The sequence below is a fragment of the Perca flavescens genome, chromosome 24, assembly GCF_004354835.1.
Source record: "Perca flavescens isolate YP-PL-M2 chromosome 24, PFLA_1.0, whole genome shotgun sequence".
In the NCBI taxonomy this organism is placed as follows: Eukaryota; Metazoa; Chordata; class Actinopteri; order Perciformes; family Percidae; genus Perca; species Perca flavescens.
In genome coordinates this window covers 12,233,516-12,305,604 of record NC_041354.1, presented here as the reverse complement: position 1 = coordinate 12,305,604, position 72,089 = coordinate 12,233,516, and the positions used below count along the sequence as shown (strand labels likewise).

Here is a 72,089-nt window from a genome sequence, read left to right as displayed (position 1 = left end):
CACACACACACCCCACACAGACAGAGCGCTCAGGCCACCTGAACATGAACAGCAGTACTAAACCCTACCAATGTAATTCTTCCATGAAAGTTTTTTATTCAATAAAAAGAGGTCTGGCATACTCTGATGGGAACTCATTTAAGCTTTAGATGTTTGGCCAACTGAGCTATTGTCTCATTCCACATTGACCTGTATAGCTCACCTGGTTGAGCGTGTGCCCCCCCATGTATAAAGGCTCAGTCCTTACCAAGTGGGTTCAATTCTGGCCTGTGGCCTTTTGCTGAATGTCATTCATCCCCCCCCCTCCCCCCTCCTCTCTCTCCCCTTTCACATCTTCAGCTGTCCTGTGTAATAAAAGCCTCAATGCCCAAAACAATTATCTTTAAAATATTATGTAAGTATGATTTGCAGTTTTTGTCATCCTTGTGGGGGGAAATCATCCACTGCATTGACTATTTGTCATTATATATTTATGTATGATTGCTAATACTGGAGGTTATAATATCCATCTCTAAAATTCTTCTTAAAAAGTTAGTTCCACTCAAAACAATTCTACACACTTTCTACAATATTCCTACACCTGACGTGCACGTCTTTTGGGGAGGAAACCAGAGATCTTGGAAGAAACCCAGGCTAAACATGCAAACTCCACACATAAGGCTCCAGTCAGGGGCCAACATGCTGCCCATTGCAAATCTTGTAAATCTTGCAATCAAGTTAGGAGCCATCTAAACTGGTTTAAGTGTAATGTCATGCTAGTCCAAGGCCGGTCAGTTTTCGGTGTCTCATCTTTAACCCAGTGCATTTAACTGGTTCCTAATTTACCACCGCCACAGATTATTCAATGCTGTCATGATGTGACTTTCAATTTTTGTTTGGTCACGAAATGAGACAAAAATATAGGAGATTCCTCCTGGCAGGTCTGCCCTGTATGGCACCAGCCACATCATTTTGAAAATAAGAACATCAAATCAGTCACTCAAGCAAGAAGAACAGATGCAGACAGGACGGAAAAAAAACTAAACAAAATCAAAAACAGCCAGCAGTGATGAGAAAAGAAAAGAATAGAAAAGGGGGAAGTAAAACCTTACGCAACAAATCACCGTGATTGGAAGAGAAATATTTTAAGCTCTCAGCTCAAGGACATTTCAACAGTAATCGACAAATGATCATTGCATTAGTCGAGTTAAGATTTCATTTGAAAATATTATTATATCATTAAGACCATTTCTTGCCACTGATTGGCCAGTACCTCTTGGGTCCAGGCTGTTTGGCCTCTTCCTTCTCTTCAGGTTTCTTGGTGGTGGCGACCTTTTTAGAAACCTCCAGGAGCGCCAGGGCCACCCCTGCGGAACACATTTCCATGGGCCTCCTTAATGAACTGCACCAGCTGGCGGATGTCACAGTACAGACCCTGGGAAAGATGAGGTTGGCACACAAGTGAGAGAGAGAGAGGGATGTGAGTGGAATGGTGTGTGAACGAGAAAGTGTGGGGAGATTATAAGATTATAGCTGCTTTGCAGCAATGGTCGGAGCCGAGCATTTTGAGGAAAAAAAAAAAAAAAGATAAAAGGATAAAGCGGTAAAGGGAGAAGAGGAGAAAAATTGCAAATACACAAGGGTTCTGTCAGCATACGTGCAAACAGAGAAATTCCTGCTCATCACGTTGACTATGCCCAAGGATCTTCTAAAATTGAATATCTCTGATTATAGGTCTCCTAGCCCCACAGCATGATGCCAGAGTAGACAGTGGCATGCTAACCTGGAACACAAACTAATGAGCCGGTCATTTCAGACAGGTGTGTTAATGCAGAGACACATCTAGAACATGCAGGGAATGTGGCAACAGCACAACGCCTGATTTGGTAAGATCCCTTGTAACACTTGGGGCTTGAATTCACAACCTTTGGTTCTGAAGGCAGGAGCAGAGCTCAGTGAGCTTTTGACTGGGGATAAACTAAACCAGCGTATTGACCTTAAATAGACAATGTGCAGGAGTGCATGAAAATGCAGAATTTTAAACTGTCAAAATGCACGAATCGCTAGAACAATATATAGATGCCTGTAATTTATTAAACATGACTTTACTTGAAAAAAACTGGAATGATTGTTACTTTGAATCAGGTGTGTTAATGCAGGGACACATATCAAACATGCAGGGCAGCTGTCCACGGCACAATGCCTGATTAGATATAGTATGATCCTCTTGCAACACCAGGGGCTCGAAGTCAGAACCTTTGATGCCGTAGGCAGGTGCTGATCTCAGGGAGCTGTTATCTGGGTGATGACGCAACTGACTTAACATTTATTAGACAACGGGCAGGACTGCTTGAAAATGTCAATTTCAAAAATTAATTTATCATTAGAAAATTCTGAGAATTTGTGTACTTTGTTTAGACGACATAGTAATTTATTTTCACAATATGACAGTGACAGTGATGTTTAAAGATGCTCTATTTTGCATTAAAATTCACTTTTTGAGATAAAATATGAAATTGCGCTCACTAAATCTACAGTGACATAGCCTAGAAATCTAGACCCACCCTAGCGGCAGCAAATGTAATTTGCAGCCAGGGTCAGTGTAGCAACACTCCGTTGGCTTGTGAGCTGGAAAAACCAAACTCTAGTCAGGCCAATCACATCGTGTATGGAGTCGGTGGGCGGGCTTTCGGAATTCTCTGTTCCTTGAAAACAAAGAAAGTGGCTGCTGCTGCTGGTGAACAGCGGTCTTTCGAATCGTCTTTGGACTCTGGAAGACTTGGAGTTCAGCTTTTCTTTGAGAAAAGAACAAGAACGGCACTGAAGTCATTCTTAAAAAAGGAAGCTGTGTTCGGAGTTTTGCCGACCGGATACGGCAAAAGTTTAATCCATCAACTAGCTCCGCTCTGGTTGCTTGTAGCGCTATCCTGTGGGAGAAGAGTTTAAGAAGTTTAGCAGTTTTAAAAAAAAGTAGAGTGATGGACTCAAAATTGCTACTTGGTAAAAGCAGGGGTACGCTTCTGCTCTATTGGGGCTACAGTTTGACGTAAGTTAGTGACGTGGTAGCATGTACAGTTAATTTGTTATGATTTTTTATTTAGATGGCTGCTGTAGCGCCACTATCAGGACTATTAGCATACAAATCGGGCTGATTAAGTTTGGCACAGGACAGGACTTGTGTGCAAAGTTTGGTGAGTTTTTGTGCATGGGAACATGGATTTCTTTGGAAGAAGAATAATAATACTGGCAATAACAATAGGGTCGACGCAGCTTCGCTGCTCTGCCCCTAAAAATGGACTGCTAGTAGTTATAATCAGGCTGATATTACTGTACAGTCAGCATCAAACATTGTGTGTTTGCATGTCATAAATGGATGATATATGTGAGCACACTCGAGTTTGTCAAGACAACAGCTCCAGCTTGTGAGTGGGTGGCCTCTGATCCTGTGCCATAATAAAGCCTGCCTTGAAAAGTGTGTCATCTCCCGCCAACGTACACCAGTCATGCCAGCCTCGAGGCTTTCTCAGCACCACGAGTGGTCATGGTACCGCAGTGCTCTTAGCGGAGAGATCCACATAGACTTAAATATAAAAAAATATGAAGATAGGGTATATGTGTGATTAACAAAAACATGATTATAACTTTTGCATCACTTATGGAAGACTGTAGGTTTTTATGCAGCTAAGCGTTAAATCAAAATCAAGACTTCAATACTGCTGTTTTATTGCCTTGATTAAATGTATTATTGTTGCACTATGACTGGTCTGAAACTGCACATCTGCACATCTCTTATTTTGTAGTTAATTCTCCTCTTCATTGCGTTTTAAACATAGTTGTGTAAAGCACTTTGACTTGCCTCTGTGTTTAAAGGTCCCATGACATGGTGCTCTTTGGATGCTTTTATATAGACCTTAGTGGTCCACTAATACTGTATCTGAAGTCTCTTTCCCGAAATTCAGCCTTGGTGCAGAATTACAGCCACTAGAGTCAGTCCCACAATGAGCTTTCCTTAGGATGTGCCATTTCTGTGTCTGTAGCTATTGAGGAGGAGAGAGAGGGGGACTAGGTGGAGGGTGGGGGTGTGGCCTTGACCAACTGCCACTTTGCTCATTTGAAAGCCATGATGTCTCTCTCTCTCTCATGGGTGGGCCAAATTTTCTGGGCGGGCAAAGCAGAGAAAGGGGGTAACCTTGCTCCTTATGACCTCATAAGGAGAAGATTCCAGATCGGCCCATCTGAGCTTTCATTTTCTCAAAGGCAGATTAGGATACCCAAGGCTCGGTTTACACCTATCACCATTTCTAGCCACTGGGGGACCATAGGCAGGCTGGGGGAACTCATATTAATGTTAAAAAACCTCATAAAGTGAAATTTTCATACCATGGGACCTTTAAAGGATGCTGTACAAATGAGCTTGCCTTGGCCTTGAGTGCAAAACATAAGGTCTTTGAAGAAACACCCAGCAGCCATCATGTGAGACACAAAAGGCAAGTTATTATGACTTTGTGAAAGGTAGGACTGCCAAGCAAATACACAGTATGTTGCCTGCTCAAGATCCGTTAATGTAGGACTCGGTTGATATCATTTCCAATTAATTAAAATAAAGTTATTGTCTTTATTCACACAGTGAGATGAAGTACCCCGCATGTCCAATTCATCACGTATGACAAGGCACAATTAACAAAGGCGGCATAAGTGATTGTTCGTCTTTAGGCTCAGTACAAAATGAGCCACTGATAATTCAACCGCAACATCCTGCAAAAGGAAATATGAGTGTCTGATTCTAGTAGGAGCACAAGTGATATGTGGAGCACAGACTGAGTCAAGGGAGAGCCACAAAATCAGAAATGAAATCAGAGAGAGGCAGATGGATTTTGCACACCACTCACCAGGTTCTCTGGGCTGTGCAGCTCGTGTGTGGTCGAGGCGCAGCGGGTGATGAGAGACTTGAACATGCATCCCACCACCACTGCCTCCATAGTCTGGGCCACGGACTTGTTGTCCCCCGTGGTGAAGTTGTTCCCGAAGCCTGCCTTGTCTGGAAGCAAGAGGGAGGCCATGGATCCCACAGGGGGTGGTTTAGTCAGCGGGGGAGAACATTATTGACAGATGACCAGCTTGAGTATAAAACAGTAAGCCCGTACAACAGGGAGGGAAGGGGAGGGGGGGCAGGGTTTTGGGGGTGCAAAAGAAAAGGGTCAATAAAGCATATGTGGTGGAAGCAAACTGAAAAGGATTCTGGGTGGGGGATAAGGAATACATGCAAGTGACTAAGGCCTGCTATAAAAGACATAGAGTATGAGGCTTATTCTCTTGGTCCGGTTAAACTTGTTGTCTATGCAAAATATATGAGCTCTATAAATACCAGATGTAATCATACAAGTCTAAATTTTGTTGCAGGCGAGTTTTGTCACTTTCGGAGCGAGTGAGGGGTGCAGCAATGGAAGCAGTGCCTAGGGAAGGGTCTGATCAGGTGAGTGTATTCATCTTATTGCTATTATTAATGGCTGTTATTGATTATTGATCATGTGTATCTACCGATGTTTCTTTTTTTCGCCCTCCTGGACCTCTCACCTGCACTGCCGTACTCTGCAAGAGAAAAAAGGCGAGGCACAAGTTGATTGACATCAAGCCAGCACAGACATGTACGCGGTGTCAGAGTATGTGGCACCCCACCTCCTCCGGAAGGAGGTAAACTCGAGACGCACACACAGAGATTTTCACAGGCAAAAACAACACACACACACACACACACACACACACACACACACACACACACACACACACACACACACACACAAAAACAAACTAAACACCGTGGCCCTGTTCACTTTGAGATTTAAAACAGTCATCGGTTCAGTAACTTGCCAATTGTACAGTTTGTATGCTGTGATTGTGCTGTTTGTATTTACCATGTACAAAATACTTCAAATTTCAGTGCAAAACTGAATTGGCATGTACAATGTGTCTCAATGCTCAGCAATAAAGCCACTGATTGAGCAGAGATGTAATGGGCAAAGCTTTGGATTGGCAAGTGTACAGAATGGATGAGTGAGTAAGGAAGGTAGGATTCAGCTCATTGAAGTGGATGAAGAATAAAAGGGAAGATGGAAGCAAGAGGAGGACGACCAAAAGGGGGCACAGACAAGTAGTGGAAGGAGAAAGGGAAAAAACAGATATATCAACAGTGATAGCGCTGAAATGCAAAGTCGAAGTGTGGGGTGAGACAGTGTCTGTACAATTCAGCTTTGTCAACTTTTTATTTTATACTACTCCATAATGTAGCAGCCACATTAGACCTTTGAGTGTGATATAGATTTAAATGGTTATAGTATAATTGTATAATATAAGATCCGAAAGTTTGTAAGAATGAGCGTAATCCTCTGCACAGTACTGATGAAATGATTGCTCAATCAATTGACAACTACTTTGAAAATTGATTCATTTTTAAAACTTTGGAGATTAAACTTTTGTAATCTTTCTAATACTTCGGTTTGACTTGCTTAAGGTTAAGTAAGCATGCTAACATGTTCACAATTACATGGCTAACATGCTGATGTTATGCAGTTATAATCAGAGACGCCCAAACTCAGATTAATTTTCTGTATCTGTGTCACGTGGGTTTCACAATTGCCACATCTCTTTAGGAGACTAGCTGCAGATAACCTGACAAGCCAGACCCACGGCAAGATGTTTGCTGCAAATTACATTTGCTGGTCTAGATTTCTAGGCCAAGCTGCAGGTCCTGTGTCCATTGATTCCAATGGGAGAGGTGAACATAAACATAGATTATGACCAATTATTTCGGTCCATAGTCACCATAGTAAACATTTAAACCCATCTGTCACAAGCCGTGTATCTCCTGAACATTCTGAGACTAAAATGTCATTTTTCAGACGTACAAATCCACAGAAAATTAACTTTGTTTGAGACCTATTTCTGTCTCAGGAACAAACTCTTGTGAGATCTTGAAACACAGATGAGTTAACGGCAACTAACGTTCGCGAACACCCCGACAAAACACATTTTCGTAATGTAAATATCTAACGTTAGCAGCAGAAAATATGAATAAATTACGCAAATATGACTTTTAATCCATCCACGCGACGTTCACTACTTTTCAACAAGGCCACACCCACTTAGGGTCTCTTAGGAAGTGTGTACCGTTTCATACCATTGGCACAACTAGTAACGCGCTATCTTCAGTTATAGAGAATCTTTAGTATAAACTATTTTGGATGTTCACTATTTTGTTTTATTTAGCCTGTTAGCATGCTAACATTGGTTTATTAGCACTAAAAAGGAAAAGAATACAGCTGAGGATGATGGTAATGTAGATAGATTTGCAGGTATTTGGTTATGACCAAAGTGCCTATTAGCAAATTGTAGCATGCTAAAATGTAGTGACATTAAGATGATAAACATGCCAAAATTTTACCTGTTAAACATGTAAGCATTGTCAAGTGAGCATGTCAGCATGCTGACATTTGCATTAAGCCTCATAGAGCTGCTAGGGTGGCTGTAGATTCTTGTTTCCAAATGATGAATCAATAATTTAAAATAAATATCACCAGATTACTCTGTGATCAAAACAAATAAAAAAGAAGCATTCGTTGCAGCCCTACTGCACTGCAGTCAATCCTGACATGAATCGTATCAGCGTTGAAAACCAATATCAGTCAAACCCAGTTGCACCTTCATTTGTGCATTTGTTAGATGCGCATATACATATTTTGTGTGTGTCACCATCTGCATCTGATCCCACTCACACACACCACCATACTTACTGTCAGTAATGGGCTCCATGCAGAAGCCCAGCAGTGCATGCAGGAAGTCCACAATGTTATTGAGAGAGTCTTTGTTGACGTACTCGATCGCCGCCTGTCGAAACTGCACCTTGTCTAGCTTATAAAGGCTGGTCAGGCAGTTCTGGGCCTGAAAGGAAAGAATTGGAACAGGCTGTATTAGACAAATTAGAAAAAGTCAGTGAGAAATAAAGTGGCCTTCTTTGCATGGATGGGCTATTTCCATCATTTTTTATTGATTCTCATGAAAGATATCAGCCGTCGAGATACAGAATTCTATTTCTCCAATACAACTTAATATACTTTAATAATAAAAACTACGGATCAGCATTGAAATAGAACTGCAGCTGCTTTTCAATGAAGTCAGAAACTCAGCTCAGCGCCCTTGCAACATTCATTTTGGTTGCATGAAACACCAATGGAGCAATATGGTTAATAATCAATGGGAAAATGAATATGTCCGGCATCACAGGCTGTGCTGATTTGTGGAAACTGCACACATGCACGGGAAAAGAGTCTGACCTGCATCCTGAGGCGATCTCCAGAGAGTCCACGGTGTCCCTCGCCACAGCCGTAGGCACAGCCCAGCGACTTGACTATCTTTATCAGCATGGTCAGAGCCAGGCGGTGGGTGCTGAAGCCGGAGCCCTCTTCCTGTTTTCATGGAGAAGGAGTGGAGGACACATATTTAGATATCCGAAGTTTATAACCACTATGACCCACTTCCAAAGTACGGACAAACCTTTTTATCATTATCCTTGTTATTCTTCACATCATCCTTGCTCCCTTGCCCACTCCCTCCACCACTTCCTCCTCCTCCTCCACCTCCGCCTCCGCCTCCATCTCCTCCTCCACCTGCTCCTGCCCCCGGAACTGCCCCGCCTCCCTGGGCGCCTCCTCCGAGGCCCTGAGCAGCTGTGTCTTTGACTCGTGCCTCCTGGTTCTCCTTGTTGTCGGGCTTGGACGGCTTCTTGCCCATGCCGGGCACCACGCCCAGCTGCAGCAGGAAGTCGATGATGTTGAGGGCCACGTCGCAGATCCTGGAACTGATGTCGTGGCTGAGGACGGCATAGAGAGCCCGCAAGACAGCCTGAAATACAAAAAGAAATTGCTTGTTTTTTCCAACCAATGGTGAAAAACCGAAGGGGGGGGACGACCAGAAAGCAAACTGGAAAGCCTTCATGAGCTAGTAATAAGTTGGATCATTGTTACATTGTATTAATTTGCTAAAGATTTTGACTTCTTCTACAATTTGCAAGTCCGAGAAAAGAAAACATTAAATTCAGTTTGGACTCCCACTGCTGTCCTTGCTGGTAAAGTAAAGGAGCAGAAGGCCAATGACTTCCATTATATGTATTTGCTCACAGGGATCATTTACTCACAGTAAGGTCCAGCATGCCGTTCTTCAGCACAAAGTTATTGGTCCCCTCAATGTTCTCCCCTTCCTCGAGAAAGGAGTAGTTGATGCAGGAGTCGGTGAAGCTGCGCGGCAGGTTGGCGCAGGCCAGAGGCTCCACGGGGATCTCAGGGACAGTGACAGGGTTACAGAGTTTCTTCATGTGCTCAGTGAAGAAGTCGGAGTAGCCAACGTTAAATGATGCCACCGTGGTGTTGAACGCCGCCATGGTAATAGTGGAGATCTGAGATCGAACTGTGGGTGGCAAAGGGAGGCCGTGAAGTGCAGCTGGATAAATGCTGTCATGCATTGTTATAACATGAGGCAACCATGACTGTGAGTGGGATAACTATTGTGTTTATTTTCAACTCTACATCCTCTTTTTCTTTACCTGTACTCAAATTCTCCTTTTTATACAGTATATTTATATATCTACATTGTGCTGACAAATTATCCATATAGAGTCAATCGTGTCAGAATAAACTCTCCTCTATAAGTATCTATTTGTTTCTAAGTGAACCTAATAGCATGCACGGGATGCAGTGTAGAGCAGAGCCTAAAGCCAGCACAGTTACTTTGTATGTAAATTAGCATTGTCACAGGAATATTACAATTATATAAGCCTGTCCTATTTCTGCTCAGCAGGTCTCAGTGGAGCCAGCAATATCTGGTGTTTATTGTAGCTGATGGATAGGAATATGATTATGTGTGTTTTCATCTTACAGCGGTTTATCTTGTTGTATTTTCATTAAAAAAAAGTATATGTTTGATATTACTCTTACATTTTGCAAGTGAAAATTGTTATTTTCTGTGTTCTTTGGTTTATTTTACCTACCACTACCTGTTTGAGAAACTCCTTTAAGTGCTGTATTATTTGGAAATATGGCATTAGTTTATTTTGGCCTTGCACACATTTAATTTGCTCTTTTCTTGGTCACAACTTGCTCTCAGCTGATCATGGTCTTCAAACCAATTCAACTAACCCCAGCTCTGCCTCTCCTTACCCTCTCTGACGGTGTTATCGCTGTGGCTGTTGGAGTGGTCGGGCATGTCTCTGAGCAGAGAGTGGTGGGAATGAGAGTGTTTGGCGCTCAGGCTGTCGGCGTCTGCAGCCGTGTCTGTGCTGCCCCTGCGTGTGAATTTGCCTGGAAAGTGATGAAGATACAGATAGATGTATCAGGTTGAATAAAAACACACACACATACAGATCCAAACACACATACAAATGCCAGCCAACTGTTGTAGAAGTCCCCGTTTATGCATTTGTCCTGCACATATTGGCCATTTTTGGAAAATGTCATTTTGGGAATAGGGCTCATTTGAAGCAGCAGGGGTCAACTAAATTACATCTGCTGCTCACTACCCAGCCCACTGGACCCACTACAGTTTGCCTATTGTCCCAACTGATCAACAGAAGATAGCATAGCACACATCCCCCACCCCACCCTAACTCACCTGGAAATAAAAAAGGAAGCTATGTGAGGATGGTGTTTATTATCTACAGTTCAGAGTAACACTATAGTTCCCTCCAGGCTCACCATAAAGCACAAGGACCTGGGATTAAACACCTCACTGTGTACGTAAATCCTTGACTGCCAGACAGGCAGATCCCAGGTAGTGAGGGTGGGCGGACATACGTCTTCCACCCTCAGCTTTAACACCGGAGCACCCCAGGGCTGTGTTTTGAGTCCCCTGCTGTACTCTCTGTACACACACGACACTTTTGACTTCCAACAACCATCATCAAGTTTGCTGACGACACAGCTGTGGTAAGCCTGATCACAGACGCATTGTACTGTACGGTTGTTTGTGACGAATAATTATAAAGTGTCTTCTTTCCAAAAAGACAACAATGAACAGGAAGTACCTACTTCTGAACATCCTTAAGACTTAACAGATGATAGTGGACTTTGGGAATAAGCAGGGATGGAAGTATCCCCCCTCTTAAAGTGCTCATATTATGCTTATTTTCAGGTTCATAATTGTATTTAGAGGTTTTACCAGAATAGGTTTATGTGGTTTAATTTTCAGCCACCATATTTTTGTTGTACTGCACATTGCTGCAGCTCCTCTTTTCACCCTGTGTGTTGAGCTCTCTGTTTTAGCTACAGAGTGAGGCATCTCACTTCTGTACCATCTTTGTTGGGAGTCGCACATGCGCAGTAAGTACTGCTAGCTAGTCAGTTGCAGAGCATGAGGGAGTGCCACGGTAGCAGCTAGGCGAGCATTATAACGTGTGTTACAAAGTGACTCACGTTCGTCACGAAGTAAAGGCTGGACTACAATAGAGCTGTTATGCCTAAAGGACATTTACACCAGGCGCAGCAAGAAAAAGGCTAAGTCAATCATTGAAGATCAAAACCACCCAGGTAACAGCCTTTTCGCACCGTTGAGGGCGGGAAGAAGGTACCAGATACGTCAGGTCTGTACCCGAGGAGGAGCTTTTACCTACAGGCCACTCAAATCCTACACAAGGTCATTGCCTAAGACTATACCCAAATCATACACATATATTTGACAAAAAAAGGGATCGATTGATTGATTGAACTGATATAAAAGAGTATGGTGAAAGAGGGCAGTGGGTTAATGGAAACAAGGCCTTAAAAAGTCACCAACTCTCAATAGTGTCTTTGTGCCTTGAGCAAATTTTAATCACACTTCTAAGCGAGACCTAATAAGAAATACCAATGTTAATGAACTGACCTAATTCACTACATGACAGCCAGATCCAGACAGAATCCTATGACTCACCAAATGGGAGCTTAGGGGAGAGAAGGCAAGACTGCAAACTGGTGACATGCAATCTATTCTGATGATGATCGGCCCTCTGCCTACCCATGATGGTGGCCTGCCATCCCCCGCGGTCTAGAGCCCGCCGATCATCACCCAGGCCAGAGAAGCTTCCAAAGGAAAAGGTGCTGCGGGTAGGGGATACGTCCAGGTGGTCCTCGTGGAGCAGGAAAGGAACCCCCATACGCCGCTGACGCTTCTTCCCTGTGTAATGGAAGGGGATGGAGCCCTTTCTCTCACGGTCCTCACGCCGGTTCTTAAACTGAAACAGAACAGGAGGAGAAGGGCTTCCAAGTAAGAACTACAATACTCTCAGTCATGCATACTTTTCTAATGTAAACGTCTGTTGTTCTTTTTGACTACAGCATGAAGTAAACATACACACCGTGTCAGTCAAAAGTCAATGGCGGGAAAATCAGTCACAAAATGAAATCAGAAAAGTAAAAGATTTAGCATGTTTTGTCCTTGATCTATATAAGTGACCTATAGCTAAAACTGCCTTCCTTGCCCTGATCCATCTTGCTTATCTGATTTTAATCTGCTACTTATAAAATTAGCATGTTAGCATGAACAAGGGACCATCTGGATGTCTAGCTCTGACCTTCTTGAAAATGTTCATGCCCAGGTCCGAGGAGAGGTCAGGGACTGCCTGTCGACGGAGGTTGGTCAGAGAGACCTTTGTAAACGTCTCCGTGCTAAGAGATTTCTCCTCCTCATTGCATTTCAGACTCATATCCTGCAAAACACGGCAGAGGATACAGATGATGTAACGGTAAGTGCAGCATGGACAGACTACACGAATGCATCTTTGCATCTTTGAAATTTGTCATTTGCATCACACAACAGACATTACAAATATATTACACCTATGTTAACATGTATATAAAGACCTCTGCCAGGACATCCTCCCTTGTCCTCCTGATATTACCTGAGTCTTGTGGGTGTTGACCAGTGAAGGCGTGGCAGCCACCATCGAGCTGCTGCGTGGGCGCGGCAGAGGCGTGACCAAGGGTTCCGGGGTTCGTTCAGGTCTTTCCTCCAGGATCTGCCTCAGGCGCTGCAGGTAGTACATCAGGGCCCAGTGCACACCCTCCTCCGTCCAGTGTGGCTGCAGCAGGCAGCGCAGCACCGCCACATCAAAGTAAGTGGCATAACGGGCTCGTTGGGCCAGGGAGGTTGGCAGGCCGGCAGGGGCCGATGTCCTTCAAGAAGAGGGAAGAGACTAGGTTGTTTTTACTGGTTTGACCCATTTGTATCTAAAAACACCACCCCATTTTCATCAGACAGTCAAAAAGGAACACAGAAACGGCATAGCCTACATGTACTGTTGGTCGCCGAAACTTCTCTGATGTCCACTTTGAATACACGTAGCTAGTGCAGCTAATTCACTGACAGTGCGCACAGACAAAGCATGATGGGAACTGTAGTGCCAAACTTCCAAAAGAAAAACACTGGGGGAACAAAATATTTAAGATTATAATATTCTTTTGGTATAAACATTGTCCTAGGTAAATGCTGCTCTATCTGTTTAAGTTAAGACTAAAAACTTGGAGTTTGCTTCCATGGCAATTGTGTATGTGGCGCACCTAGAATAGTGTGACCACAATGTCTGTTACATGTTTATGTTTATAGTGATTTTGATATTGGTAAAGAAGGATAAAAGTAAGGCTGTCCCGTCGAAGTTTTATAGCGTACTCTCAAATTACACTAATTGTGAAAAGTAAACTCAGAGTTTCCCATCTCAGGGTAAATCAACTCCGAGTTTAGGGTTAGACTCTGAGTTTGTTAAACCTCCTTCCTGAAACGGGCCCCTGCTTGCTCTATGTGCAAACACTTAGAAAGGACACTAGAATAGGAAAGAGAGGTTAGGAACGGTAGAAGAGAGTAGGCAAGAGAGGAGTATTGTTGTGCAGAGAACAGTAGAGTAGAGATACTGGCGTACAGGAGTGAAGTGCAGAGAAGTAGAGTAGGTACCAGCAAAAGGTAGAGAAGGGAAGAAGAGTAGTAGAGTGCAGAAAAAATTAATAGAACAGAAACATTATTAATACAGGAATAACGCAGGCAGCGTGTATGTGTGTTGGCTAGACAGTGAAACATGATACAGCCTCCCTCTGCTGTCCGCTCTCAAAGTGAATCATGTAGAAATCGACCATCTCTTCCTGCTCCATTTATTACAACGGCAACAAGATTAAATGCCTTCCTCTGTCTCTCTCTCTCTCTCCTTCTCTCCTGGTATCAATATGTTTCTCCACAGTGTGTGGCTCTCTATACGCTCTGCAGCTCACCAACCACTGACCTTCATTCCGGCTTATTTATAGTGGACTCACGAAGGCTTAGGCTCCCTCTCTCCCCGCAGCTCTCCCAATGATGCTAGAGGGGGGCTCTGCCCTTGTTTACCATCCACTTTTGATGCATTATTAATGAAGCAGTGTGGCGGGCGTTAATGACAGGCTAATATAACAGGAAAGGAGGCCATGACAAAGTGTACTTGTTTTGTATGTAGTTGTGTGACAGTACTGGAAAGGCTAAAACGGATGCAAAACGCTCAAGTTTATGTCGTATTTATTTCATGATCTCTAATTTCACTATTAATTAGGCAGTTGTCAGATTTCTTTAATGCCACTTCCTCTTGTACATTTTTTTTTAAAGGTCCCATGGCATGGAAATTTTTTTTTTTTTTTTTTAATATGCGTTCCCCCAGCCTGCCTATGGTCCCCCAGTGGCTAGAAATGGTGATAGGTGTAAACCGAGCCCTGGGTATCCTGCTCTGCCTTTGAGAAAATGAAAGCTCAGATGGACCGATCTGGAATCATCTCCTTATGAGGTCATAAGGAGCAAGGTTACCTCCCCTTTCTCTGCTTTGCCCGCCCAGAGAATTTGGCCCACCCATGAGAGAGAGAGAGACATTGTGGCTTTCAAACGAGCAAAGTGGCAGTTGGTCAAGGCCAACCCCCCCCCCTCCTCCTCAATAGCTACAGACACAGAAATGGCACAGGAAAGAGACTTCAGATACAGTATTAGGGGACTACTAAGGCCTATATAAAAGCATCCAAAGAGCACCATGTTATGGGACCTTTAAGTTAGGTCAATATAATTTGGCATGTCAGAAAAACATTTTTTTTTTTTTTTTTTTTTTAAGGAGCATGTAGAATATGTTACGGGTCCCAGAAATGGGTACCACGATGGCAGATATACTGTATGTGACCTGAAACAATGAAGAAACGTTTTTATTAACAACTCAAAATCATTTACACATTTCTTTTCTACACATTTCAGTTCTACGTCTGCATTTACTTAGAGTCCATCACATCACTAAGCGCAGTCACAACTTTCATGAAAAACACATTTTACTCTAGTCCTGTGATAAACACATTTTCCTTATTGTTTTACATTCAATTTACATCTTTGGTTACTAAAATACCTATTTTTATTACAGTATATAACTGATAAAAACACTACTTTTCACAATTATAGTGTAATTTGAGAGTACTTTATAAAACTTTGATGGGACAGCCTTACTTTTATCCTTCTTTACCAATATCAAAATCACTATAAACATACTAAACATGTAACAGACATTGTGGTCACATTATTCTAGGTGCGCCACATACACAATTGCCACTGGTTTGTGTCCAGGAAACACTACAAAAAGATTTCAAAAAACGTTTCAGAGCGAGAATCTGCTGGGATGTAAGAGCATGCCCACGATGGGTGACGTTAGTGTTATGAGGATGATAAGGTATCTACATATCTGATGGACTGTGAAGAAAAACGATATACCTCTCAAATAGGTAGTTATCTGGAAATGAAAATACATCTAGTAGGGCCTCAATATCAGCTTCCTCTGCGAAGTAATACAGCTTTTTCATCAACGGGATCATCGACAAAAGCACATGCCATGTTCGGGAAAAAAACCGTTTTATAATCTGCATAATTTACATATTTAAACCAACATGTTTTTTTGAAAATGTGCCTGATACAAACTGAATGAATGAGGAAATGAAAGAGCGCTGTGTCAGAGGGAGGAGACTGAGAGAAACTTGAGGTTTATTGAAGAAAACCTGCTCCCGACCAGGTTAGGTTCACAGACTTGAAATAGACACATAGAGGTATAGCGTAGATCTAGAAGGAAAGGAAGGTCCCTAGAAATAGAGACATGGATAGACGGTAAGCATATGTTATACCTTCTATGTATCTTTTTCTATGTCTATGCATAGACATAGAAATAGACACATAGAATATGCTTGCATATGCTAACACTCTTCTATGTCTCCATTTCTAGGTCTATGCTTACTATTTATGTGTCTGCCACATGCTGCGCTCAAAGATAGAGATCTTTGAGCGCAGCATGTGGCTCTGAGCGTAGGAAGGGTTGACCCCCTTACCCAAGGTTGCTGGTTCAATCCTGGCCTGCTTCTCCACATGTTAAAGCCTGAACTGCTCTGGTACGATGTTATACTTATTGTTAAGCTTAGTGCACCTCAAACAGATCATGAGGTATTTATCATGCTGAGCTATTTCTGGAGCTGGAAATGTAGTGGTTGGAAGTTGTATCCTTAGGAGAAAAAATAAAAAAAACTGATGACAGAGTTGGGACTTAATCCCACAACCTCAGTATGTCATTCCAGCTACTTATCCTGGTGAGCTTTTCCTCAGGATAATTTTTTTTGTTATTTGTTGTTCACACTATGTGCTTAGAAATAGACACGAGCATGGACATAGACATAGAAATATGTTCATGCTATACCTTCTATAGCTATGCTATACGTTCCATGTCTTTGTGTGTATTTCTATGTCTATGTCAATGCCTACCTGCTGTCTATGTGTCTATTTCTAGGCTGCTGTTGTGTCAGGTTGCCATGGAGATCGAGTGACGAAAGCCACCCCAGCCCCTTTGAGAGGCCCAGCCCCCGACTCCATGCGGTAGGAGAGATGCAGCAGCCCGTGATGCAGCAGCCAGTGGTTGCCATGGAAACTGCCTCAGCATCAGCAGTGCTCTGAGTGGAGCACGATGCGGCAGCAGATGAGTATGCTGCATTAATCACAGGACCTGATGGTGGAAATGATTTTATCTGGGCACGGCGCATGAGTGTACATATACAAGAGTATGAGATACAGCTATAACTCTGATAAGGCTTCTGAGTTGACAGAGAAGAGGAAACAATTTGGATTCAGGGGCTATTTTGATTAGATCCTTGTATTTAAATCTGCTGATGCCCTACCTCTTTGCGGATCCATACAGTAGGAATTCAATGACTTGAAAGCGTGAAATAAATTCCTTCTTACACTTAAATCCCTTCAAATCTTCTCTTGCTATACGTCTAATTTACATTAAACTGACTTTCCTCCCTAACCTTGCTCTCCTATCATCCTATCCAGCGTTTCACACACGACAGCTTTAAATTCCCACCACCCAACACTTATGGAAAGCAATTAATCTGTCATTGCTGAGTGTGTGCTTGCAAAACAATAGGGATAAATCTCTTCCTTCCTGCATTACTGCATGACTGCTCAAAAATCCTTTGGTGTTGGAATGTATGAGTTGTGCTTATGGGAGTGGGTGTGAGGGGTTATTTTGATTTGCAGTCAGTTGCTGGCTGTCATAGTGATCACGAAAAGCATTAGAGAGACTTATTTGGTTGTCAGAATGAGTTGAGATGAGCAATGGCTGGCTTATCAACCTCTCAGAGCCTTCTCCCACATCACTCTCTCAGCCCACTGGTTGGGTGATTCAGAATGATGACAGGCCAGCCATGATAAACAAAAGTCAAAACAGAAAACACCGACATGGGATGTGCCGAATGCAAATGTTTTGAAGCGTCGATCTGGGAACTCTCTGCAGAGCTGGTATTTTCTGGTAACGCAGTGCGTCACATTCACGCAGTTTCGCAGGATTCAAACAGCAATCGTTGATCAAAAAACATTTGGAAGTAGCTATTAGAGCTATCGTGTTATTTATGGAATTCCCTTTTTTTTGCATGACTTTGCATTGAAAATCAGACTTTTGTTATACAGAGTTCGCGTTCACTGCCAGCCAAGCCCGTCAAATCTGCCTTGATCGGTGCCAAAGCGAGCACAGATTGAGCGTTCGTTTTGGCAGTGAAGACCAAACAATGCCAGACTTGCCGTGGGCAGAGCCAGGCCATGTTGTGTCAGGTCAGGGATATTGCCAGCATTAGACATGTAGCACATTACTTCAGCATAATTACCCTGGTTATGTGGACAAACGTCAGATCGGTCTGCTAATGCTCAAGCGAGACAAGGCTCTGTTCTTTTGTTGTGTGTGTGTGTGTGTGTGTGTGTGTGTGTGTGTGTGTGTGTGCGCGCTGACTGAAGAGACATTACTGCTTAGAGCGACACATTACACAGGGGAAAGAGGAGCTATTCATATACAGTAGCTCTCACAAGCTAGTGGAGCGAGCTGGGCTGTGCAGTGTGTTCGACAGACGCCGCCGCAGGGCCAAATGTTTAGCCATCAAGAAGATGATGGCACACGCTCTGTGTCAGCGCGGGTCACCGCACTGCTTCAACCCACAACTGGCTTCTTGGGTACATCACAAATATCAAATATAACTGCATGATTTCACTCACTTAAGACCGTTCGTGTTGCGTGAGACAACCGCTACGTGTCTCATATCTGTATAGATGAATAGCACACATTTTTGGTGCCGTTTCTTCAAATTGCGTGAAGAAAAAAACAGTGGTCTTCTATACAAACTGTTAGCGCTTATTCTCAAACAGCAACAGAGTAACTGAAAACCAAATAACTAAGGTATTATGGGTTTAAATGCAAGGACGTAAAAATCCAAAATCAATTTCTGAAAAGAAATTTTCTTTCATGTGAATTACAATTTCTTTTTTTTTGATTTTTCTTTTATCTATTTGAGATACATTTGACATACTTGATGTATTTCATGCATTATTGTCTCTGTACTCCTGTTTTGGGGTACTTTTGATTGACTTTTTATTGTCTTCCTCTTCAGTTATTAATAATTGTAGTTCTGCTTTCAGCTCTGCTACATTGCTATTCTTGGTAGTATATTGCTCCCTCCTTTGTTCTTGCTTATGTTTATCCCATGTATTAATCTGAATCTAGGATCTAGATAGATGGTGTCCTATTCCCAAATTGCTAAATCCTTTGAGACCAACTGGTGATATTGGGCTATATGAATATACTACTAACTTGAGTTATTGGAATTTCAAACCATTATGTACAGTACTTTAAAGTGACACCAAACCATATAATAAAGTTTTCCCTTGTTGTTCCAGCCCAAATAAAATGTACCATATATGTGAGCACAAGTGTAGGAGAAAGAGAATGGTGGATGGAAAGTCTAATTTATATCAATCATGTTCACACTTCCCATGTGGAGTGGCCTTGTTATATTTACCCATATGTCCTCCTACTTAACAATAAGTCTGAATGGGTATGAAGCTCCAGAATAAACAAATGAATAATGCACACACGGGACCAAATGCCCCCTATCTCCGTGCTTCTTGAGGTTAAATCGATGACAAGCGCTTACTTTTTCTTGGAAGGGCCTTTCACCGGTGGGGGTTGTTGGGAAGGACCACCTTTCTCGACTGAGTTACCACGACGACAGCTCCGCTCACCAGCTGCGGGGGAGGAGGAATCTGATTGTGCGGCTTCGCAAACCACCTGGAAGCCCTGTGGGTGGGAGGGGAGAGATGGACAGATACTGTAGAGGAGTGGACAAGCAGGCAGAAAGAGGGACAGACAGTTCCTGATAATTAAAGGCCCTGGGGTTGGAGTGGGGTTTCTGTTATGACCCTGGCTAACTACGCCAATGCTTCCGAGTGGCTGGTGCTAATGGATATTGGCCTCCAGCCTCTGGGGGATGTTGTAAGGGGGAGGGGAAGAAGCCTCAGAGTCTTGCCCGAACACACTCAATCAACATGGGATTCAAAAGCAGACAAGATCTGAGCTTAAAACGCTCACTCACCATGGGACCCGGGTTGCCAGATCCACAGGGACTGCACTGGTTGTTGACTGGGGAGTTCCTCTTTGCTGTTGAGACAGGCGTAGCAGATTACACGTCTTAATTATGAAGAAATAAAAACAGATTAACTCTTACAAGGGATCTATAAGGCTGTAAGTAAGGATTTTTACCCCCACCTGTCACAATGTTTCTGACGGGTTTAATAAGTGCAGTAAAGGCAGGGATGTCAGGCTGGCGGTGCTCCCACATTGGCTGCCATATTACCAGTCCGCTGGCCAATCGGAAGGTCAGGTCCGACTCCTTAAAAACAAGTGACATACGGACAGGTATTTAGAAACTCATCATCATCATTATCATCATCATCATCTTAATAAACAAGTTCTATGTCTTGAAATGTTTAGATATTATCGTGCTGTTGGATTATTTCAAAGCGCGCTACTAATATGATATGATCGCTTACAAGATACAGTAACTCGTGTTGGGAAACACAGCGCCACAGAGTATCGTAACCTGACCCTTGTATCTGTTTGTACACACAGATCAATAGCCGTCGGATGACCCTAAGTACAGTATGTGTGTGTTTATAAAGAAAAGACTAAAATGGCGTAGTAATAATGGATGGTATTCACCCTGTTTATTGTTTTCCTCTTATAAGAATCCATTTCAAGGTTGTACACATTTGCACATTTCACCAGGTACAGACCTTTATCCGATGAATAAGCGGAGCATACAGGAACACAAACAGCTCCACTGTGGCCATGCTCTTGTGGAACAGCTTGGTACGAGCGTGCTCATCCTCCTCCAGCAGGGAACCGCTATGCTGGGGGCCTGACCCCCCTAGGACGGAGCCAGAGCATGAGCCGGGAGCCCCTGGGGACGATCCCTGGTTGCCCACAGGCTGAAGGAAGGCGCTGCTGCTGCTGCCCCCAGACCAGCCGTGGCCCAGGCTGGGCTCGTGGTTGCACTCCTGGGCAGCATCCAGCAGCATCCAGTGCAGCGTGTGAAGCAGCTTGGTCTCGGCCACGCCCAGCTTGTCTTGGTGGCCTGTCGAAGGGTCAGAGGCCATGGGGTTAATGTTGTGTTCTGTTTAGTGAGGTAATGAATGGGCAGCATGAGTGGGGGCGGCGTGGATGGTATTTATGGTACTTCGTAACTTCCGGTGATAAAGAAAATATCCAATTGAATAATGTCAACATGCATTGCCATATTTTTTTGCTGACGTTGTGAAGACCCGTGACTTTTACCATGACTCAACAGAAACAATACAGGCCAACAGATAATTGACTGAGAGTGGAAGTCATTTTGAAGCAAAAATGCCAAACGTTACAGTGTTCAAGCTTTTTTAAATGTGAGGATTTGCTGCTTTTCTTCGTCTTCTGTGCCTGTAAACTAAACATCATTTGGTTTTGGTCGGTCGGTCTCACAATACAAAGCAATACAGAGCAATACAAAGACATCACATTGGGCTTTAGGAAATTTGACATCATATAGACCCAACGTATAATCGTTAGTGACAACCCTTCTATCAATTTTTTTCATAATCAATGCTCTTGTCTAATTATCAATCTGGTCTATATATTTGGGTGCTTTAAATAGTCAGTATGTTCATTTTCTGAAAGAACATCATTTTTGTGTTTTCTTGAATCAGGATAACCTGTCAACTCAATGCCTAAAGCATGGTGATGTGTGTGTGTTGAGTGTCCTCACCCAGCCTGTTCCTGTTGGACAGCAGAATGGAGGTGCAGTGGAGTACATGAGGCAGGGCTGCCTGGACAAGCTCCCAGCGGGAGATGCTCTGGATAGCCTCTGACAGGGCCGGCGACAGCCCGTGGAGCTTATTCTCCACCAGCACCCGCTCAAAAGACTGGGGAGGCAGCCAGAGAAAAGGAGAAAAGAGACATCAGCCAGGAACTAAAGCCTCTTTCTTTGACTATCTAAATGTCCCACATGGCCTCAAGCAAGGCAATTCCTGTGGGAGAGACACTGGCAGCTCTATTTAGATCCAAAGTGATTTGGAGAAGCGTCATTATGGATATGAGTTGACAAAGGCCTGGCTCCTGGGTAAAAGGAGAAAGCAAGGGAAAAACTAATTTGCTAAATGTAAAAGCAAGTGCCCACTTGATTTGCAGGTGCATTAAGGTAAAAACAGATTACTGGGAAGGGAGCGATTATTTTCCCTCACCACGCACATGGCATTATGAAATAACTTACCACGCAAGAGGCTTCATACTGTTTTCCCAACTTTGGACGCAGAAATGCACTGAAAAACATAAAAATCATTATATGTGATTAAAAAAAAAAAAAGAGAGATAGCTACATGTAGGTTACACCATTAAATATACAATGTCAATTGATATTTGGCACTAACACTGCAGCTGATCCACAGACCACTTTATTTTCTTTGGCCCACTTTCTATATTTGCTTTACAGGTGTGACATCACACAATCTGCACCCATCTCCATCCACGGCATTCCACCCCCCATTTAAAACATTCATTGAAACCAGTGAACAGTGGCACGGGTACCCATTCACGGGCTGAATTATAATAAGAAAATACAATACCAATATATCTGTTTTGAGCTTATCAGGATAGACATGCAAGTGGCTTTTTCTTTAGTGTGTCAGGCAGCGACTTTGACACGGCTGTCAAATCCTTGATCCTCCTTATTCTCGGCAATGGCAAAACACCTGTTATCAATTTCCCCTGAATCACACACTAACCTGGTTTGCCTCCATAGGAAGGTCTGGATGGGGAACGGTATTCCTTTCCCGCACTCAGGCTCGTTGTCGTCCAAGCTTTTCCTCTTCACCATTTTGGCCGGACCTGCCTGCCCGCTTGTGTGCGACCACCGGGGCGCGCGGTGGCTGGTGGCTCTGCCCAGGTGACCAGCAAGCTCCTCTCACGACATGATTGGGTTCGTCCTGCGTAAAATGGCTGCAAGTGTCGGTCGGCGGCAAGAGAGATAGATAGCGAGAGAGAGAGAGAGAGAGAGAGAGAGAGAGAGAGAGAGAGGAGGGGGCTGGGGGTGGAGGGTGGGTGGGGGAGAAGGAGAGCGCTCTGATTTCAGCACCTCCCTCACCGGACAGCGACAGATGATCGGCGTGCTAATTTATCGGCGGCGGAGCTTAAAGACGCAGTGTGCATTTGAGCCAGATGTTTTCCCTCTTAACCCTTTGATATGTGCATCATCATAATTAATACCACAGCGTACGACTGAGACAAGAATGTGAACGCTGTAAACGCACGTTGAATTGCACCCGGATGGTGCATTCACATGAGCAATAGCCTAATCCTCCAAATGAATATCAACAGGTTCCAGGTGGACAAGGTATAATGGGCTAAAAGACAGCATGCGCAAATAGTGGCGGATCTAGAACATTTTTACATTGGGTTGGCAAAGGGGTAGCGAGAGATCTCGACAGGGTAGCAGGGGAAGACGGTGCATGGGAACCCCCACATGTAAACGCACTGCTACTATGCCCCGCAGCACCCCACCACGCCCTGAACTGCTACAACTATCATTTCTAGTCATAGTTCTATTATCTTTGTTACTATAGTTTCCACCGTTCATCATCCCAACTGCTATTATAATGAATCATAATTCTCTATATCTGTAGCCGTCTCTGTGTCCCAACCGGCAGCGGCAGATGGCTGCCCACCAAGAGCCTCGCCACTGTTGCGCTTGCTCTTGGGGGAATTGTTAGGTCTTTGTAAATTATAGAGTGTTGGTCTAGACCTATTCTATCTAGAAAGTGTCTCAAGATAACTCTGTTATGATTTGATAATATACATAAAATTGAATTAGCTGAAATTGAATTAAATGGCTTGATCATATTTACTGATACAGTCCAATAGAACAGAAAATAGAACAGAATGTGTCTTATTTTATTAGTAATTATGATCAAACAAAAGGTCAACAAATGATATGATAGAGAAACTGTAAAACATGATTAGATAATCTATGTATATATGTAAATCTTTACATATCTAACCCTATAACATATACAGCTGAAAACTTATGCTACTGTACTGCAATCTATATGAAACGAGAATATAAACAAACCATATGGTCCAGGGATAACTGCAGGCCTCTTCCTCCCTGTCATCTTCATCTGCCTCCTCCTGATCACTCCCTGCCTCTGTCCCTCTCTCTAAGTCTGCAGCCTCCTCTTCATCCCTCACAGTCAATTCTTCCTTTCCCTCTTCTCTTTCACTTATTTCTGCATCTCCTTCTCTAGTCTTCTGCTCTGACCCGCCTGGTCTCGCCAGTTTACTGCCTTCTCCTTCTTCATTTCCGCCCTCAGAATTTTCTTGGCTGGCAATATGTTTGCGCTTCAGCCAATATCTCCAGCTACTCTGGCCTGCAAACTTCAAGATGTGAAAAGCTCTGGTTATCTTGTATTGCATTACACTGTAGGGCCCTGTAGCTAATACATAGCCTAACAAACATAAAATCAGAAGAGATTTAATACATGCAAACAACAGTTATGTTTAGCCTAGCCTTCATAATCCCATTGTATTTGTTGTTTTCCCAGTGGAAAACTGGATGTAACCTGGTTTAATTTGTGCAGCCGTATTGTCGTGATATGTGAGAGGAAGTGGATTTTATAGTACGCTACGTCAAAAAAGTTATTAAAAAAGAAAGTAATGGTATAGTATGTTGAAAAAAGTGTTATAAAGTCATATTATAGTATGTTGAAAAAAAAAAGATTAAAAAAATCATAGTATAGTATATTGAATAAAAAAAAAAATCATACTATAGCATAGTTAAAAAATGCATCCCTATCTTTAATGCATGTGCCATGTCTCTGCAGGACAGATGAACTGATCCGGAAAACCATACGGGACAAGTTCAGAGAATGCACCGTACTCACCATCGTTCATCATCTCAACACCATCATAGACAGCAACACAATACTGGTGAGTTGTCTTACTCATAGATTCTAGTAGAGAGTACTTTTTACATTTTTTAAAGCATGGGGTTTACACTCAATATGTTTGCAACTGTTGATTCCTAGTGGAGAAATTCCATTGTCGCAGCAGTACAACAGAAAGAAATACAGGCAGAAAAACAATAGCTGCTTCCAGATGACCGTACATTAAATATGTAATATGTCTACACTGTCTATTCCATAAAAGTGGACATAAAACATTTTTTTTGTCTTCTCTAGTTTCTACTTTTCTCTAAGTTCCCCTACTCTGAGCTTCACCTGTCATATTACTCTACTAATCTCTTCTACCTTGCACTACCTTTCCTAACCTCTTTCCTATTCTAAGCGTCCTATTTAAAGGAGAATTCCGGTCGATTTCAACCCGTAGCTCTGTTGTTTGTAAATCAGGAGTACTGTCAGTAGCGAGAAAAACGAAAACAAACGGTGCGCCTACACCAAGTTATCCTCCTGCTAGATTTTGCACCCAACAGTCTTAAACAAGGCTTAAACAGGGCAAGTTTTAAATGTGTTTTTAGCCTCTAAACATGTTCGAAATGCCATTACTAGTGCTTAGCCATGTGCAGTTATTCCTTACGAGGGAACACAGCGAATTTGAAGGCAGTAGATGTGACAGAAAGGCATAAAAATTGTGTTAATCCTTACCTCTGTTTATGTACTGCTTTCCGGTCAAGTCCCCACCAATTGAGTGTCGATCTCATACAATCCAATATTCCAAAATGTATTTTTTCCACAAAAAATCGAGGTCCTGTCTATAGTAATGAGCATGTATCAACAGGCTGTAACCTGACACCGCAGTGAAGCAGAGCTGACCTGCAGTTCAAAAGTTCAGGAGCTCATTTGCATAGTTAACCTAGCAACGTGAGCCTGCCTGTCGGCAGAAGCAGGGAGGAGCTCACGGAGCTGACAGACGGAGCTTGGAGTTAGATCAGGACTAATATGAGAAAATGCTTCGAGTTTGTGCCTTTCCAAATTGCGGCAACCAAATGAAGAGATATTTGAGCTTGAGCTTTCACCGTCTACAACCTCCGCAGCCGGGAGATTTTACCGTTATGGCTGGTTGCACTTGATGTGGGTACATGGTGGTGCTCCTGTGGATACTGTATCGCAATGACCACCGAGGAAGAAAGCCTGTGCTGTAAGGAATGGGATCTCATCCAGCCTGGTCTGGACGGGTCAACGGACATTGTTTCGCCCATACAGAGAGGTTTCCCCATCTGATCTATAAGGATGATCTAACCAGACAGACCTGATGGCCAGCTGTCTAATGAGTGAGTACAACCTAGCCTAACCTAACCTAACCTTTCGTGACTCTGTCTAGCTTAGGTACATTTGTTTTTAGTTGTAAATAAAATTCGCTGTGTTCCCTCGTAAGGAATAACTGCACATGGCTAAGCACTAGTAATGGCATTTCGAACACGTTTAGAGGCTAAAAACGCGTTTAAAACTTGCCCTGTTTAAGCCTTGTTTAAGACTGTTGGGTGCAAAATCTAGCAGGAGGATAACTTGGTGTAGGCGGCACCGTTTGTTTTCGTTTTTCTCGCTACTGACAGTACTCCTGATTTACAAACAACAGAGCTACGGGTTGAAATCAACCGGAATTCTCCTTTAAGAGGCACAAAGGCACTCTTTAGTATATGCCCCCAAAACTATGGGAGCTATGGGCATTAGCTACAGCAACTCCAGTTTGCTAGGACCGATTCTGTTCAGTTCTTTTGCTATCGACTGTACTCACATATTTATAGCGATCAAGATTAACGTAAAAATTGCCCGGAGTTCTCCTTTAACTGGAATTATGAGCCCGAGCCCGATTTTAACCCGACAATTTTTTAATACGTGGGCCGTTATAACATTATAAAGGACTTGTAAGATATCTTAAACAATCTGGCCTGGATGCGCAATTATCAAAGACAGTGCTACAGATGGGGAAGACATGATTTAGCACAATTTACCTCACACTCAAGTCAGTGCAGGACCCAGAGCTACGGGAGAAGCTGGAGAGGCATAGCTTTCTCCCCACCCAATTAGGCTAATAAAGTAATGATTAAAAAAACAACGCATTTACGTAATCGGTTACGTCGACGAATCGTCCCAGCCCTATCTGCCACGCTTTCTCTCACTGTTTCATCCACAAGAAGCTGCTGCTCACTCTGTATAAAGTATGAACAATGTGTATTCTCTATTTTAGCACCAGTAAATCTTTTTATCGACCTCGTGGTCTATCCAAAATACATCAGCCTGGCTCGACCTAGTCGCTCCTCCTCAGCCTGGCTTGGCCTTCGTGAAACGCACCAAGCCAGGCTGCACAGATTAGACTAGGTCAAGCCTCGCTTTATCAGTTATCCTGGATTTATAAATTCTGCTTTTGTGAAACAGCCCCCTGCAGCGCATGTGCAAACACTTAACAGACACAAAATGCAATTAAAATGTCTGTGCAACAGGAACAGGGTTCTTACGTGACAACAAGATGCGTTTTCAACTCAGACATCCTGCTGCTAGCTCGCCCTGCTAGCTGCTAGCTGCCGTCCGAGAGTCTGTGTTCAGCCAGGCTTCTGCAATAATGATCACGCAGTAGTTCCGTGTGTATTTGTAGCTCATCTATTATGTGTGACATCAATCTGGCGTTGGTGAGTAGGCTTGGCAGTGGGGATCTGTTTGGTAGTTACCTTAGCCGGGCTAGCTGGCCCGACCGGCCTCCTCGCTTCAGCTTCCTCCCCGCCTTCCTCGCCTGCCGCGGCCGACAACAATCCAACGAGCGCCCGCTGGTCTGGTGGATGTCCTCCAGAGGACCGGTCATGCCTTTGCGGCAATATTTTTTTGTTTAATTCCCCCTCAAAAATAGGTAATTGAGCACTGCAGTGGTTATGAACATACCAGTGACTATGTAACTACATGGAAACGGGATAAGTGATGTCTGTGGCTTGCCCTTAGTAACTTAAAACTCATTTGGCAACTTTAGCAGCCTTTTCTAATTAGCTCAACAACTGCCATAATATATTTATCAAACGTATAACAATATGTGAACAGCAGTCTTCATACAGCAATATAAAATGCCATCATGACAATCTGAGATTAAAGGATTAAATCCAAGCTCAGTCATCAGTTTACATTTTTTCTTCTCAGTAACTTGAATGATAAATACAACCTCCAACCCAAACAGTTCCAGCTTCACAGATAGCTTAGCATGATAAATACCCTGTAACCTGTTCTGAAGGTTGTTGGTTCAATACTGATGAAAGCACTAACTTTTAAGGTCTAACACCTGGCATGAAGAAGTCAAATACTCCATTAAAACCACATATTGGTGTCGGATGAGATTAGACTGGCTCCGCCCTCCGATGTACCTAAAGCTCAATTTTAATTTTCCTTCAGTACTACATCTGGGTTTTCACCAGCCAAATTTTTGGCGGTCCAATCAGCGAACAGAGGGAGTGGCTGAGAACGATGACGTTGAGGCAGGCCGTGTGTTAGAGTTGTAGTTCCGTAATGGTGGCGGAGAAAGATGCGAGATGCTCCAATAGTTTTAAACTTCAACAGAGTACCCGCCTTCAAGGAAGTTAATGCTTGTCAATGGAGAGTGGCCAGCCTCTCTGTGAAAATTAAATGTACCAGAGTCTGATAGGTCTAGCCTAGGATGAGAGAGCTCAGTGTGATAAAATGCTTAGTAGAGGACATAGAGGTCATGGGTTCGATCACCCTGTCGGGCAATTTATTTAGAGGTTCATAACACAAATTGTGAACAAGAAATAATAGAACGAAAACTTAAAGTGTCAGCTTCAGGAATAGCTCAATGAGATAAGCTATTGGCACAACAATCTGAGGTTGAAGGATCAAATCACTGATTTGTCTTGACAGTTTTTCAACTTCTCTCCTCTGAAATGTGGACAATAAATACAACTTCCAACAAGTGCAGACTATCAGATCAGATAGCTCAGTGTGATGGAATGCTGGTTGGAAGAGCACAATGGTTGGGTGTTCAATACTCATGAGGTGCACATATTATGAGGTTTAACACCTTCACCTAGTAATGGCCAAATGAAGTTTCATGAACCCTTATCTCTTTTTTCTGAGCCCACTAGATGGCGCTCTCTCTTCAACAAAGAGTTGAAAACACACTGAACTGCCATTCCTTTAACCTTTTTCTTTGAAGAGAGAGCGCCATCTAGTGAGCTCAGAAAATAAAGTACTTAACCATGATACGTGGTCTCCTGGGTGAAAGTCCTGTGTTGTCCTTATGACAGTTAGGGAAGGTCATGGTTGCAGTCGGTAAAAGGTAAGGTACCTGCATGTGTATCGGATCAGATGAGGTTTGACACCCAGAAACATCCTGTGCTTTTGCTCAGTGAAATTAACAGATTTCTGTGGTGTTAATCTTAAGTGTGTTAGGGAATTTTGAAATTCAGCACCTAAAGCTGGGGTTGCTCAATGTGTTTACCTTATAATAATAATAATAATAATAATAATAATAATAATAATAATAATACATTTTATTTAAAGGTGCCTTTCTCGGCACTCAAGGGATACATAAGACATTTAAAAGCAGCAAAAAAAAATAAATAAAAAAAAAATAGAAACAACAGAAAGAGGCAGAGCAATTGACATCAAGTGGAATAGGCAGTTTTAAACAGATGTGTTTTGATTTATATGTGATTTGAAAGAAACTCGTATTTGTAGCCTAATTGTTTATCAAAAACATATCAAACTATAGCGTACTAGCCTATTACTAGACTTATGATTTAAGATAAGATAAAATAGACTTTATTAATCCCACACTGGGGAAATTCCTGTGCTACAGCAGCTCAAAAGAAAAATACATTAAAGTAGACATATGAGAAAAAATGTACATAAAGTATAAGAAATAGAAAAAAAAAGAATTAGTTATAATAGTAATAAAAAAAAAATATTTACACAATGAACACTCTTATATAAACAGACAGTAAATAAACAGATACAGATGAATAAGGTGCGGATGAACAGAAATGACATATTGCACATTTGGAGGTAACAAAGTGTGATAGAATAGATACATATGCATAGTGCAGAATATTGTCCAGTGATGACTCATACTGCAGAAACAGCTAGTAGCAGTGAGCGATATGATGTTGCATTAAAGAGTCCGACTGCTGCTGGAATGAAGGACCTGGGGGTAGCGCTCCTTCTTGCACTGAGGGTGCAGCAGTCTGCTCAGGGAACTCCCAGTCTCATGTAGGGGGGGTGAGAGGTGCTGGCCATGATTGATGCCAGCCTGGCTAACATCCTCCTCTCCCCCGACCTCCTCTATGGTGTCCAGAGGGCAGACCAGAACAGAGCTATGGTCCTCTTCACCAGTCTGTTTAGCCTTTTCCTGTCCCTCTCTGTGCTCCCAGCTCCCCAGCAGGCTACTGCATAAAAGATTGCAGACACATGCACAGAGTCAATACAGCACACACTGATTTTGTGATAGGCTATATAAGTTTTTGTATTGTGGTTATTTGCCCTTTCCCTTCTTTTGGTATATTATCAAGATCAATGATGATGATGATGATGATGATGATGATAAGTGAGAGGTATCTGATGATGACCCTCATGTTGCACTGACACTCCAGACCGACCCCCCCAGCCGACTTTAAACTGACCCAAAGACGACTCTTTGACCTCTGAACATGTAGCTAGCAACTTGAGCGGATGGATTTATGGATTATGAATCAGCTTCATGAAGATGAATGGAGGACGTTATGAGGTCAGCCAGAGGCTGGACTGCATGCCACACAGCAGCCTCCCTCCGTCCTTAGGCACTATCCACTCGCCATAGACCGGATAGACAACAAACACACGGTTCCTGTGTGCCGTTGCTAACTGACAACTAGTTTATGCTAACGTCTGGTACACTTGGTACTTTGGCTGTTCGGGGCGAATAAACAAACGACCCCAGCGGTCACATTCACCGGAATGACACTAGGAGAAAAGTCTGCATCGCCGTGAGAAGGAATATGGCGTTTGATATCAGTTTTGCTTGTGTTTCGGCAAATAGACGGTTGCGGGTGGACTGGTGTTTACATGGTCCGTGGGAGCTGGAAGTCCGCAGGTTTGTCTTTGCCCATTGTATTCATGAACATTTCCACATTCCAATGCTAATGCAAACTATAAGTATAACTATAAAAGTTGATTATTGTTGTATGTATTTTACTTTGACCGTCAGCTGTGTCGCGACTGCAGTGCTTTTATTTGTCTCATAGCTACCTGCAGATATATGTAGCCTCAGTGGAGGCCATCTGGGAAGAAGAGGAACCTTCTAGATACAGACCAGCTGGAGGGACATCTTCTCTGAGCTGAAGCTCTGAGGTTGGACATGCTTTCTCTCAGGATGAACAGCTGCTGATCCTTCTGCCTCTGATCCCGCCTCCGTGCGTGATCTCACCTGTAGGAAGTTCCATTCACTTAAAACCTATCTTTCACTGAGAGAGTGGTGGGTTCATGCGGGTTTGAGCTGCATCTCGCTGGTCTCCCTGCACATCCCGCCCCCTCAGCTGTCACCTAGCTGCCCCCTGCAAAGGTGGCACAGTGCCGGGGAGGTGTTCCATTTCAGAGGCAGGGAGATCTTCTACAGAGGTAAGAGAGAGACTCAATGCACAGTGGTATCCAACTGTGACTATGGCTGACAATAGTTATTGTTTTCATTATCCTTTTCAATTTGTGATTAATCGTTTAACTGAATAATTAATATATACTCAGCTTTTATTTTCAGCCAACTTAACATGCGTAAAACTTTGTATGAACATAACAAACTAAGAACTAAACTGAACAAGTTTAACAGACATGTGACTAACAGAAATGGAAAAATGTGTCCCTGAGCAAAGGATGGTCCAAATCAAAAGTTGCTGAACATTCCAGGGAAGACATCCTCCTCCCTCCTGCAGGCTCTTCCTGACCCGACCCTCCAGCATGATAATGCCATCAGCCATGCCGCTCCTGTGCGCGATTTCCTGCAAGACAGGAATGTTAGTGTTCTGCCGTGGCCAGCGAAGAGCCCGGATCTCAGTCCCATTGAGCATGTCTGGGACCTGTTGGATCGTAGAGGGTAAGGGCGAGAACCATGGCCCCCCCCAGAAATGTCCGGGAACTTCCAGGTGCCTTGCTGGAAGAGTGGGGTAACATCTCACAGCAAGAACTGGCAAACCTGGTGCAGTCCATGAGGAGGAGATGCGCTGCAGTACTTAATGCAGCTGGTGGCCACACCAGATACTGACTGTGACTTTTGATTTGGACCATCCTTTGTTCAGGGACACATTTTTCCATTTCTGTTAGTCACAGGTCTGTGAAACGTTGTTCAGTTTAGTTCTTAGTTTGTTATGTTGATACAAAGTTTTACGCATGTTAAGTTGGCTGAAAATAAATGCAGTTGAAAGTGAGAGGACGTTTCTTTTTTTGCTTAGTGTGTGTATGTCAAATACTTATCAATTCACTGACACTATATACAGTATATATGTATGTATGTATATATATATATATATATATATATATATATATATATATATATATATATATATATATATATATACAGTCATTAATGTCTAAACCGCTGGCAACAAAAGTCAGTACACCCCTATGTTAAATTCCCATAGAGGCAGGCAGATTTTAATTTTAGATTTTAATTGTATGTCTGTTAGCCTAATAGCTGGTTTGATTTGCATTGAAAGATGATTTTATGGAAAGTACCCCATGCCAATCTCTAGGTATGGTGAAGGTTATGTGATGATGGGGGGCTATTTTAATTCCAAAGGCCAAGGGAACTTTATCAGGATGCATAGTATCCTGGATCCATGAAATAACTGGCCTTTAAAAATAAAAATCTGCCTGCCTCTATGGGAATTTAACATGAAATATTTACTAAAATGCGAGGGGTGTACTCACTTTTGTGAGATACTGTGTATATATATATATATATATATATATAGTCACTTAAGTAGTTGATTAATTTTCGAGTCATCTTAGCTTCAAATGTGACTTTTTTGAGGCATAAATCACACATAATCTTTGTTTTTTTTTCTGTCACTGCACATCGTCACACGTCATCATTAATGCCAGCAGTCACACCTGGAATAAAACATGCAAAAAATGTCACTGTGCCTTCTTTGTGTTGTGAACGTATCTGCCTCTGTGCCTAACATATCTGCCTCTGTGCCTATTCATACATGCGTTTCTCTTTTCTCCTTAAACCAGATTCCTATGGGGCTTTGGGAAGCTCCGATGTCGTCGTTCTGCTCCTAGGTATCCACTGCACACACTCGGTAGCTAATTCAACGCCCCTAAACACCACTGGAAAAATGTAGGGCCTTTATGTGAACAAGCCAGAGACCAGATCTACAGATCTGGGAGCCACTCACTCAGCGCTTCCATCGAGTCATTGCACTGGACTTCCTGGGCTTTGGCTTCAGCGATAAGCCAGTGAGTAAAATCTGGTGTCAGTTGAAGTGTTTTTTAGTTTACAGCTTTATTTAGTAAATCATGAGGTTTCCTGCTTGGTGCTCTGTTACTGTACTTACCCGTAACTGATTTTCTCCTGTGCCTGACCATCCCAGGGACCCCACAGGTACTCTCATCTTCAAGCAGGCCAGTGTGGTAGGGGGCCCTGGTGGCTCACTTGGGTCTGAGCAACCAGCGAGTGACTCTGGTGTCCCATGACTATGGAGACACTGTGGCCCTGGAGCTGCTCTTCAGGTATGTGCATGTGCCAGTGTATTTATGTAAATTGTCAAAAACAGAGTAAAGTTATGAATCGCTGACCGCCCTTCCCTCTCTGTTGTTATTTATTTATTTTTTTTGACTCATCATGCACCCAAACCAGGACTGACCAAAACCGCCCAGGACACCTCATCATTGACAGCCTGTGTCTTTCCAATGGAGGTACTGTTGTCTTTGGTCATGTTGTAGATAGCCAGTTTTCAGCACCAACAGCAGGGATTTCACATTCTGTAATCCGTGAGGTAGAAAAAGGATACATCTTTCATAACAAGACCTTCTAAATTGTGAGAATTTTCTGCTTTTATATCATTGTAAATTCATCCCAAAGTCACGGTCAGTGCTGACTCTTTTATTTCCAACAGGATTATTCCCAGAAACCCATTACCCACGTTTGCTGCAGACGGTGAGTCACCTTTGTTTTCTTCATCCTACTCTTCAGCTCATGTGGAATCATGTAATGAAGACTTTAAAAGGCGGAATTTGGTGTAGCTGTTTGGCTGTCAGAGTTCTCACCGAGACATTTCTGTTTTGCCTCCAAAAGTTTTCTGAAGGACTCTAGTTTTCTGATTTGCTGCAGGGCGGGAGCGTCACTAAAACGGCCCATTTGCGTGATGTCCTGTTGTGTTCTTTTAACAAGTGGACTTTATATTTCAGTAGTATTTCCATTAGTGTTTTCCGTCAGATCGTTTATTGATCTTGACGTTTCCAGCTTCGTGTCACGGAGAAAGAGAGACAGGAAGAGTGGGACAGATCGACTGCGCTTTGTTGTTTGGCAAACATTTAGCTGTTACACAAACTCCTGAGCAGTTCAGTGCTTGTGCTTCATGTTTTAAAACTTTCTTGTGGCAGCGATAGAAGCAGTACAGTTTCCTGTTTCCTGTACGGGACCCTCGCGCCGCCTCCAAACCGACTGACAAGTCTGATTGCCGGTTACACGATTGGCCACCGCAGCGTGACGGGGTTGCGTTTCTCCAAAACTTGATTCAGTATCAACTTTTAGCCGCAGCATGCTGCGTTTTTGTTTTTTGCACGTTCCCCCTGCGGCAATTCAAAATGAATGGAAAGACCTGCGGATCTGTGCTGTCTGACGGCCGATGCAAGCTGTGTGAATGCCCACTTAGCCATGGTTTCTGAGCTGGTTCTTCAGAAGGAAATAATGAGGCATCCTGCAAGATATAAGTGCTTAAATCAAAAACTGGTCGGTTCACCAGTTAACATTTTTTTATTTAACTCTAGACCTCATATCCACAACTTCTATTTACTAGTATCCTCCAATTTTAAATCAAGCCACCCTCCTTAAAGACTTCTCTTTTCCTCTATATGACTCTCTCTTATCCCTCCTTGTCTTTCAGTGCACATGATCTACGGACCCCTGGACCCAGTCAGCCCTCATCCTCAGTTGATCCGTCTTTACCAGTGAGTACCCCCGCCTCTGATACTTAACCCTGGTTGAGATTATCTGTAGTACGCTCATCTCCAACCGGCAGATCTTTGTTCAGCTCATTTGCTGGATGGAAATTAGGAAGAATTGCAGGGATAATTGCAGTTTTACAGATAATCTGAACTCTTTTCTCATTTTCTGCTGTTTTCTGTGATTTGAGCCGAACAACATGAAGTAGTCTCCATAAAGCATGTTGTTTGGCTATGAAATGTGGACATCATTTTAAAATAATGTCTGGGTAATTACAAATAATTATTCTCTATTTTTTAATTATTAGTTCAGATTTTTTTACTTATTTTTTTTTTTTTTTTTTTTGCTTGTCCTGCTGCCTCGATGTCAAATAGATGTTAAGCCATTATCTTGTTGTGAGAGAGATGGTGTAGTGGTAAAGAAATGGGCTTGATGTAAGGAGGTTGGTAGTTCCAGTCCTGCTCAAGGCTGAGACTGAAAATTTAAAAAAAAAGGTCATTTTTTGCCCAAAAAAGGAAAAAAAGAAAAGATTTTTTTTTTTCCTTGCTCCTCTGTCTCTGTCTCACTTTCCCTGTCTCCGTCTCGGCCACACTTTCCCTGTCTCCATCTCTCTCCCCGCCACACTTCTCCTACTTTTGGGAATCTCGTTTGTTTATTGGGAATCTCGTTCAACTCATTTTACACCATCTTTCGGGATTTTTACTTATGGGAATCTCATTTGTGTCTCTCTCTCCTCTGACTTAGCTCACTTTCCACCATCTTTCACCCACCCGTTCAACTCATTTTACACCATCTTTCGGGATTTTTACTTATGGGAATCTCATTTGTGTCTCTCTCTCCTCTGACTTAGCTCACTTTCCACCATCTTTCACCCATTTGAATCTCGTTTGATTCTGAGTCCTTCCTCGGAGACCCAGTTCAGTCTTGAACTCGCAACTTTGCCGTTCCAAGGCCCTCGCCTTTCCGCTGCACCATCTTTCGCACATGTGATAACTGAGTTATGTCCTCTTTGATGATGCAGTAGTAAGCATTCATAAGGACAAACTGAAAAATAGATGTTCCTTGCTGGATTTGAACCAACAACCCACAGCACAACACATCACTGACATATCCACTACACCACAGTGACAATAACACAACAGGTTCAGTTTGTTCACATGAATGCAGCAGTAGGTGTTCAAGAGGACATATTTAAAAGTAGTGGTCATAGCTGGATTCAAACCAGCGACCTTTGGAGTGGCATACCATTGACAATGCCACTATGCCACAGTAGACATGTCCATAGAGCTTTAGTTTGTTGTTATGAATGCAGCAGTAGGTGTACAAGAGGACAGATTTCAAAAAGCAGATCATGGTGGGATTCAAACCAGGAACCTTTGGAATAGCATGACACTGACAATACCACTACACCACAGTTCAGATACCCCTTTTCAACTTTACTTTGTTGTTATGAATGCAGCAGTAAACATTCAAGAGGACAAACTGAAAAAATTGCCCACAGCAGGATTCAAACCATCAACCTTTGTGACCATGTACCAATAACATAACCACCACACCACCATCAAAACACTGCAGTTGAGGTTCATTTTTGTCCCAAAGAATAATCACTATTTAGAAATGTTGAATATTTGATTTAAATTGGGTTTTCTACTTATTGTTTGAATGTGAATTAATGTAAATAATGCCACATTAAACAACTGTGTGCCAAAGAAAGTTTTTCTCCAGTTTATAAAAAAAAAGTTTATAACTGGATTCAAACCAACAACCTCATAATCATAGAACAATAACTATACCTCTACACCACCATTGAATAACTGCAACGAGTGCTCATCTTTATCGCAAAGTACGACAAGACACTAGTCAGAAATGTTGAATATTTTGGTTTAAATCGTGTTTTCTACTTATTGTTTGAGTGATAATAATGCCACATTACACAAGTGCGTGCCAAAGAAAGTTTTCCTTCAGTTTATCAGAAAACTAAAAAAAACATTGTTCATAGTTTGGGATTCAAACCAAGAACCCTTGCAATTATGTACCAAAAACATTGCCTCTACACCACCATCGAAACGCTGCAGTTGAAGTCCATTTTTATCCCAAAGAACAATCACTAGTCAGAAATGTTGAATATTTGGTTTAAATTGGGGTTCTACTTATTGTTTGAGTGAAAATAAAGACACATTACACAACGGTGTGCCAAAGAAAGTTTTTCTCCAGTTTATAAATAAAGAAAGGCATTCATAACTGGATTCAAACCAACAACCTTTGTAAGCACATGTCAACCACTATACCTCTACACTACCATTGAATGACTGCCATGAGCACTCATCTCTGTCCCAAAGTACAACATGGCACTAGTCAGAAATGTTGACTATGTGGTTTAAATTGGGGTTTCTACTTATTGTTTGAGTGGTAATAATGCCACATTACACAAGTGCGTGCCAAAGAAAGTTTTCCTTCAGTTTATAAGAAAACTAAAAAAAAATTGTCCATAGCTGGATTCAAACCAAGAACCTTTACCTTCCTGTACCAATAACATTGCCTCTACACCACCATCGAAAGACTGTACTCTGGCTTCATCTTTGTCCCAAAGAATAATTACTAGTCAGAAATGTTGAACATTTGTTTTAAATTGGGGTTTCTACTTATTGTTTGAGTGAAAATAAGGATGCATCACATTAGTTTGTGTCATAGAAAGTTTTCCTTCAGTTAGTTAGAGGTCCACGGCACGGGGGTTAGTGGGTACTTTCCTTTCACACCCTCCACACCCACCTACTTAACCGGGGCACGTTGGACGTGAACACCAGATTTCTGGGTGAAGGGCTGATTCATGTTCAACTCTACCACCTCCTCCATCAGTTGCAGCGCACAGTCAAGACGAACGGGACTGTTGGGTTTAGGCAAGAAAGACATTTTCTGTGAAATGCAGGACACTGAGGGCCCTATCTTGCACCCAGCGCAATTGCCTTTGTACACCGACGCATGTATCATTCCTTTTTTTGCACCCGACGCACAGCGGACTTTTCCCTCCACAGACGCACGTCGGTAAATAAGGGAATGTATTTGCGCTCCCGGGGGCGGTTCAGCGAAAAGAGGAGGCGTGTTCCGGCGCAAACGATACATGGTGCTATTTTGCAGTTTCAGAAAACAATTCCGCCACTGACCAGGAAAAACCTGGTCTAAAGTCAGTGGCGCTAGTCTAAAGTCAGTAGCGCGTTATTCAGATGCTATTTTAGGGGCGCATGCTTGGCCATAACGTAGCGTGTGCACAACGCGCATACACTTCTCTCATCTTAACGGACGCAGCAGTTCCCATTTTTGCAAACCATACATAATTACAAAGGAAAAATATTACTGAAAATGCGCTTCAGGTGTTTGGATAGGTCAGGAGGCACTTTACAGTACAGTCCTCAAAAAGTCGCAGCATTCTTTGTGGCTTGTTGTGATTTACACAACATTTCCATGAATCATATATTATTAGAGAACTTAAGAGACGTGATGTTGAACTACGGCGGGATCTGGTCCGGGAGTAATGCGCGATGTGCTCCTGATGGAGCGGGTGGACGGAGATGGTGTGGGGGGAAGAGGAAGGGGCACAACAGGTGCAGGTGGTGCGTTTGGAGGCCCACGCTCAATGGCTGCAGCAATCCTCTCCATACTGTGGAGATGCGCCCGAGAGGCGGCAGCAACATCGCCACCCGGCCAAGACGGGCATTTATTACTTTGACGCGTCCCGGACAGCAATCCGCAATGGAACATGCGCGCCTGCTCTTAAAGGGAATGTGAGATAACGCTCTGATTGATTGGTTTATTGCACGTTCCGCCCAAACCACACCTAGCTACTTCAGACCAGCCCATTTTAGATTTGCGTCGGGCGCAAGAGTCATTTATCCCGCCGGTATAATAGCAACAGCGGCCGAGATCCGCCCACAAAGTTACTTGCGTTTTGCGTTTCATACTTGCGTTTCAGATCGTAAAAATAGGGCCCTAAACCTCTTAATGAGTATTGAACTCATGACCATTAGTGGTCTTCTAACCAGCGTTCCATCACGCAAATACTGGAAATAGTAGTATACTATTTCCAGTATTTGCGTGATGGAACTACTGTACTACTATTTCCAGTATTTTACTTTTCCCTTTCAGTTTTAGTCATTGTAGACTAATTGATTTCATGTGATAAATACAATTGCTTGATTGATTAATTGCTTGATTGATCTGTTAATTGAACTGTTAATTGGTTGGTTCATGTATTAATTGATTGGTTAATTTGTTGATTACTTCCTCCACATGCTAAAGCCCGAACCTCTCTGGTTTGACTTTGTACTTAATGTTAACATTACTGACCTTAATATTTAGTGCACCTCAAAATAATCAAACCCACAACCTTCTGAACAGATCATGAGGCATTTATTACTCTGAGCTATTTGTGAAGCTCTAAATGTAGTAATTGAAGGTTGTATTTATTGTTCACATTATTGAGGAAAGAAAATGAAAAACTCCCAATGTGAGAGGTGGGATTTGACCCTGCAACCTGAGATTGCCATGGCAGCTACTTATCCTGGTGAGCTATTACTCAGGGTGGGAAAAATTTGGACATTTCCAAGATAGTCAACACAAATAATAAAATGAAACGAAATTCATAGAAATAAAACACATAGAAGCTGGTTGTGGTTTGAGAAAACGCAGGGTAATTTATTTAAAGGTTTTACACCCAAAAAATGTACATCCACTTTTATGGAATTCAGTTTAACTATGTAACCACACTTAATACACTGCATTTATCTATATTATTTTTTACTACTATTATTATGTTACTGCTGCTACATTGCACATATCTGTACATGTTGTTCATACATTGTTCATATTACATAGCCATATTTATTCTACTCTTATAAGGTAACTGCTAATACACTGCACACATTTATATGTATGTATTTATCACTTTTTTTTGACGTACTATACTATGACTTTTTGTATGTATTTATCACTTTTTTTTGTATGTATTTATCACTTTTTTTTGACGTACTATACTATGACTTTTTTTATCACTTTTTAGACATACTATATGATGGCCTTTTTTATCACTTTTTAGACATACTATACTATGTCTTTTTTTATCACTTTTTAGACATACTATGGCCTTTTTTATCACTTTTTAGACATACTATATTATGGCCTTTATCACTTTTTAGACATACTATATTATGGCCTTTATCACTTTTTAGACATACTATATTATGGCCTTTTTTATCACTTTTTAGACATACTATATTATGGCCTTTTTTATCACTTTTTAGACATACTACGCTATGACTTTTTAATCAGTGTTTTCGACATATTATACTATGTATTTTTTATCACTTTTTGACACACAAAAATTCATGACATACAGTCGCTCTAGTCTTTACCGGTATGCAGGGCCACCACACCGCAGCAGACTCGCTGTGTCCCCAGGTCCCCCTATGCAAATGCAGAAAATATTTATATTACATTAATAAATTAAATCAAAATGTGTTCACGCTCTAACACTTGCCTTCATGTACACAAAAACATGTTTTTCACAATACAAGTGGTAAGATAAATCTAAACACATAATTTAGTTTTAGATTTAACAGGTTTACCTACCTGCACTGCAACATATTTGTGTTTCTCTATACTGGCAACAACAACAACTAAAGCATGCTTCAGATAAACTGATCCCAATTGTTTCTTTTTTTTTAAGAATTGACACAAGAAACTAGATTGAATCCGTTTTATGTTCTTTATTTCTGTTGTCATCATCCTGTAGGAGCATTTGTCATCAGTACATCTCAAACATCGGAAAGTGTGCACACATCTACATGGTCTTTTAAATACACCAATACAGGCAAAGAGGGGCTGGGGAGGAGGGAGGCAGGAATATAGGAAGCACAGAAAAACACTGGAGGGGTAACTGACATCTGGGAAGGGGGGAAAGGGGGGGCAGAGAGAGTTTCACAATGGTTAGCAGAGAATGTGCTAAAACAGTTATGTTCTTTTTATCCTTTTATTTTAAATGAATCCCAAAAACTGCAAGTTGAGGGTTACTCCCATTCTTTCCATTTCTTCTTCGTTTCTGCTCTCGTTTCCTGTAAAGTTACTGGTTCAATCGCACAAAAGGGCCAAGTAGCTGCTCTTTTGATGGAATGTTTTCATATAAAGCTTCATGCTTTCCACTTTTTGAAACAAACTTTGCCCATTCAAATACACTGTAAAACCCAGTCTCTGTGCACGAGAGGCCGTTTAGGGATCTGAAGATCTGACCATGAAGTATAGACACTAGAATGCATCCTGGCCATTTATAGTCACACTGAAAAGTTTAAAGATTGCTCCAAATAGATCTAATTTATTCATCATGTATTTGCCATGCCAGCATAAAAGCATAGTTGTAGTCTAATACAACCACAGAGCTAATGTAAAACCAAATAAAAAGAGCAGCCCATTGGTTTGTGAAAAAAAAAGAAGGGAAAAATCTATTGGAAAGCTAGCCTTTTAGCGCTTAATTCAACATAACTGCAGTGGTTATCCACATTTAAGTGCTAATAAGCCAGTGCGGCCACAGGGAACATACAAAACTGGAACAACTTTCACTACAGTGACATATATATATATATATATATAAAAAAAAAAGAAAACCTAACGAGCAAACAATTTGCCAAACAATTCAGCACATATCAGGAAATCATACGATTAAAACCAACAAACGAAAATGAATCATGTCACGTTGTAAGCAGACATGTTTATCAGCCATTCTTTTGCAGGTACAGTTACAAGCCATCTTGCTGTAAATTAAGTCTCTCACACAGTTGATCTTTGAGACTAGCGTCTAGTATCTAGTAGCTATTTCTTGCATTCAGAACCACGTAAATTCTGAATGAACATTATGCATGAGTTCACCTTACCATTTATCCCCAAACAAGTGGAATGTGATGCTTTTTTTTTACGCTTTGAAATCACTGTACAAATGTAAAAACCGTCAATGCTTTCTTAGACAAGCACATCCACTCAAACCTTTAGCCGTCATCTAAGACTAAACAAAACGAGTCCGTAACGAGTGATTGAAAAATGAACGAGAAACAAATAAAGAGTGACTGGGTGTGACTCCCTTTTAAGGAGTGGGAATGAAGAATAACGTTAGAATTCAGTTTTTTTTTTTTTAAATCCCATTCGGAGGGCTAGAAGGGGCGCTGATAGACGAAGACAGTCAATCGACTATGACTGTAGAACCTGTGGGGTCAATTGTGTGTGTGTGTGTGTGTGAAGGGGGGGGGTCGTGTTGCAGTGAAGGACCTTGGGAGAACACTGGATGCTTATGAGACTGATGGGAGGAATGGTGTGGACTTTGCAGGGTGAGGTGAATCCGTGGCAGCCTGCTCATAAGCCCTGCTTGGCCAGGGCAGCGGTGACATCCTGGGCCAGCGTGGAGAGCTGGGGCGACTCCAGCACGTTGATGCTGCCAGAGGAGGACAGGTGAGGGGAAGTGCCTCCCGTCCCGACCCCGGGGGAGTGGGTGATGACGATTTCAGCGCCGTGATCCACCCGAGCTTTGGCCGTTTCCCGGAAGCTCAGCTTGTGGCTCTCGATCTGGTGGGTGCAGGGAAAAAAAAACAAATAAAAGAAGAGTTAAGGTCAGGGGTGTATTCTCTTCTTAACAGAAACTGGCAGTGACAGGACGCTGCATTTGTGTGCTTCTTCTTTTTTTTTTTTACCATAACATTCCCCCCTCCAGGAGTGTGGCTGGTGTTGCCCAGGGAGCCGACCTTGGCATGGGCCTTGTCTTTAAAGTCCAGCTTCACATTCTCGATGCGCACGTTACCCCCCCCTGGGAACAGGACAGAAGGAGAAGAAAAGGATCAAACCCACGGGGCATCACTCGCCTGCAGGATTCAGTAACACACAGGGCACGGCAGTATGGTCGAAATCATCGTCAGGAATATTTTCCTATTTCCACATCATGGCAAAAAATATGCACAATCACAACTGATGCCTAAAGCAACCAGGTGCATTCCACTTTCCTGCATCGCATGAAACCAAACAGGGCATAGCAAACACTAATAGCCAATTGTTCATATTATCATTCAGTCCTTCCAGAAAAATGTGGTGGTTTTTTTGTGATTGTTGCGGGCAAAAATCCTTAATTATGCGGTTTTCTTAAAAAATGCAATGGAATTTGTGGGATATTTATGCAATTTTATGCGATTGAAATTGCGGGAACTTGCAAAAGCTGCGGTTTGAGGAAAAAGAGAAAAAAAAGTGATTGCCCCAACACCCTGCTTTTGATGATGATGTTCACGTCGCGTAATTACGTCACTTCATAACGTTCCCATGGCAACAGGGGAAAATGGCTGCATTTGTGTGAAGTAAACTCAACATTTTTCAACTTTCTGCTAAGATATATGGGACTTTTTTGCAACGAAAATGCGGGGATTATGAAATCATGCAAGCCCCGCATATTTTGCGCGAAAATTGGCAATTCATGCGGCGAAAGTGCGGCGTATTTGAAAAAATGCGTCCCCCGCATAAATGTGCGGATTATGCATTGAATTATGTGATCGCATAATCGCGTTTTTCTGGAGGGACTGATTATTATGTCACATTACAAGGCAAGATAAAGACAATCTTGGGTAACACTTTACTTGAAGGTATCTGCATAAGAGTGACATGACACTGTCATGAACACATGACACTGTCATGACACATGAACCCTAACCCTAACTTGAACTTAAACAAAAACAGAATGACACAAAAGTAGCGTTATGTCATAAATGTTTATGACTTGTTTATAATGTTTATGACATGTTCAAGACAGTGTCATGTCACTCTTATGTAGTTACCTTCAAGTAAAGGGTAACCCAGTCTTGTTTATGAAATGGTATATTAGAGATTGGGTATACACAAGGGTCAGATAAAAGCTAGTCTATATCTTTGGCGTTCCACTTCCGGGATTGCTCCGGTGCTGCAGGAAATTCCGCCGGATCCATGTATTTTCCATTTTCTTCAGCTTTCTTTGTGTTGGAATTCTAAACTCCGGTGGATTAATCAGGATTGTGGTTAACTGCTCCTCAGATCTCTGCAGGGTAAATCCAGACAGCTAGCTAGACTATCTGTCCAATCGGAGTTTTCTCTCGCACGACTAATTTGCAGCGGCTCCGTGCGGAGCTTAGCCCATGACGATTCTGATTGGTTTAAAGAAATGCCATTAAACCAGAGCACGTTTTCCTCCCATCCCCGAATGCTATGTGGAGCAGCCAGACCCTCCTTCAGTGCGCTTTGGAGGAGGGTCTGGCCTATGCCAGACTAGTTAAAAGCTGACATTTTCATTTGTTTTCAAATAATTCTATTCCATAAAGACCTAGCGTCAATGTTCCTTTAAGAAAAACATACTGGAATGCCTTGTTAGATGTCAAATGTGTGTATATAATCAATTGTATGTCAAGAGGAAGAATGTAGAGGAAGTACATGAAACCCTACAAAAACTGCCATACCTGGTCTGTGGCGGATGTTAGACATGGAGCCACATTTGGCGGTGATGTGGCTCAAGTCGATCTTCTTGGTCTGGATTTGGACCTGTGGGGCAGCAGCAGATGGCACGTGTTAACATAAAAGTGTAAAAAAATAAAAAATAAATAAAACCCTGAACGGAAGCTACAGAAAGTAACAGACATAATGTGTTTTGTGGTGAAAAGTTAGTATTGTGAATAAGTTAAGTATGATTAAGTCAATCTAGAGACCCAGAGGTGCTGATGTCGGTTCCCTGGAGATGGGTTAAGGTGAAAAGGGAGCAGCAGCAGCCCAGACATCAAACAAACACGACGCAGGCAGTATGGGACGCTACAGGGAGCAGGTGCTTCAATTAAACTTTATTGTCCGTGGGTGATACGAATTAGTGTGAGCACAAACACTGTTAAAAAGAAGATAGCGAGAGAGCACTGCATGCTGCAAAGGGGTGTTTACATTAAGAGTGTATGCAGAGATACTGTATGCTGTGTGCCTAGGGCAAATATGAAATATATTAAATGCAGAGGTACAAAACAGCCGTTGATACAGATGAAAACTATAGTTTACTGTGATTATTGACATGCCTAAATGTATAGGTTAAGTGTGTTCTGCAGAGTCACTCACGTTGCCCCCGCCTGCTGCATGGCAGATTTTGTCCAGGGAGCCACATTTAGCCTGAACGTGGCTAAAGTCCAGTTTAACACTTGGAATCATGACCTGGGAATGACAGGGTGACTTTTTTTTTTTTTATGCAAACAGAAAACACTGAGAGCAAAGAGGAGAGGGAGGGGGGGCTTAAAAATGTCCCCCGTCCCTTCCGTGCTCCAAATAATCCTGTGTAAGTGTCCCGATTTTAAATCCCTGACCTATCAATCTGTCGGCACTCACTTCGGCGCTGGGGAATTTGAATTTTAGCCAATCCAGACTACAGAAAACAATCTGAAGCCTTTCGTCGATGGGAGTTTAGTTTCTATGCAGGGTGGATAAAAAGGCATTTATCAGCGAGCAGAAGCTGCACTCGGGGCATTGAGACTCAAACTTGTCCCTCGAGTTGTTTCAGCATCCTGAAGCATATTTGAAAGAGTTTAATAAAAGACAAATTGATAAAAAGGACGGCACTTAATACATACATACAATTCATATCACAATTTGTACTTTCTAAAATAAGTAACATGGATGTACTGTATTTGGGATGAACTCTTCTTTGGCTTGAAAGATGGGCAGACAGATGAACACATAAAACAGTCCCCCGCTGAGAAGAGAAAGAGAGAAAAGAGAAGAAGACAAAAGAAAAGAGAAAGGCGTACATACATTGCCTCCTTTGGGCGAGTGCTTCAGATTATCCTTGGAGCCGCACTTTGACTGAACATGACTGAAGTCCAGCTTCTCGTGTAAAATTTGAACCTAAAACAAAATCGAATTTCAAAAAAAAGAAAGAAAAAAAAAACCCTATATGAGCCTCATTTCGATTATTGTGGGATGGGTGATCCATGTGTCTTTACATGCAGATTTACCCTAGAGCCAAAAAACTCAATACAGTTTACACTGACGCTAAATTAAAAAGGCAAAAAGGTAACAGAGGTGGTAATTAATATCATGAAGCCTAAACCTACAAGGTGAAAACAAATGGACAAGCAAATAAATAAATGATATACAGTTGTGCTGATAAGTTTACATACCCATGCTAAAGTTGACTAAAAAGAGGAATCATCTTATGGAAATTGATCTTAATGCCTTAATTGACATACCCTTCACCATCCATGAAATAACTGGCCTTTAAAAATAGAAATCTGCCTGCCTCTATGGGAATTTAACATAGGGGTATGTATAATTATGGCCCCTGTATTTTAAGGAAGAACATTTATTTATTTACAATAAATTATTCATTCACAAAACAAAATTGGTGTCCTTAAAAGGTCGGATTTTTGTTATTAAGGCACTAAGATCAATTTCCAAAAGATGACTTTTTTATTCCTCTTTTTAGTCAACTTTAACATGGGTATGTAAACTTATGAGCACAGCTGTATATAGAAATAAATAAATAAAACTTAGCTGATGCTCAATTGTGGATTAATACAACCAATGCCTTGTGCACCATTTCTGTTGTTTCGTAAAATTAGTAGGCATTAAAAAATGCCTACTCCATTGTTCAAAAGGGCCAAAAATGAACACAGGAGAGAGTGAGAAAATAAAAAGGAGAAAGAGGTTCAGGGAAAACACACAAGAGCCCTGACATTAAGCCTCTGTCTCCGGTCGACACTGACCTGACCTGGATTCTCTTGACAGCTCTTCCTCTTACATGCACGCATGGACACACGCTGTGACACGCACTGTTCTTCCTATCCATTTGGGGTTGTTGTTTTTTTTTTGCATTCCTACACTGCCTTCGCCAGCTGTTGCAGCACAGACATCTGCAAGGTCAACCAATGACAATGCACCTGCGCCATGGGTCGGAGAGAAAACCTATTTTCAATCGCTATTTTCTTTCTTTGTGTTTAAAATGTTTTTCACCTGCTGCTGCTACTGCTATAAAAAGGCTGAACTGTTAAGCTTCTTAAGACCTCCAAAAATCCAAATGCCTTCCATAGCTGAAGCAAAGGAACTGTCAAATTGAACTTCTGAAGTATGCCGAAATAATAAAAAAAAAAGGAGGAAAAAAAAGGAAAAGAAGTGTTTGGTCATTGAGTGAAATCCAGTTCTTTATTTCGGGGTGGATGCATCAAAATGCCTTTCGAGTGGGGAATCTGCACAAAACTTAGAAGAGACTTGTGCATGTCGGCCACATTGGAGATTGCAGAATTGACAAATAAAGTTGACTTGACTTAACCCAATGACAATCTAGTCAGGCTAAGAATATGTATATTTCAAAATCTATTATACTAGAGCTGAAACAATTGGTCAATTTTGATGATCAATTTTTTTTTTAAGCAAAAATACAAAAGTTCACTGGTCCAGCCTGTGTAAAAAATTACCATTCCCTCCTGCCAACTTCTATAATAATAACCTAAATATTTTGGGGTTTTGGTCTGTCATTTAGACAAAGCAAGCAATACGAGCATTCAACTTGGCCTTCAGCAGACTGGGAGTGTGGCTATTCTGCCATTTTATGGAAAACTATTCAAAGGATTATTCAATACTGAAAATATCATTACCCTTATTCCTGGCAGCCCTGCATTATACATTATGCAACAGCCGCATTTAATTATTTAAATCTTTGTCACGGTAGCGGAGACAAATCACCCATAATCACAGCAAAATATCTCCAAAGCACAGAGGCTGTGGTCTAATTTCCATTGTGTGCAAATGTAATTATTATTATTATTTTCAAATAGGTAATTTAATGTCAAAATAAAAGGACATTAAGACATTATAGGATTGTAAATATGTCATTAAGTGTCATTTTAACATATGAAATTTTTCTTTTGTGCCCCCCAACATCAAGTCTTTAGTCTGACATTATAAAGTTTCAGAGTGCGATACCAGTGACTGTGCTCCACAAAGCAGTTTGTCACCCAGCTTCATTAAAAATGTCTGCCCCCTGTGTCACATTTCTCCCCAAAGAGGACAGATAACTTGCCCCCCTCCTCCATACCTTGCTGGGGTTAATGAAAAGTCTCACCTCTGGAACATTAAGACTGTCTGTTGCCCTGGTTACGTGATTACGACAATAAGACGACCACACATCTGTTACACGCCACAGACAAAGATGAGAGGAGTGTGCGTGCACGTAGACATTTTTTCAGAGTCAATAATAATAATAATAATAATAATAATAATAATATTTTCAGGTGACATTATTCAGTGGAGATGCAAGGGAACTTCAACCTGATTGGTTCGAACCTTGCACCTCTTATTTGCATTTTCAGCACGCAATTCCCTTCTGTTCAAATGAATCAGAAATCTGGCTCTTTATGTTTTTTAGGATCTAGCAAGTGACAGATGCGAAGAAAAAGAAAAAGTGGTGCGAGGCAATATATTTTCATTCTGTGCCCTTGATGCAACTTCTCAATAAGTAATTCCATACGCTTGCAATTATTAATACTCGGAGCCGGAGAGGGGGGGTGGGGGGGGAATCCTGCACGGCGACAACGAAAGCAGATGCCCCGGGGCAAATGATTCTGCAGGTTGAGTGCACCTTGGAGGCAACTGAAGGAATACTCTTAAGAGAATAGCTGCCGTTTTAAATCCGCTCCTAGGACGGAGCGCTAAAGCTGATTTTGCGTCTGTCTTCAACAAGGAAAAATTTGAGAGAGGTAAGAGAAGATGAGGACAAAAAAGAAACAGACAGGGAGAGGAAGTGACGGCAGGGGGGGGTGAAGAGGAAGCTAAGATGTGAAGAGAGATATTTTTATCCTTTCTACAACTCGGAGAGAGAGAGAGAGACAGAGAAGAAGAAGAGGGTTCTTACGAATGTTCCTACATTCTGACAATAGACACTTTGCAGCGGAATCACAAATCAAATAAAAAACAATGTCCAGCAACAACAACAACAACAACTCATTTTTAAAGCCGGATAAAGCCAGAGGAAAAATTTAATTTCTGATAAGTAAAAAAAAAAAAGTTAATGGTCAAATACATGATCAATGAATCCCTTTAGTTTTGCTGTTAAAAGTCCCATGGCATGACTTCATCACTTTATGAGGTTTTATGAGTTCCCCCAGCCTGCCTATGGTCCCCCAGTGGCTAGAAATGGTGATAGGTGTAAACCGAGCCCTGGGTATCCTGCTCTGCCTTTGAGAAAATGAAAGCTCAGATGGGCCGATCTGGAATCTTCTCCTTATGAGGTCATAAGGAGCAAGGTTACCTCCCCTTTCTTCTTTGCCTGCCCAGAGAATTTGGCCCACCCATGAGAGAGAGAGAGACATCATGGCTTTCAAACGAGCAAAGTGGCAGTTGGTCAAGGCCACACCCCCACCCTCCACCTTGCCCCCCCTTCTCTCCTCCCCAATAGCAACAGACACAGAAATGGCACATACTAAGGAAAGCTCATTGCGGGACTGGCTCTAGTGTCTGTAAAACTGCACCAAGGCTGAATTTCGGGAAAGAGACTTCAGATACAGTATTAGGGGACCACTAAAGCCTATAGAAAAGCATCCAAGAGCACCATGTCATGGGACCTTTAATGTTCCTATTTCTTACATCTGTCACATTGTATTGCATCTTGTACGTACAAACAGTAGTGTATGGATATGTTGAACAGCTACAATAAACCAAGGTGTAAACAGTATTTTCTAAATAACACATATTACTCCTAACTATAAACTCAAACTATTAGAAGTTGAATGTAATGCAATCATTTGTCTTATAATAGTATAAATAGTACGTTTTTTTTTTTTTTTTTTTTTTTTAAAAGGTGTACAATATAACTTTGTCATTTCCTGCCCCCATGTGGCAGAAACGGGTAACTGTGTGGCATTTATCACAAAATATGTCAGTTAAATACATATCTATGTAAATCTGTGTCTTTCTCCCTGCTGTTTATAGATTGCTAAAAGAAATGTCTGTGTGCTGTAAATATTTCCTGTTACAAAAGCGACAAAATGGATTCTGTTTAAAATCTCGCAGAGTGCAGATTCAACTAACTTGGACCTTGACTTCTTGTGATATTACGCGATTTTCCCGTTTAAGTCCCCGAGTGTGATTCTACGACGTTATGACCGTCAGGTTTCAACGTGGCCTGTTACCTGTCCGCCTTTCGGCTGGTGCTTGAGGTTGGAGGTGGACCCGATCTTGGACTTTACATTCTTCAGGTCAGGCAGGGGCTGATTGAGAACCTTCAGCTGCCGCTGGGCCGAGGACGGCGACTTGGGCGGGGTTCGGATGACCGCCACCTTCTTCTCCTGGAGGATGCTGAAGGACTTGGGCGTGTGGCTGCCGGGGGTGCGAGAGCCGGGGGTGCGGCAGGAGTAGCTAGGGGGCGTGCCAGGCGTGACGGCGCAGGAGCCGGGGGTGGAGGCCCCGCTACGGACTGATCGGGAACGCGCGGACTCTGTGCCTTGAGAGAAGAAGAGATATCTTTGGGTTAGGAAAAGAGATACGGAATGAAATGAAAACCCTTAATGGAGACAGAAACACGTTGGACAAAGAGGAAAAAACACAGGTGGGAAAACGGAGACAAACAAGAGACAAAAAACAACAGATGGATTGGAGTGTATGATCCTTCATCTGGTTCTCATGATGATGATGATGATGATGATGATGATGATGATAAGGAAACAACACTGCCCTGTTGGAACTCAATTTGCTCAGTTTACACAAAACAAACAACCCAGGTCAAACAAGAATGTTTGACAAGGAAGTTGGGAAAGCACACACAGGCAACCGAATTCAATCAACGCTGGCGGCTTGTTGCTGGGATACTGGTGCAGAGCCAATAGGATATTAGTCGACAACATCCTGAATAAGAACAAGAAGTAGCAACCTGTTGTTATGGATCCCACCTGTTGCTCTGATAAGGTCACTGCGGGTTTGACCAAGCCAAATTTACAGATTACAATATTCTATATGAAATTGTAACAAATTAAGACAAAATTGGGGAGCAAGACTAAATAAACGAGCTTGCAAATTGACCTTCTTTCTGATTGGAAGATTATCTTCTTTTAACTTTAAATGGGCAGAAATTAGATCAAATCAGGCATGTTTTGCATATTGCAACCCCGGATGTGTATTAAGAGGGGAATGCAATGTAAGGAGACTTGAATAATGAATTATTTGAAGACTTTTTTAAAACCTGCAGACACCCTTCAGTATAATGTGTGAACAAGATAAATGAATGAGGGCTATGTCAGCCCACGATGCTCGCCTCTATACAGAATGTAAATCCCTATTTTGGAGTTCTTTGAAATAAAAAAAACACTTAATACACTAATAACCAGATGTCATATAGGTTGACAAGGTTTTGATGGGTCTAACAAGAGCTACTAGGTGGTCTACCTGCCATACCAGGGGCTCTTCCAGACCTGCTGTCCCCCCTGGACTGGATCGCTTTCAGAGGGGAGAGGCAAAAGGACAAGGAGGAAAAAGGGGCAGATTAAATAAGGTGATAAAGGAAAATGGGGAGAGGGGGTGGGGGGAGAGAAGAGCAGGGAAGGGAGTGTACGATGGTAGGAGTTAGATTTTAATTAAGTGATTAAAAAGAAGGGGTTAAGGAGTCATACGTATAAATGCAAGAGATTAAAGAGGCAATCTGCTGTGTAAAAAGATCAGTTATTTTGGGAGGCAAAAACAAGCTGGAAGGTTCTGTTTTGTGCATCTGTGTGCATATTCTTACAGGTTGGCCTGGAGGGGGTGCTGTCTTCTTGTTCAGCAGCAGGGATGTGGCGTGTCAGAGATTTGGCCGGCCTGGGCAGGGACGACCTCTTCTCTGGGCTGCGGTACGCTCTCTCCTGAATGAACACACACACACACACACACACACACACACACACACACACACACACACACACACAGAGGAGTCAATACCTGGGCTCAGCCACACTGCAGCGTGCATGGACATTGGTTACCTATCAGGCTGTCAATCCCTGTTTTCCCTTTCCTTTTACCTTCTCTGCCCATTCGTTTGGCAGAGGGGATGGGCCGGAACACGCAGAGGAGCAGCGGGCCTCATTGAGCTCCGCCTGAACCAAGGGGCTCCGTTTAAGGCTACAGGCAGAGCCGGGCCGGGGGGGCTGCTGATCCGATCCCCGGCGCTGAAATGCCATCTTTAACAGAACGGCCCGCGTAGGGCTCTGGGAGCCGCGACAAGAGGCAAAGAAGCATGCAGGGCGATGTGCGAGCGAGGAGGCGGAGGTGACAAAAAAGATGGAGAAACAAAGAAGTGAGATGGGATGAAGTGGAGGTGAAGGGAGAGACATACTACATGCAAGCGAACTGTATGCTTTGTTATTTCACAGTATTCTATCTTAAGCTCTCAGTTTATAATTTAATAAAATATTATTACAAACATGACAAATCTTACAGCATACAGTACAAACGTATTTGCCTTGAATAGATGGAGATGTTTACACAAAGGATATGAATCATAATGAGACTACTAGACAGAGGTAGAACATGTTTTGTTGCAAGAGTGGTTAACGGTGAAAAATGAAGTTCAAGATATTTGTGAGAGGCCCTTTGCCCCTGTATTGCGCATTATTAGCGTAAAATAGTAAAACCTGCACATGAGTGTCTGTGTCTGCCTACTCTCACTGGATTTCTATACTCACAGATGTCCTCTGTCGAGACTGGCACAATGACAGAAGCAGGCATGCAAGACAAAATGAACGTGCACACAGAGAGAAAAAATAAAGACACACATGCAGAAATAAAAAAATAAAAAATAAGAAAATATCCAGTTTGTCATGCTAACAACAAGGTCCATGAAGCATTACACAGTTATGTTGTGATAGCCTATGTACTGATGCGACACACGACAGGTGTTTGCAACAATATAGTACTGATTGTGTGATTTGAGAAATAATAAATAAAGATCCATTGGAAATATCCTCATCCCATGAAATGGAATTAATGTGCGTATTAGATGCGAGGAAATGTATTGAATACGCTAAAGTGATGCGCGTCGGACGGTTCACGCCTCGCGTAAACGTTACCTTACAATGGACACCTCGAAAGGCATTAACCCACTTATGCTAAACCATGGTCAATTGCCGAGTAACATTTTTTGAAACAATTACTTTACATTGTAATGCGTTTTACAATCGAAATCTAAAGTTTTTTTTTTTCGAAACAATAACTCTGTTTCCCTGGTTACGCCTGAGAGTTAGACTAATACCTGGAACAATCATTCCCATCCGTTAACTTTGTTCACTGCTCCATTAAATAGGACGGACCCTAGATGCGACTCATCAACGAGATATACTTAGCTAGTCCGCTCAGCTCATTAGAGGATCTTTAGCTCAGCTCATAGAACCCTTTAGCTCGGCTACAAGCCAGCAAGCGTTGATTCAAAGTCAATAACCTTGTTTACAGTTGGAAATCAGTAAATATAATTTAAAAGTATGTTTAACAACAAGACAAGCTAGCTATCCAGCCACGTCATTGTCCCCAAAACATAACGATTTTCACGAGCCATGTGTAGCTAAAGTTGCTATCAGGCGCAGCCTAAGTAGTTAGAGACCAGAGCAACGAACAGAGTGAGATAACGTTATTCCCTGTGAAACAAATTAAGTGCAGAGGAGTAGTGTAACTTACTTCTTGCAGCTTGTGTGTTATAGGAAGAAAACACACAATGTTGGAAATAACAGATTCACATTTTCGTTTTCTTTTAATGTAGCGTATTCATTTCGAACGGTAAAGTCAGTTTCAACGGAACTCCTTTTTATGGACACCCTGCAGCCAATTAGAATCGAGTATTCACTCAGACCAGACATTATCCTTTACTTAGGTAAGTAAGGGATAATAATTAAGGGATAGTTATCCCTTACTTAAGTAAGGGATAATGTCTAGCGAGGCTGTCGTTTAGAAAAACTATAGATTTTGATTGTAAAACGCATTAAAATATAAAATAATGATTTAAAAAAAAAGATTTGGCAAGTGACCATTCAAATGGTCACCTCGTCGGGCATTAACCCCTACTTTTATAACAAAATCACAATATAGTAATTACCCATTAATAATGAATGGAAAAAAATCATGCTTATGATATTCACAGCCGTTTTGAGTGTGTGCATGCATGTGATTGTGTGCATGTGTTGTAGCTGATAATACTTACAGTGGTCCTTTCCCTGGACTGGTGGGCCACACTGAGGGGATGATGGCTTTCCATACCTGTAAAGAAAGAGTCCTGCTGTAATGATCAATGTAAACCATGCAAAGGGGAGACATTTGCGAGTGTGAATTTGTTTTTACACACAGCACACATAAACTCCCATAAATGTACTCCAAATAGACTGTCCAAGCGTAAACGTCGAAAATCACTATTGGGAGAAAATGAGAGATCAGCAAAACGCCCCTCTACAGGTTGAATCACATCAAAACATTTTAGTCACTCTACATTTTCACACAAGCTGACCAAACACACGACCTTCAACATGCAGCCACTTCCAGTAAACATATAGCCTACAGTCGCATTTAACGATCAGAAAAAGAATCAAACCAGGGTTGCTATTATCAATCATTAAATGCCAATAACAATTCACTGAGGCATTGGTGAGAAATAAAAATGAATATGAGGCCAAGCAGGAATAAATACTCAATTTTTGACAAAATGAGAACAGACAAAAGCAGTTGAGCTCATAAAAAAAAGACCACGACACATTATGTTTGCCAGCTACATTGCACCTGCTTGATTTCTTAAGGAGCCATCAATAGAGAGAGAGCAAAGTCATCGAAATACCTGTTATTGTACGTTTGTAGCCACAATTCAAACCCTAAATTGTTCCAGGTTTGACCGTATTTGCAGTTAAATAGCGTTGAATAAAGAATTTACCATTTGTCAGGTTTTGTGGAACGCAGTTAGCAATGTTTATTTCTGTTATTTTTATGAATATGTTCAGTTTATATAAAGCCAGAATAAAAAGTAATACAGGGAAGGTTGCAGAGTGTACATTAGAACTTGGTTGCACTCTCTCTATCCACAGCACCGATTCCCGGTGAAGAGTGTTCACCTGTGGCCTTGCGTCTAGCAGAGCCGTGAAGCACAGCGGGCCTAGGATGTCTGGCTGCTGATTTGGCTACACTCTTTCGAGATGGAGAACGACATTGGAGGGCTGAAACCTTATTCAGGTCAGCCCTCCTCACAGCTACAGCAAAGAGGAGAGACAGGATTATACCAATATGCAAACCTCGGTTAAATGTACTGCAGAGAGGCAAATCTGTACTTAACAAGTTACACAAGTAACATTATTGGATTTGCTAAAGAATAAAATGTGTAAATGAAAATGTACATAACAATTTGTTCTAAGCTAAACAACACTTCGTGAATACAGAATCGGAAACCTTTTTTCTTCTTCATCTCCTCTCTTGGTGGATGGTGGCTGGTTACTTTGCGGGACACTTTACTCTCAGTGATGCCAGGGTGGCCCCTTCCTCTGCCAGGGGCCCGTTTAGCGGGTCTGTCCACCACAGGTGTAATAGTAGGACGCTGGACCTGAGGAAGGGCTTCAATTTGCTCAGTCATGATACTTTTGTCATCATCTGCAGTGGAGAGGAATTAAAAGAGAACTAATTCTCCACATTCCTCGCTAGCTGGGAGCTAGCTTAGTACAGAAGACACATTAAGATTTACTATCAAACAAACTTCATGGTGTAAGCTAGTTTTTGGTATTAAAAATATGTTAAATACACATTAATGTGTCTTAAACATTTATTTTACAAGTGATTCATTTATGAATTTTACAAGCTCTGGGTACCTTGTGAGTCCATCCAGCCACTGTCTGTATCTAGGATAGAGACGTCCATGGTGGTTTCATCATTAGCTGCCTGACTGGTCTGGCGCAGAACATCAGAGGTCTCTTCCACCTCCTGTTCACCCGTCCTCTCCTCCCCCTCATCCTCCATCGTTTTCTTCTGTTTCTCTTCACGTACCACATCAGAACCAACTTCTTCCACTCGCTCCTCTCCTGTTGGGTCTTTCTCTACCACCTCTTTAGTCCCTTCATCCCAATTTATTTGTGTATGTTCTTCTACTTTATCCTCACCTATCCCATCATCTCTGCCACCTTCATCCAGTTGCTGTGGGAGGTCATGGTCGGAGCATAGAGGTAAGTGTGAACTATCCCCATTATCACTGCTTTGCGCACTGTGACTACATTCTTCTGCTCCAGACTTGGGAAATTCTTCTACCGTCTGATCGCCTACCGTCAGCCTCCCCCTAATTAGACTCTCAGGGACTTCAGTTTCTTCAATGACTTCTTGAGGCTCTTCGGCAATCTCAATATCATCCTCTTCATCTGCTTCTTCCTCTACTTGTGCTTGAGGTATAATGATGACTGGGGAGGATATTTGTGGCATTTTTGGTGCAACCTTATCCAGAGTCACCTCCTGTAACTGGATTTGGGCATCTTTCTCATCTAAGGGCTTTCCGGTGCTTAAATCCTGAACATCTTCTGGGGTCTCTTGCTTTTCTATTCTTTCTAATCGTGTAGGTATCCCATTCTCACTTTCAATTTTTTTGTCATCTTTTTCTGTACTCTTTTCTAAAGACTGAGATGATGCTGGTATGTTTGTGTTTGGTTCCTCCCTTCTTTCTTCTAATTCCTCCTGCTCAGATTTCTGTATTTCTTTGTCTAACTCTGTCTGTTCATTATCAATTCTCTCAGACTCTGGATGGTTCTCTGCTTTGACCTCCGGCAGGACATCGTTCCCTGCCTTTTCTTCAAGGACTTGGGTATCAGTGGGAGTATCACATGGGGACTTGGGGGTGGTGGGAGTTGGGGGAACCTTGCTTCCAGTTTCCAAAGGAGTGAAAGTAAAGGAACTGTCTGGTGGGCTGGGAGAAGCCTCTCTGGAGGGGTCTTTTTCAATGTCTACCTCAGGGATTGCTTGGATCTTTAGGTCACCAGGCAGGCCACTCTCCAAACGAAACTCATTCAGTCTGTCTTTTGAAGAAGTCATTGGGATTCTTAGGCGATCAGGTTTTACTCCACTTGTCAGAGCTCTTTCAAGAATCAGGGTACTCTTTACTGGTGCGTCTTTCTTTTCAAAAAGTATTTTTTGAGAACTCTCAGGGATAATACCTTTATGATCTTGTTGTCGAGTTCCTTTTTGAACACCTTCAACTTTTGTGGCCCCAATCTCCTCCTCAACTTCACTCTCCATAGAAGGGAAAAGCTGGTGCGGAGAGTCTCCAGGACTCGGTACATCAGCAGGAGAAGGCATGGGCCCTAAGTACTCATGGAAGACACAGTAGCCCAGTTCCTCTAGCTGACTTTCCCCTTCCACCACTCTTGGGGTTTGATCTCCCAAGGCGAGCTTGGCCAAAGAGCTCCCCACCAGAGCTGATACATTGGCGGGCACAGACTTTCGCCTCATGTGGTCAAGCTCCCTTCTCTCTAATGATGGCCGAGGCAGGTCACCAGCCAGGTCCAACATTTCAGAGAGGCTTCCTGAATGTTCAAAACATTTGTGCTTATCAGAAGGCAAAGGTGTGTCTGCCTTGGTGGGGGTATCTTCAGGTGATTCAGTGGTAGTTGGGGTAATGGAGACAGCTGGAAGAATCTGGTGTTGGCTCTGCACAGATGGTGTTGAAGGGTAAACTTCAGATTCATCAAAGCTTCCACTGATTGGACCCAAAGTCCTTGACTTCTCTCCCTTCACTGTTTGTCCTGCCGAAGACTCAACAGTAATGTTCAGGGAGAGGCTCCTTTGCTCTAGCGACATCTTACCCGAGGAAGTTCTGGCTTTCTTTTCCTGTTGTTCCTCAAGCTTCTGCACAATGCTTTCAGTTTCCTCATTTAACTTTTTCTCTGCTGCTGTGCTGAGTTCGTAATAGCTCTGGGTTTGTGATGACTCCTGTTCGTGGTTTTTTGAGGATGTCTCAAAGTAGGTTTTTGCTCTGGACTCGTGGCCTACAGAAATATCTGATGTTGCTTTCGACCCATTGCTAGATTCTGGACTTAACTTAACCGTTTCTTGCCTTTGGTCCCCTTTTTGAATGTCAGTCACTGGCGTCTTATGCAACATAATGTCACTGCCACCATCTAGGCCCTCCTTATTTATCCCCTCAACCATCCCAGGCTTTTCCTTGCTTTCATTCATAGGGGATTCTGATTTGCTTGGTTTGTCTTCCTCCTTAAGATTTGACTCCTCGGTCAGAGGTTGTTTTGCTTCTTTGTTTTTGGACTCTGCAAGCAGGTGGATCTCAGTAGCCTCTTCTACTAAATCCTTTGTTTCTTGGTTACCCTGCTCAATTGAGGAGGTGTCAGTGAGCTCTTTCTCTTTCATAGAGTGAAGGGGAAGTTCAATCGAAGCGAGTTCTGCACCTTCAGGTGTTGCTCTTTCAACTGCCAACTGCTTCTCATGCAGCGACGCCACTTGAGGTTCATCTTCTGTCATAGCAGGCTCACAAGATGCCTTACTGATACATTCATCTGGCTGGGCTGTGAGTTTGAAGAATACTGTACAACTTTGTGCCAGGTCATATAAGCTAAAAGCTTTGCTTGAAGCATCAACAAAAGCTAGCCAATACAATCAAGCTGAGGCCTTCTGCACATAGATACAGTAGCTCTCCATCAAGCAAAACACACAGCATAGTGTATTTTGCGGCACGCCAAAACAGCACAGAGGGGGGTCACAGCATCTACAGTAAAACAGCGTGCATAAGTGGAATGAAGGAATGAGTTGCATCATGTAAAATGACAATAAATAAATGTACACTAATATATTGAATTCCTATTGCAATACACAAGGATTGACAAAAAATGGTTAACCTGATGATAAAGAAAGATATTATTTTATGTAACTATTAATGGTGTCATTGTAGTTTGTACTGCAATTACAGGAATACTGTGTGGATGTAAATTAATATTTATATAGCTTGGATAAAAATGTTTAAGTTAATTTTTTAAGGGTATGTTCAATTCAATTAACCTTATAGATACTGATGATGTCCAATGTCCAGTGAGGGTGAATTGTAATGCCCAAAGTGTGTCCTTAGTAACAATAGGAAAACAGAATTATCCTTTGCATGGGAATGAAATGAGAAACATTGAAACTCAAAGCAAGTGATATACAACAGACTTAAAATACATTCAGAACTGATTCATGAAGCACCCATACAGGTGGGTGTACTCAGAAACACCATCTTGCACACAATATTCCAGGAAACCCCACGTAAAAATATACAGACAACTAATTCTAGCAACACTTAACAGTATAGACAGTGATATTTGCATTTGCAATGTAGCTGGCAATACAAAAGTGCATAAATGATCAATTAAAATATGGTTGATCAGGTGTTCTAATGTTGCTCCAATGAAAAGCAAATGGTTATGTTTTGCATGGAAAGCACAAAATCAAAATGCTCACATCATTTTGCACATGGCAACTTCAGGTACTGAAGCGAAAGCTTAAGGATTTAAGAGCAAAAAAGCTGCAGGAAGGTTGGCAGCAAAGCCTGACTCACATCACATTTTATAAATCAAGAGCGGGAAGTCTTAGTACCCATTAACAGAGCACAAGAGGATCATGCAAAATAGGTTATGGATATTCACTCCAATGCGCTTTCATAGAGAGGCTCACACATATAGTACACTCGCACAAACTGTATGCACGCACACAAAACCCCATAAAAAACACACACACCTTTTTGTGACGGGCTGTGTTCACCTTGATGACTTCCTCCATTGAGGACCTCAGGTGTCTGGGCTTTCTGGCAGCCCAAAGCCTGGGGCTCTGTTAAATAATCTGTCTGCTCTAAGAGCAAGTCTCCAGGCTGCTCATACGCCACTTCTTCCTGGTAATTGTGGGGCTCTTCCTCCTCCTCATACTGCTGTTGACTGACAACCTCTACTTTATCTTCTTTGAGCAGGGAAGGGTGACACATAACAGTAGATGAGACATGGAGGACAACACAGCTGGGGTTACATGGGTTACTTTCAGCTCTGATGGAGATGCATGGAATGCAATTAATGCAAGTTCTAGTCTATCTATGATCAATACATTTTTATTTGCCTTAGAAATAATAATTAGAGCATCTGACTACAGTTGTAAATAATATATTTTTAACTCTAACATGGATTCAGCCTTTATATATATATATATATATATATATATATATATATATATATATATATATATATATATATATATATATCCCATTTTATAGTTAAATATAAAAAGATATGAACAAAATACTCTTAGTTCAGTTTATTATTTAGTATTATTAATCTGAATAAGTGGCCATAAACCATGCAGTGCGACTATATGATTCTACACTTTGGTGATTGCATTCCACATGCAAGGAAAACAGACTGCGCTGTTCTCTGTGAGTAACGAGCTGAAAGCCAATCTGTGATTTGCTCCTCGAGAAAATCAATAGACACAATGAGCAAAGGAACAACAGAGGAGATGTTTAGAGGGGAAAGCAGACTAGTAAGATCCAGGGCTCCAGTGGCAGGTTATGTATGTACTATAGCATAAAGGGAGGAAGGATGCTGTTGGATGTTGTCTAGCCTGATTATCCAGGAGCAATAACATACTGGTATATGTTAGAAAACTAACACTAAACTAATATTGAAAAAAAAATGGACCAAATTGTGAACAGGACAGGGTGGCACATGCTGCAGCCCCCTAAAGGTGATTTAACAATTAGCTGACATGCATAACACTGACATTAAACACTAAAGGGACCAGAAGAAAGAGGAGGAGTATTTCTAATCATGCGAGTGGCTGCCACGTTTTGAGAACTTGAAATTGTGTGTTTGGTGTCTTCTTTTAGCGATATTTATTGTTACCACTCTCACAACAATTCACACTCTCATCCTGAGTGGTCTGAGTGGTTATAAGAGTGAATGGGTGTACCTTGTGCCACGGGCCCAATCTGCTCAGCGGATGGAGAGGGGGGAGGGGAGGGAGGCAAATTGGCTGAGTCATCCACTGTGAAGGGAGAGAGAGAGAGAAAGAGAGGCAGACAGAGACAGACAACACCGGCAAGACAAGACATGGATGGGAGGTAGGAAATGAAAAACGTATATCTTTTCTGATCTTATGTCTATGGGTGGCCTCCCTTTGAGTTTGGGAACAGTGCTTCTTTGTGTATGTGTGTGTGTGTGTGTGTGTGTGTGTGTGTGTGTGTGTGTGTGTGTGTGTGTGATGAATCTCATGCTCTTCTAGGATTTGATTAGTGGCCAGTTGGGCCTTTAACTCAATGTCAAGTGCAGATGGATGCATTTAGAGCATCAACTTACCTCAGATTGTGTAAAATGTCACACAACATATAGAGTCACATTGCAGTGGCTCAACATTTGATTCAACCATAAAAACATGAAAAGACATTGACAAACTTAGTATTTACATTCAATTCACTATAAAAAAGTACAGGTTCATCAAGATGTAGACATGCACATTGTTAAGGTTTTCATCTTTTTCCCCCCTTTTATTAATGTTCTCTTCTTAAACCTCTTTCCTCTCTACCCCTCTATCTTTCCCTTCTCTCTCTCGTTCTCTCTCTCTCTCTCTCTCTCTCTCTCTTTCCTTTAAGCTAGGCTGATCGTTTTGCAGACATATCAGCGACATATCATCATAATATTGGCATTTTGCTGAAAACCTGACCTCCACCAGCCTGTGTTTTCAAGTTCTTAATTGATGGATATGATGCTTTGTTTTCTTAAAGAGTTTTACAAGCATGTTTCTGAAAGGCAACCATCTTTAACATGATCCACTATAAAATAAAACAGCTTAATTGCTAGATACCTCCTATCCTTATAGTTTTACTCAAAGCTTGGAGTATATTTCATACTACAGTAGGAGTCATTGAGCTTGCTGGTCTACTTCCAGAAAAGATATAGATGCCCTCTACACAGTCTCGAAGAACCACGGCAATGTCCTTCAACCTTTAGTAGCACTGCTACAACAGATTGTTCATGTTCAGTAGTCCGCATTTGAATATGAAATAGGTGCCTTTTGGGGATTGGCTGCCCTTGCCTGGCACCATGGAACCAATCGCATTTACCAAGAACCATCTGGCAGTATGTGTATGCAGTCCAATCAATGCCATTGACCCGGTGCTGCATGCACATGCTTCCACACCCGCTCACAAACACACTGTGTCCGCGTTCCTACCTGTCGTTCCAGGATGTGCAGCGGCTCCACCGTGATATCCATTCTCCCTGTAGGCAGAGCTGTAGGCAGAGTAGCCATTCTCGCCATTCTCCTGGCCGTTTGAGACCCAGTGCTCGTCTGGCTGCTGACCGTCTGCCATGCCTGCCTGCTGGGACACCGGGAAAGGGACAGGTCAACCTGTTAGAGCAAGTGGTGGGGAAAAAGGGAAAGAAAAAAAAGAAGATGATTATGAGGTTCGCTCATGTAGAAGAAACAGGGAGATGTAGAGATGATCAAGAACAAGAGAGGAGTCATCTCAGCTAACTCTGACACAGGATGCACACTGCATGGTGAAGATCACAAATCAGCCACCAGAGGGAGTGAGGTTCAACACTGTTCCTCTACCGGCTCAGTAAACTGGTCTTTGTCTCAGCATCCACGTGCTGAGACAGGAAGGAGCTGTGCCCGCTCTATTCTATTTTTTTTGTGGCTCCCAAAGGCTTCCAAATGTGTGTTTCCTGGTAACAGGTGGAGCATGACACCGTCACCTGCCTGTGGATGAGATTTTATTCCTGAAGTATTGCCTGAATGGCACATGTTTTAATGCTTAAGAGGCGAGGCTCAATCCAAAACACAACAATAAACAAATGAGTAAACAGCATCTACAATAGAATTTATATAAATCTCGAATATGCAATAAAATAAAGACAACAATTGTTAAGGTGCACTGCAGCAAGCAGCTTGTGAAATGATGAAAACACACCCTTCATATCCCCTCACCAATGATAACGAGGTTGTTACCATGGAAACCTGAAGAGGTCTTATGGGGGTCCGGCAGATGGGTTTGACAGTCTTGCCCTATTCAGACAAAAAAGTGCTTTACACACACACACGCGCACACGCACGCGCGCACACACACACACACACACACACACACACACAGGTGCAGAACATGGCAGACTGCAGCACCTATTACAGCTCTCACTGCCTTGCCTACAGTGCAACAAGCTCTTATCCACCAATTATAATGACAAAAGCTTTGTCCCAATCGAGTATGCACCACCAATGTATCTACATTCTAATCAAGCATGCACCCTCATAAAAGCCTTTTTCCCTTTAGAGGAAGGAAACTTGCTTTTTAAACAAGATTAGCAGGGGGCCCTCCATTGCTAGCAGCCTAGCTAAATTGCATCATCATCATCAGCTGCAGCAGCTCATATTATCATAACAAAATCATCCTTTCTTCCTCCATTTGTTACTCATGTCCCTTTCTTTCTCTCGGATTAAGTCTGTTAGCTGTTAGCAAATCTCATGCATTTTGCGGTCACGCTGATCAGTTTGCAAACATGTTCATCAAAAAATTATTATATTAAAATAAGATCATATATCCACTAGCCAGAGTTTGAAAACATTTGTAGTTGATCAATATCAGTCTGAATCTGATCTAAATTGTGACAGAGCCAGTCTAGATGTTGTCTCCGTATCCATTCTTTATGTTGAGATAAGCTAACTGGCTGACAAGCTACATATTTAGCGTACAGATAGATGAGAGTTGTATCAACTGTCTCATGGCAACAACAAAAAAAAAACTCTCAGCAAGAAAACATACTTTTCAAAATGTCACTATTCTTTGAAAATTGAATATGTAATTGATGTTTTCAACCCTGCTGAGAAAAATAAATAAATCAGGGACATGTCAAGATCATGGCAGCTTCGGTCCTAAAATATGTACACGCCTTTGTGAAATAGACAGTTTTCTTTTGTCTCAATCTCTCTTCCCGCGTCATTCCTTTTCTAAGTGTCTCTCCTTCCCTGCAGCGCTGCAGGACGACAGGCTCACAGTGATCGGGGCTAATGTCTGCTGCAGTGGGAAGATGTGAGGATCAGAGGAGAGAGAGAAAGAGAGAGAGAGAGAAAAAAAGAAAGACCTACTGACACTCAAAGATATGGGACCAAACTGTCTGAAGCTGAAAATCTCAGCCCAGGGCTCAGTCTCCAGTCCCAGCTGTTGCTAAGGAAGAAAACTGGTGCGGGGACAGCCAGATTGTGCTGATGGTGGTTGAGAATTGCATTGACCCGCTTTCAGCTGCTGTTTTGGCAATGTCACGCCACACTTGGCATTTACATATTGTCCCTACAAAGGATGACATAAACTTTGGCTGTTTACATAAACATTTGATGAACACACATGCACATCACACCTTTTCTCACAATTCCAAATGCATTACACCCACAGGGTTCTAGATAGACTTCAAATACCTCTTTTATCAGTTGTTGGCTTGCTTGCTTTGTTGATGTTTTGCCTCCCCTACCAGCAGCATGTAAAAATGCTAAGAACCACTGTCATTTTAATACAAAGTGGATTAAGAAAAACTGGTAGCACTGATTTCGAGTTACAGCAGTTGCACCCATGTGAATCAAAGCTAACACCTGTCCTGTTGGATCACAATGCAGTGCCAAATTGCTCAGGACCTTTCCTTTCAGGCCCACCTTGTCATCCTCTTGCGGTTAACGTGATCTGACATTGCCCTCTCCCATGGCTCCCTTTTAGCTTTTAACCAGTCTTATTGTGTTAAAAAGAAAAGGAAAAAGTGGATAATGGGCATCTTTCCGAATAGAACACCAAAACAGCAGCGGGTTTTTAATAAATCTGCAATTAGCTTTGTGGGTATCTGACAGATGTGGCACTCACCTGCAGTGCCATTTAGAGTGACAACAGGTCAGGTCTGCACTAAAACAAACCTGAACAACCAAAACCACCTACGCTTAAGCTGTGTCACTTTATTAGAAACTAGGTTATAGCATTATCTTTTAGAGAATCTCAAACTATTAAATAATGTTTGACTTTTACACTTTCTGAAAAGGCAAGAACCCCAGCAGTTAGCCCGTAAGTGCACAGCATGCGAACCATCACAATGTCCAAATCTTCAAAGGGTTAAATCAACTGCACCAGGAGTCAAAAAAGCACTGTCAAATCCCATTACATCTCGGGATTGATTTCTTAAATTGAGCATGCCAGCATGGGACAAGAGAGCCGTGGCAGCAGGCCTGAGGCTCGACTGACTTCTCTTTTCTCCCTCTTTCTTTTGTCTTTCAACGCCGTCGTCTCGCACTCTCATGGCCCCCCTTGCTGCACCTCGCGCTACCTTCCAGCCACAGCATCCCTCTTCTCTACCGACTCCACCCCGTCCTTAATCCGACCTCACTTCCCTGTCCCAGTCTGCGCCTCCTCCCCCCCCCCCCCTCCATCAACCCCACCCCAATCTGGGTCACTCATCACGCCTCCGTGGAGCGCACCGCTCACATCGGAATGTCACCATCCATTTAGGAGGGAGGATGGAATCTCTGGCAGCCAGACTCAGTAGGCCAACCTGGCCTTAATCCTCTGTGGGAGCGTTCGAGTGTGTGTGTGTGTGTGTGTGTGTGTGTGTGTGTGTGTGTGTGTGTGTGTGTCTGTAAGTGTGTGTATTTGAGTGTGGTCTCTAACTTTAGGTATGATTTTCTATATCTACATATTATTTCTGCATCCAGATGTGGAGGCCATGTGGCCAAACATTTCCTGAGCAATGCTGTGTATATATATATATATATATATATATATATATAGGTTTAAATGGCAAAACACAGCATTGCTCAGGAAATATATTTTATTTTATATCCATTGCCTGAGTTCCTTTTACTCTCCCAACCCCTAAGGGGAAACATCCAGGAAAACATATTTTCATTTATGTAAATTACAAGTAAATAATGTATTTACATGAACTACAGTTCCAATATTATCTCAATGAAGTGACTGAAACAATGACTTCAAAAAGAAATTGACTGGATAAGGTCAAAGTTGGCGTGAAAGGGATATTTCCTGTCATTCAAATATTAGTTGCACTACTGAAGGGCATTTTGGATATGCCAAGTTTCATCAAAGCACTACACTGTTTAGAACACGGTCAGTACCACAAGCCATGTAAACAGTCACTGTGTAATACTTTGCAGTCACACTAAACAGTAGCCCTGAGGAGGACAGCAGGACAGTCAAGGTTGCCCTATCCTGTAATCAACCCAGAATCCAGCGGCTTCCTCCTCAGCAGCAGCGGATTAGGTTGCGTTGACTCAACAAGACACGTGGGGGATTGACGTGGCAATAATGAGCGCTGCCATTGAAGTGTGAATGAACTGTATATGTTGAACAGCAGCATGACGGGCAAGGCACACACGAAAACAAACATACACACGCCCGTGTATAAGAAGTGCAGGACTGAGTCCCTCTCCTTGCAGATTAAGTACCGTAATAACAGCAGTATAGGGGCACTGGGAACTAACAAGGCCTTGTTACTTCTCAGAAACATATCCCATCGTGCCGAAACATCTGAATTAAGCAACACTGATACTGTGACAATAACAAATGACATAACATTAGAATATACTTTCTGAAATTCTGTTGTAGTTAGCGATGTGAGCATGTGAAAACAGGCTTAAAATCAACTTTTTGCCAACTAGACTTTCCATGTGTACAAGTAAAAAAACACAAATATTAAAAATAGTGCTCATCTTATCAAATATGTATACTCCATAAATTGAGTGCGTCTCTACACAGTATCTACATTCCTTTTAAATAAGTGCTTCTAGTATTGGTTATTCCTCCCCATCTTTGATCACAGTCTTTACAATCTGAGCGTGAATCTACCGACCGCAAGCCATTTATTCACAGGACTGATTAACGTGTGATTGAAATCCAATCTTTTCTGATGGAATGAATATTTAGGATGTCTGCTGCCAAGTGGCGAGATGATCATAACATGATCTCTATAACCTTCATGCCACCATGACGCTGCAAGTGTGTCACATCCAATCAGCTGTTAGCCAAATGATTGTAGTTTCTTACTCTGAACTACTTCAGTATCACTCTTACATTTCTAGATAAAACACAGATGAAACAGTTTGGATTACAAATGGCAGTTACCCAACATTAACATTATAACTCGTTCATAATGAACTACTGTCACTTAATTCACTTAACATTAAGTGATCAAGTAAATGACAATAAACATGGATCTCAATTATGACTTTTTTTTGAGCGGTTAGCAACCTGCTTATCAAATTTCTTGTAATTCAAATGGCATATTGTGAGGACTTGATTGGCGTATTGGATTTTTTAGTGAGTTTTCAGAGTGAAGTCTGTCTGCACACTGAATTGTCCTCCTCCAAGTTGATTTATGATTGATTAAATCAAACCGACTGCTGTGTCTCTAACTTTAGCTTTTATTCCCTCCCCTCACTGCCGGCGTGCTTGCTTTTCCCCTCTCTTTAGTTAGATTCGTCAATCTAATCAGAGGAGTAGATGCTTCCTGGCACACATCAGCCCCACGGTGATGTCATTGTACCCATGGTGATTTGAGCCCCGGAGTGGGAGGGGCTGGTGGTGGTCAGGAGAGGAGAGCAGAGAGTGGACTTTGAACATGTTATGGATCCTGAAATAGGTCACCAGATCCTCCAGGCGCAGCTCCAGGGGTCTTTCCTAACTGCACGGACACAAATGGCAGCCGAGCCATTTAAATCCATCAATACACTGATGGCTGGTTGCTGGTTGGGGCTGTTGATGTCATTTTAGATTTTTTAGGCTGGTACTGATTGGGGGTGGTATGTAAGTGTATCGCTGTTTTGCTGCAACCGACAACAGCAACTTGGGAAGAAATGGGCAGTTACCATGAGAACATACCGTGGCTAAACATCCAGTACAAATAAGGGTGTGGGTGTGGCCTTGACCAACTGCCTCTTTGCTCTGAGCTTATGACCTCATAAGGAGCAAGATTCCAGATCGGCCCATCTGAGCCGGATACCCAGGGCTCGGTTTACACCTATCGCCATTTCTAGCCACTGGGGGACCATAGGCAGGCTGGGGGAACACATAATAATGTTAAAAAACCTCATAAAGTGAAATTTCCATGCCATGGGACCTTTAAGTTAAAGCACAGGCAACCAGAATTAAAAAAAAATAGGACAGTAGCTATTTCTGCATAATAATTTTACACACAGCACTGAGCCCTCCGCTGTGATTCCCAACATCTCCCCGTCTGTCTGTCTCTTTAGCAGTCAGTCCCTCCCTCCCCAGCCGTCTTAATTATTACGCGTCCTTCATGGCTGTGAGGATAATGATGACTGTCCACAGCCCACTCCCAGCACACCCACGCTCACACACACACACACACACACACACACACACAGCTACACACACTCCCTGCTCAAATCAACCTTAACACATGCACAGACACCCCAAAACATGAACTGCATGCACACACACACAAACAAACAAACACACCCTTGAAATGAGGCCCCCGAAATGCATCCACTAAGCAAAACCCACAACTCGTTGGGAGCAAACACATTGTTAACATGAGCTAAATATAGACACACGCACACAAACTAAAGACTTCTCTGAATTTACCACCAAATCTTTGCCACTCATCATTTCGTTTCCTGCCACGAAACTCAACACGCATTTTTGACCAGCGAAAGAGTCAAAACATGAGTTACGAGTTAATGACCGGTCAAAAATATCTCGCATGACATCAACCCAAACAATCGCCCCTTCTTCCGTCCAACATGTTGTAGAGTATAATTCCCCCTCTATTATACATCCATGGACAGCAAAGCTAATCATCTGGCTGAGTGCAGCCACTTAGATCTGACCCTGGGGCCCCATGAATCATGGGAAAAGCGAGTGTGAAATGTCATGAATATAAGTAGTGCATAGAATACTATGTGGCAGAGGTCCAGACTTGTACTATGTTTTTTCTGAAATTTGTAACTTATTTAGCTGTGAGATGACTCTAGACTCTTGTTTATTCACATTTGTTTGACAGTTTTTTATTAGCTTACCTAACTTGAAGAGCTGTCTTCACTGATGGACTAAACAGACGGGTGCTGAGTTGAAGCGTCTGCTCAGACCTGCGTGAAGAAAGAGGGAGGTAGAAAAAGAGGGAATACAAGTTCAGGTTCAAGTTCCACTTTATTTATCCTTAGAAATGGAAAGTTTAGCGTGCAGCAGGAGGTCTAAAACACATACACAGAAAAAGCACCACCAGATGCCAACAGCATTGTAAACACAACACAGGACACACATCGACACATCACTACACCTCCCCCCAAAACCAATGACAGAATCCAACTGGATAGTACACAGGTAAATCTGTCATACTGAACATGGACAGGAATAAATAAATACATAAATAATCACATACTGTATACAAATGTGCACATGTTAGGACATCAATTATGTGCAGCACTTAAAGTTTAACACTTCTCCTTAAAAATAAATAAATAAAAAAAATAAGAGTCCCATCACTGGGTCTGGCAAAAGCCTAAACCCATTTAATTCTCCGACAGCTTCAAGCTCTAACCTCTGAATCCAGCGTGGCTAGTCCAGAGTCAAATCGAGGGACTTTTAACGAGACAGCTCTCATGTCGGGCTTTGTGTTAAACACAGCCGTGCATGGAGCCGTGCACGCACGCAGCGGCTTAGCTCGGTCACCTGGAGTCTGCCAGCAACATTAATCCCAACCTCAGTGTGGCCTCGTCTCTCTTTTTAAGCTGCCGCACCGACGGGCTGTACACAACAACAAAGACCAAAGACAATCTAGTCTGTTCAGTGTCCATGCATGAGTGTGTGCATTCACATTAAAAACACCTTTTTGTTGACATTTTATTAATTTTTTTGTGATCATGAGTGTCATCACAGGACTGTGTCATGCATTTCATGTTAATTTATTTTGCTATAATTGCACTTGCATGTTTTATATTGAACTGCATTGTTCCCATTATCAAATTGTCCTCGGAAATGTATGATTTGCTTGTCGTTTCTTTTCATCTTTTAATTGATTTTGTTGCATACGCTAAGTGAAGATGGCATAATATGTAAGTGCTGGAAATATCTTTGCAAAAAAAGCTAAAGTATTATGTTTTTTTTCCACAATTTGATTATCCATTTGGAATACTGAGAAGTTATGTGCTTTGGCACAGATGCAAACTTGAAGGAATAGTTCTACATTTTGGGATATTCGCTTTCTTGCTAAGAGTTAGACGATAAGATTGATTTATGAGGACTATGGTTGACTGCTCCTCAGATCTCTGCAGGGTAAATCCAGACAGCTAGCTAGTTTTCTGTTGTTACGACTAAAACAACTTTTGAACGTACACACATTCCACCAAAACAACAAGTTCTTTCCCGAGGCTATTTTGCAGCGGCACCGTGGCTCCATCCGGCGCTTAGTTAGCAAGACGATTGTGATTGGGTTAAAGAAGAGAAACAGAGGTCAGTAGGATAGTTTCCAAGGCAACAGGGATGATAATAATCAAAAAAAAGAAAGAAATCAAAGTGATTATTTTGTAGTGATTACAAGTGAACGTGTCATCTGTGGGCCAAAAGACTCCACTCGGGAGCTGTTTTTGAGATTTGGGAAATACTTGGATTGGTCCATTGGGGCTGAGCCAGGGGATGAGTTCAGGCTTAAGACAGCCATGAAGAAAAACAGATTTGCACGTTTACGCTGCTTTTGGACTGTAAGGAGGTAGAAAACAGAGCATCCTGTTAACATTAAAACAGTGTGAAAGGACCGTCGAGGGGGCGGGGGGGTGGTTCTGGAGCCAAAACAGGCTGTTAGGCAGAGAAAGACAAAGATAGAGGATGAAGTAGAGGGACGCAAAGAGAGCTGAGCAGAGATTCTCCAAACAGGAAGGAGGTTGATTTATTAGAGAGGAGAGAGACAAACAGGCCTGGAGTGAAAAAGAGAAGGAAACAGAATTCACAAAGGAGTAAAGACAAGTATTTCTCCTACAGGATCATTTTGGTTTATTGCAACTTAGTGGGTAGTTTGGGTACTCTTCTTGTCTTTGTTTATCACCTACTTGTGTTTCAAGCCTTTTTGTTGTCTCACTGAATTCTATTTTTTTTTTTTTATGCTGTTAACACATGATTGTGTGGTCATGCTTTTCATGTTAACTCATTTTCATAATTGCAATTTCATGTATCACATTTTACGGAAAAGTTTTCGTCTTGTATTGTTAACATTATCAAATTATACCTAAAATGTCTCCCAGAACTGTATGCATATACTGTATGTCATTCTCTTTTAATTGACAGTTTGTTTAGTATTTTTGTTGCATGCAGGAAGGAAGTTGGATTATTAGAAAGGAGAGTAAATGAAGCCGGACTTGATAGAGGGAAAGAAAGAACAAAAAACTGAATTCACAGACTTCAATGTAGAGAAACTAGAAATTGTATGATTGAATGTTTCTGGTGAGCTTTTAATGTTGTGCACCAGAAATGTGGAAAAAAAAAACACTTCAGGGACTCCGTTAAGTCTTTGTAAAAAAAAAAAAGTTGGCAATAACATGGACTAAAACATGCAAAACCACTGCTGGTATGGTCTTTTATCTTTTTGAAATAATTGGATCAAATGTTATTATTTTTCCTCTGGTTTGTTATGTGTCTGCAGAAAGAGAGAAACAGACAGAAAGGGTAAGAGAAGAGAAACAGTAAGGTCACACAGGAAGTGATGGCTCTTCTGGGGGAAGGCTAGCCAGCTGGTGAAGCTTAGCCAGAAAAAGAAAGGGATGAGGAAAGAGGAAGATATAAAGAGATGCATAGTTACCACCCAGCCCAAACATATCAGGAGAGTGATAGAAATAGAAGCATTATTACTCTAAGCCACCTTTTTAAAGGTCCCATGGCATGAAAATTTCACTTTATGAGGTTTCTTAACATTAATATGCGTTCCCCTAGGCTGCCAAAGGTCCCCCAGGGCTAGAAATGGTGATAGGTGTAAACCGAGCCCTGGGTATCCTGCTCTACCTTTGAGAAAATGAAAGCTCA

At 42.1% G+C, this 72,089-nt stretch overlaps 3 protein-coding genes across 3 annotated transcripts in view; 1 reads left to right on the top strand and 2 right to left on the bottom strand.

Annotated features, from left to right (window-relative positions):
• The window catches only part of unc80 (unc-80 homolog (C. elegans)), an 81,200-nt gene extending 58,455 nt beyond the window's left edge, over positions 1–22,745 (bottom strand). The window contains exons 1-16 of the mRNA XM_028571421.1: positions 22,654–22,745; positions 22,143–22,191; positions 21,639–21,795; positions 20,635–20,975; positions 20,108–20,231; positions 19,935–19,999; positions 19,497–19,639; positions 12,899–13,172; positions 12,572–12,706; positions 12,016–12,232; positions 10,185–10,325; positions 9,167–9,435; positions 8,527–8,874; positions 8,283–8,438; positions 7,767–7,914; positions 4,869–5,017 (exon numbers count right to left, since the gene is read on the bottom strand). Coding sequence (XP_028427222.1) covers positions 4,869–5,017; positions 7,767–7,914; positions 8,283–8,438; positions 8,527–8,874; positions 9,167–9,435; positions 10,185–10,325; positions 12,016–12,232; positions 12,572–12,706; positions 12,899–13,172; positions 19,497–19,639; positions 19,935–19,999; positions 20,108–20,231; positions 20,635–20,975; positions 21,639–21,795; positions 22,143–22,191; positions 22,654–22,745 — 2,808 coding nt within the window. The remainder of the gene's footprint in view (positions 1–4,868; positions 5,018–7,766; positions 7,915–8,282; positions 8,439–8,526; positions 8,875–9,166; positions 9,436–10,184; positions 10,326–12,015; positions 12,233–12,571; positions 12,707–12,898; positions 13,173–19,496; positions 19,640–19,934; positions 20,000–20,107; positions 20,232–20,634; positions 20,976–21,638; positions 21,796–22,142; positions 22,192–22,653) is intronic.
• A 9,209-nt stretch (positions 22,746–31,954) lies between these two features.
• LOC114550660 (mesoderm-specific transcript homolog protein-like) lies at positions 31,955–43,161 on the top strand. Its single transcript, XM_028571420.1, is given in 9 exon segments — positions 31,955–32,071; positions 33,214–33,306; positions 33,441–33,458; positions 33,460–33,483; positions 33,485–33,579; positions 33,707–33,765; positions 33,966–34,006; positions 34,956–35,019; positions 42,378–43,161. Coding segments are annotated over 8 exon segments (456 nt in total). The 3' UTR covers positions 34,965–35,019; positions 42,378–43,161.
• Positions 40,759–58,519, bottom strand: LOC114550659 (microtubule-associated protein 2). Its single transcript, XM_028571419.1, has 11 exons — positions 55,876–58,519; positions 55,463–55,660; positions 55,132–55,266; positions 54,237–54,292; positions 51,798–51,912; positions 50,212–50,522; positions 45,839–45,931; positions 45,152–45,244; positions 44,515–44,596; positions 42,739–42,851; positions 40,759–42,613 (listed from the first exon to the last, which is right to left on the bottom strand). The coding sequence occupies exons 1-11, from the start codon at positions 58,517–58,519 to the stop codon at positions 42,404–42,406; spliced, it is 4,050 nt and encodes a 1,349-aa protein (XP_028427220.1). The 3' UTR covers positions 40,759–42,403.
• Positions 58,520–72,089: the final 13,570 nt, after the last annotated feature.

Coding starts and splice junctions, on each gene's coding strand:
- LOC114550659 (XM_028571419.1), bottom strand. CDS start 58,519: ATGACAGAAGATGAACCTCAAGTGGCGTCGCTGCATGAGAAGCAGTTG. Junction 55,267..55,462: donor GGAGATGAAGAAGAAAAAAG/GTTTCCGATTCT, acceptor TCTTTGCTGTAG/CTGTGAGGAGGGCTGACCTG. Junction 54,293..55,131: donor TGCTAGACGCAAGGCCACAG/GTGAACACTCTT, acceptor CTTTCTTTACAG/GTATGGAAAGCCATCATCCC.